A 72,089-nucleotide genomic window follows, 5' to 3' on the forward strand; every position below is an offset into this window, starting at 1 on the left:
AATGAAGCTTGAGGACAGTATGTTGAATGAAATAAGCCAGAAACAAAAAAACAAATAATGCCTCACTATTTATAGCAATATAATGTGCAAACTCAGAATTTAATTTGAGAGCATTGGTTATCAGGAGGCGGCTTATTGTAAAGGTTCCTAGATTGAAGCTCTTACAGCAGTCACATCTATTCCCAAGTTGTTACAGTTATTTCTAAACTCTGAGATGCTGAGCTCTTTGTGTATAACCATATAACCCGGTTGTTCCCTGGAAATTCAGGTATCTTGTGTGACACCTGAGGATTAGAGCTAGAGTTCTGCAGCTATGAAAGTCAGCATTATCCCATAGAGCAACTGTTAAAAAAAGCTGAAAAAGAGATCAGACTTCAATTAGAGATATGAATGAAGCTGATCTGGTTAGAATAAGGAATATCAGACTAAAGGGTAAAGGATGATATTGACTGTTTAAAACTTCAACTTCTGTGTGAGAACAAAGGAAAAGATGTTTGTTTGGGGCAAAATTTATATTTTCTGTAGCACACTATCTAATTTAACTTGTATGGTCAGTTTATTTGAACACTGTAATTACATGCAACCTTAAATAGGGAGTGAGATCTTCTTGGATTTACAGGTTAGTATGATGCCCTGATACATCCCAGAGTAATTTGGGCAGAGAATAAAAAAGTATTGCAAGGCCCCCTTGAGGGACTGGGGGAAAATGTGGAAGTATTAAACTTCCCCACCTGGGGAATTCTTGATATTCTTGCAAGCATTGGGGACTATCAGTTTAGTGAGCCAAGTCCGTGATCTTGGGGCTTACCCTTATGTGACTTGTTCCTGCAAAGGAGAAGATAAGTCTACTTATAATTGTGCCTGAGTCACCCCCAGAGAACCTCTTTTGTTGCTCAGATGTGGCTTCTCTCAGCCAACTCTGCAAGTAAACTCACTGCCCTCCTCTCTACATGGGGCATGACTCCCAGGGTTCTAAATCTCCCTGGCAACATGGGACATGACTCCTGGGGATGAGCTTGGCCCTGGAATCATGGGATTGAGAAAGTCTTCTTGGACCAAAAAGGGAAAAGAAATGAAACAAAATAAAGTTTCAGCAGCTGAGAGATTTCAAATAGAGTCATGAGGTCACTCTGGAGGTTATTCTTATGCATTATATAGATATCCCTTTTTGGTTTTTAGTGTATTAGAGTAGCTAGAAAGAAATACCTGAAACTGTTGAACTGTAATCAAGTAGCCTTGATTCTTGAAGAAGACTGTATAACTTTTACAGTGTGACTATGTAATTGTGAAAACCTTGTGATTGACACTCCCTTTATTCAGTGTATGGACAGATGAGTAATAAAATAAAGACAATAAATAAATAAATAATGGGGGATAAGGAGAATGGGATATTTTAGGTATTCTTTTTATTTTTATTCTTATTCTAATTCTTTTGGAGTAATGAAAATGTTCAAATAATGACTGTGGTGATGAATGCACAATTATATAGTAATACCGTGAACCACTGTGCACTTTGGATGATTATCCAGTATGTGAATATATTTCAATAAAATTGCATTAAATAGATAAATTAAATAGACAACACACACACACACACACACACACACACACACACACACACAGGAGAACCAGTAAAACTGGAGAAATCTGAATAATATCTGTGAATTGTATCAATATCAATATCCTGGTTGTGTTATTATACTGTTTGCAAATGTTGCTTTGGGAAAACTGGGCAAAGTGTGCAAGAGATCTCTGTATTATTTCTTACTATGCTGTATGTGAAATATCCCAATAAAATTTTCATTTGAAAAAAGTATATTGTACAGAATATGTAACTCGTCAATGTATTACTAGTCTTTAAGAGTAATGTCATTGTCAGAAATACACTGGCTAATATTCTTCAATTTAAAAGTTGTTCATTTCACATTGCTGGGGCACTAAAATTGCATCCAGTTGAAGCCTGTCCCATATGGCACTATCTATAGAAAAACTGTCCATTAGAAATAGATTGTAAGCCACATTTGTAACTTTAAATATTCAAGGAGCTAGCTTAAAAAAAGGTAAAAAAAAAAAAAAAGGAAAAACATGAGATTAATTTTAATAATAAAATTTATTTAAACCAATATATACAAATTTTAATTTTATCATGTAATCAATATAAAGTTATTAATGTGTTGTTTTAGTTTGCTAATGCTGCCAGAATGCAAAACACCAGAAATGGATTGGCTTCTTATAAAGGGGGTTTATTGGTTACAAAGTTACAGTCTTAAGGCCATCAAGTGTCCAAGGTAAAACATCAACAATCAGATACCTTCACTGAGGATGGCCGATGGTGTCCGGTAAATTCTGTTATCTGGGAAGGCATGTGGCTTGTGTCTGCTCCAAAGTTCTGGTTTCAAAATGGCTTTCTCCCAGGACACTCCTCTCTAGGCTGCAGTTTCTCAAAAATGTCACTCTTAGTTGTTCTTGGGGTTTTTGTCCTCTCTTAACTTCTCTGGATCAAGAGTCTGCTTTCAATCACTATCTTCAGTCTCTCATCTGCAGCTCCTCTCTCAGCTTCTGTGCATTCTTCAAAGTGTCCCTCTTTGCTGTAGCTCCTCTTCAGAATGTCACTCTCAGCTGCACTGAGTTCCTTCTGTTTGTCAGCTAATTTATATGGCTCCAGTGATTTAATTTAGACCCACCCTGAATGGGTGTGTTAACATCTCCATGGAAATTATCCAGAGTCATCACCCACAGTTGGGTGGGGTGCATTTCCATGCAAACAACCTAATCCAAACGTTCCAACTTAATCCCCACTAATACATCTGCCCCACAAGACTGCATCAAAGAATATGGCTTTTTCTGGGGGACATAATGCATTCAAACCAGCACATGTGTTATCTTTTTTTTTTTCATCTTTTATCTTCAAAATTCACTGTTCAGATGAGCAACATTTCAAGTGCTCAATAGCTATTTGTGGCTAATGGCTGCTGAATTGGTCATTGCAAATCTAAAGCATCTTACTCATTAAATAAGTGTTCAAAAATTAAATATCAGAGACCTCCATTTTAATCCAAGATAACACCCAAAGGCAGGACCTTGTCCCAGGTAATATCTCTACTGAGGAATCTGATAATGAGGATGCTGACTCCTTCTCTCTCTGTTGCTCTCATATACTGCCTAATACTTTCTGTTCTGATGGTGAAGAACCAGTTATTCCTTCTGATACAGAAGCACGCTTAACAGAACTTTTACCCCAAAACACTCAAGTACAGTTTCCAAATGATAAAAAGTGGGAGGCTTTACTATAATAACTGGGACTGATGATTCATATCCTTCAAGTCCTATATTAGAAGACCATATTGAGGGAGAAGCTCAACCTGCCCAAGTTAAAAAAAGAGGAAGTGAAGGACATGATGTAATGGCTAAACTAATTATAGAATGAAATAAGAAAACTATACTAGTAAGTTAAATATAAGTAATAGTATTCTTTTTTCTAATTTTGGGTTTTTATATAAGTAAAAGGTGTGTTATATCACTCTTACAGAAGCCATAGTTTAAATAGTAGAAATATTTTCAATAAAATTTTACAAACATTCAAGATTAAGTTTGAATCTCTGATAATACTATATATGCCCTCCTTTGTTCTTGACTCACTCACGGTTAATTTTGCAGACATTCAAGGTTAAGTTTGAACCTCTGATAACACTGTAAATACCCTCCTTTGATCTTGATTCACTTGTGGTTCACCACGGGTAGTTCACCACCTGTGGTTCAAACATAAAAATAGAGTATGACGTAATTGAATGTACCTTAAATCAAAGGCTCTATAAATACTCTACAACTTAGACTGGAAGGGTCTTCTGATCTCATATCCAACTACATCTGGAAGGGACAGTAGTCCCCAGGTTGGTAACGTATCAATTTATTTTTGCATTGCAAACCTGTTCCTAAGTGCTCCTTTAGTAAATATGTGTTGAAGTTGAATTCTTGTCTTCAGTGATCTCTACTTTTCAACTATTGTCTGTCCCTATACTCATTTGAATGGGAGGTTACTTGATGAAGCCCAATCAAGACCTGATAAGGCTCAGGACTTTTCTAATGGAAATCATAGGTTTGAGGTGTAAAGAGACAAACCCCTGACAACATGTTCTCAGATGATCCCTAAAGAAAACCAGTTTAGACTTATAAACTGAAATCCTATCTAATACCTGCAACACAAGCTTAGTGCATTGGCTGGGGCTAAATATTCACTTTTTGAGCTTAATGTCTAATTTAGACTTTTAATCACTGTTTACAAGTATTTATATTTGAGTGCTCATAATTTTAGGCTACTAGTCCTATAGTTTTTGAATAAATTATCAGTCTTACTACCATTGTGAAGAAAACTGTATATAAATCAACTTTGGGGGCAGAATATAATATCAGTGAAAGAAGACAGCTTCATAATTACCTCATTTTATTTCACAGAAGTACAAATGAAGTACGCAGGATGAGATTTCAATTGAATTTCTTTTAGGCAATCAGGGTGGACTTTGATAAAGGAATACAAAAGAAAGGTCACAGACACTTTGCACCTAATCTGAAAAGGTCTAGTCAGCATACCAAGGTAAGATTTTACAGGCACTTCAAACAGAACAGAATGTTTGCCTGACTCAATTCTGCCTTATTCTTATGGCTGAGCATTCTAGAAGCTGATGTTCAAATGTCCATAAACTAATTCATTCTTAGAAAATGGCAAGAATATAGATTTTTACTTTCTAATTTTTTTCTCCTCTTTCCCTAGGAAAGAATGAATTCCAAAAGAAAAATGCTGTTATTGGCTTTATTTGCATTATCACTGATGTCAATTGAGCACTATTTCAGGTAAATATAAAATATTAATGAACCATTATCTTTAATGATTAATAAGTTTTGTCCAAAGGATATTAATAACACTCCCTATATCAATCAGAAATTACCTCCTCTTTGGGGAACAAAACAAAGAATAAGGCAAAGTATATTACCACTTTCCATTTTTCTTCAACATTCAAATAATATTTATTGAGCACTTTCTCCATGCCAGGCCCTTTACTAGGTGCTGGAGGAACCCTAAAAACCAAAACAAAGTAACTACCCTTAGAAAACTTTATATTCTAGGTGGAGAAGATAGACAATAAACCAAAAATATATATCAGGGATGTTATATTTTCCATCATAATGCTATGAAGATAGAAAAAAAGCAAGATAAGAAGAAAGCATTGGGCTGCTATTTTAGAAGAATTTAAAAATATATAAAAGTTCCATATTTGTGTCTATTGCACAGGATTCAAAATAACCTGCTATAGAATCATAGGTATACTGAGGAACAAATTTGTTAACTTGCTAAAATTCTCTCAAATAGAAAAATTCAAATTCTTATCTACTCCATGCTATCCTTGTTTTTTAATGCATTTTTATTGTGAAATTTAACATATGTACACAACAGTGTTAATTTTCAAAGTATGATTTAACAAGCAGTTTGAGAACAAATTTCAAGGACTGTTAATGGGTTATAGTTCCACAATTTCAGTTATTTCCATTATTGTAAAATATAACATATATGCAGAAAGGTGTTAACTTTTGAAATTCATTTTCTCGATCTTCAGGGATGTCTAAGCAGTGACCATCCTAACTTGTTCATATTGAAAGGGAGTGTCAACATCATGGGAAAGTGGGCTGTATCTGATTGCTGATCTTAAAGAGGCTCTTGCCCCTGGATTTTAAGACTTGTCTGGCATAGGAACATTTTGGTGGATTTAAGTTTCTGACAGACAAAACTTAGTGAGTCAATATTTTAAAGAATCTCAGATAGGAACCAAAGGTATTTCAGTACTACTGTTGGCAAAGACATGGCATACTGTGGCCATTTGGGATATCTAGCTGGAGCTTCCATGAGAGAAACCTTCATGATAGCCTCTCAAAACTCTATTTAAGATCTCTTAGTCACTATAACCTTATTTTCTTACTTTTCTTTTTCCCCCTTTTGGAAAAGTAGGGATTTTCAATCCCTTGCTGCCCGGGCCAGACTCATTCCTGGGAGTTGTGTCCCATGTCGCCAGGGAGATTCATTCTCCTGGGAGTCATGTCCCATGTGGAGAAGAGAGGGGCTTAATGAATTTATTTGCTGAGTTGAGCTTAGAGAGAAAAAGGCCACAACTGACACATCTGACATGCTATCCTTCTTACAGTATTCCTTTTAAGAATACAATAGTTATTTGCTATTTGGAAAAGCAACTATATTATGAGAGCTAATGTCTTTAAAAATTAATCCCATTGCATTGGCATCATGTTCTACAAGCTATTTGCCCTCCTGTGGAGGTGTACATTAATGGAAAGGAATCACGACCAGTTGTAATCATACTAATATTGCCTGTTTGAAGATGAAAACAGGCTCTCTTAGTCAAAAAGGAATCAATAGACCATAAGCTGATTGTGGGCATAGATTTTGTCACATATTCCAGAACTGAGTATGATGCTTGGCATAAGAAGGTTCTTAGAAAGTATTTGACTAACTCATGAATGAATGAATGGATGGATCTGAATTCTAGAATTTTTGTCATTCTAACTGCAACAGGCCTTTGTTCAAATTTAAAATTAATTTTTTTTCATTTACCTAAAGAATAAAGAAGAACCTATGGAAGATGTATCTCTGCTGGTAAGAATCTTTGTTCTATAAATATTCTACAAACTGCATTGAAGGCTGGCTGGAGTCAAATGGGTTCTAATAATGACTGTGGAAGAAAGAACTGAAAACTAAAAACTGAATTCCCTAGAGACAACCACTGATTAGCTTTCTGTGTATCAGTTCAGAAATATTTTATGTACATGCATATAAACATCTCCAATATTTTGTTCACTTAACACACGCACCTACTTACAAAGGATAGTTTTTGACATTTGCCATAGTTTAAATATCTCTGTCCAAGATAATATTTTTCTTTGAATTATAATAGTCCTCTTTAGTCAACCACGTTTTCTACCACTGACCATTGTGTCAGACCCAGAAATTAGTAAAACCAACATCAAAAAGAATGGTGACTTTTAAAATGTTCTCCATTTGTCACTGAATATTTTTAATAAAGTTAGGCACGAAGAATTTGGATTTGCAAAGAACACCCATTCTGGGAAATCTCATAATGAAATGTCTTTGGCTAAAGACACTTCTGAAAATGTCAGAAAGAGATGCTAAGATAGTTTTTTTTAACATTTTTTTAAAATAATTATACATTCACAGAAATTTGCAAAGACAGTACAGAGAGGTCCTGTGTACCTTTAACCCATTTCCCCAACATTACATAATTTTGATTTACCTACAGTGTTTTTGAGTTTATCATTTTGTATAGCTCTTTCAGTAGTTTCTCGAGGTATTACATTATATGTACATAACTTATTATAGCCTACTGATGTTGACATTTTACTAGTTTAAGTGAAGTATAGAAATGTTCCCTCACTCTACCTGCATTTACGCTCCCTCCTTTATAATATTATTCTTAAATATTTTCTCTACATACATTGAGAACATTAGACAACATTGTCATTTTTCTTCAACAGTCAAGCTTAATTTTGAAAACTCAAGAGGAGAAGGAAAGTCTATTGTATTTGTCCATATATTTGCTCTTTCCACTGGGCTTTCTGCTATCCTAATATTCCATGATTCCTTCTTTTATCAGTTCCTTTCTGTTTAGAGAACTACCATTAGCCATTCTTTTAGGATAGGTATGGTGGAGACAAATTCCCTTAGTTTCCCTTCTTCTGAAAATATCTGGTTTTCCTTTTATTCCTGAAACATATTTTCATTGGATATAGAATTCTGTGTTTCTTTTAGCACCTGAAAAAATACTGTTCCACTTCCTTTTTGGTCTCCATGGTTTGATCTCCAGTTGTCATTCATATTGTTTTACCTTATTGGTCATGAATCATTTCTTTGTGGTGGTTTCAAATGTTTTCATCTTTAGGTTTTAGAATTTTTATTATTAGTGTGTCTAGGCATGTTTGCATAAGTTGATACTGTTTGGGGTTCATTCAGCTTCTTGAAATTTTATGTATATGTCTGTTGCCAAATTAGGGGAACTTTTACCCATTATTTCTTTGAATACTTTTTCAGCCCCACCCACTTTCTTCTCTCTTTGAACTCTGATGACATGAATGTTAGATCTTTTGTTACAGTCCCACATATACCTGAAGCTCTGTTCATTTTTTTCCAGCTTTTTTTTTTCCTCTCTGCTGTTCAGATTGATTAATTTCTGTTATTCTATCTTTGAATTTGCTGATTTCTTTCCTCTGTCCTCTCCATTCTGCTGTTGCGCCTATCCATTGAGGTTTTTCTTTTGGTTATTTTATTTTTAAGTTCTAAATTTTCCATTCGGTTCTCTATATTTTCTATATCTTTGGTAAGACTTTCTGTTTCTTCAATGGGACTTTTTATTTTTTCATATGTTTCAAGTGTGTTTATAATTGCTTATATGAGCATTTGTACAATGGCTGCTTTAAAACCCTTGTTAGATAATTCTAAAAGCTGTTATCTTGACATCTACTGACTTTCTTCTCTCATTCAAGCTGAGATTTTCCTGGTTCTGGATAAGTGATTTTTCTTTGTCACCTAGACATTTGGGTATTATGTCATGAGATTCTGGGTCTTATTTAAGTCTTTTGTTTTTGGAGGCCTCTTCTGTGAAAGCTCAAGCTGGAAAAGGGGATGGTGCTGTCTCATTAAAGTCAATTGGGGTGAAAGCCCAGATTTGCCACTGTGCCTCCTCTGACAAGCAGAGGGGGAGGTGCTCCTCATTACTGATGAATGGGGTTGGAGTTCAGGTGCGTATGTTATCTCCACTGATACTGAAGGAGGATAACCTCAGTTGTGAACAATATGAAAGTTGTTGACTCTCCACAAAGCCATCCAGTGAGGATGGGGATGCTCCTAGAGTGGAAGTCTAAGCTCTCCATTTGGTCTTTGCTGGAAGGAGTGAAGGTGGAACCAGTTTTTCTGTGGTATTCTGTGGAGTAGAGTGGTTAGTGTATAAAAGTTTTCCATCTTGTTAGGCTTTTCTTTTCCTGGTCCTTTAGTTAGAAAGACTAGGCTTTCCTTAGGGCTCTTTTTAGTCTGTACACATTGGCAGTTCTGGGTTGATAGCTTCTCTAGTACCCAGTCTGGGATATATGTTGCTGAAAGAAAACCCAGGGAACTCACCACCATGTTTTTCTTTGAGTCCTGAGAGCCCTAATTTGTTTGCCTTCTCTCCCCCTTTCAGTCTTATGTTTGTTTTATATATATTGCACAGGATTTTTAGTTCCACTTAGTAGGAGAAATAGGGACTACTTCATCTTTTCAGAAGCACAAGTTGCTTAAAGTTATTCCTATTTTGCAAAATATCCCAGGTTTATAAAAGGGAAACTGCTTAATAACCTTCTTAATTGAATAATTAATTTAAAGTGAAACAAACCTTAGATGTGTCCTGTATTCAAATAAACATCAAGGTAAACATCTGCATCCCTGCTCCAACCTGTTTAATTTCAATATTTAATAAAGTACCTATCACATAGTAGACCACTAACATGATAAATGAGTTAATTGAATCTGCATTTTTGCCTGAATATACATTCTTTTGACCACTTGTTAATTTTTAAAAATATATTCCTCTCAAAAACCATACTCTTTCTTGCCTTCATGCCTTTGTTTATTACTGCTTCACCTTATACCTCTTTCCTAAACAAGCCCTTATCTTTCCAGACCCAGTTCACATATTTCTTCTCCAAATGGTTTCCACTGACTGCAAATTTTAGATTGGATGCCTGTTTATATGATCTCATAGAGCTCTTTTTTCCTATTAGTACTTATCACTCTAGACTATAATTGTCTATTTAATATTGTCTTTTCTGCAAGGCTATAAGCATCCTGAAGGCAAGACCTAGATCTAAATGTTCATAGTTGTAGAATCAGCACCAAACAAAGCTTATCATGGGGCTCAAAATCTATTTGTTGAATGAATACATTATTCTCAATAACTTGATTTTCTCTTTGTACCCAGGAATCATCAAGTAGAAGAACCTCAGCTCTCTGATTGGTTTAATCCTAAGTAAGAACAAAAATTCTACTCACAAAATAATTACAAAAACTCAGTTTTTTTCCATCACCAAATTGTAGTTAGCTGGGAGATTTCCAGGAGTTGGAGTTTTTATTTTAAGGTTTTATGTACAAACCCAGGGTCTATTTATCAAGAAATAGACAATTAAGGGTGGTAATGAGAAAGCTGCTACACTCTATCTGGTTTAACATTCCTGGTTTTATTGGGAAAGAAAGAATCTCTTTGGAAGCAACTCCAAAATACCATTAATGACTTCTCTTGATTTTGGCATTAACACTCCCCCTACCTCCTGCAACACAATCCTGAATGTTAGTTCATCATCCACCTGCTTCCTTTTTTTAAAAAGCAGTTTTATTGAGATATATTCATATGCCATATAATCCATCCAAAATGTACAATCAATTGCTTTCAGTATAATCACAGAGTTGTACATTCATCACCACAATCAATTTTGGAACATTTTCATTACTCTAAATAGAAAAATCTCTTTCTTTTTAATGGCTACATAGTAGTCTATTTTAACGGTTGTATACAATAATTTATTTAACTAACTTCCTATTGGTTTTGTATCTTTTACATTATTGCAAATAATGTTTCAGTGAATACCCTTGTACATATACATTTCTACTTGAAAAGTGAATTTATCCTATGGATAAATTCTTAGCATGGAGTCATTAGTTAAAAGATGTAGATATTTTAAATCTTGTTTCAGGTTGCTAAATTGTCCTTTAATATTTGCATCATTTTATTTTCTTTTCTACAGTGGATAAACTTTAGGAGTATTTATGTTATCTTATTTGTTTGATACTACTTTAGTAATTATTGGGAAAACTGTCATTAAAAATACCTCAAGTCGGTTTGCATTTCTGTAACTATTATTGAGTTTGAGCATTTTTTATGTTTATTGTTCATTTATATTTCATCTCACTTGAATACCTTTTCCATATTTATATTTTAATAGGCCTTAGATGTACATAATTAGATTAATAATAGTCCTTCATTCATGACTCCCTATCATTGGTTCAAGCAAAACCTATGTATATTATTTGTTTGCATGTTTATTTTTAATGAGACAAAAATTGCAGTCTTCAATAACTTCAGCATCTAGCTTTGTATGTTTCCAATACCCTCACTCTGTCTCCTCCCCCTACCTCCTGCAACACAATCCTGAATCTTAGTTCATCATCCACCTGCTTCCTTTTATTTAAAAGCAGTTTTATTGAGATATATTCATATACCATATAATCTGTCTAAAATGTACTATCAGTTGCTTTCAGTATAATCAGAGTTGTACATTCATCACCACAATTAATTTTGGAACATTTTCATTATTCCAGATAGAAAAATCTCATATCCCTTAGCAGTCACCTCTCAATCCCTTTATCCTTCCCCAGCCCTACATAACCATTAATTAATTCTGTCCCTATAAATCTATTTATATTTACATTTATAAAAATGGAATCATACAACGTGTTGTACTTTGTGTCTGGTTTCTTTCACTTAGCATAACTTTTTTAAAAATAATTATCGTTTTTTTTTAATTAGAGAGGTAGTAGGTTTACAGAAAAGTCATGTAAAAAATAGAGCATTCCCATATAGTCCCCTATTGTTGACACTTTGCATTAGTGTGGTACCTTTGTTACAATTGATGACAGAATATTAAAATATTACTGTTAGCTACAGTCCATGGGTTACATTATGTGTATTTCCCCCTAAACCCTCCTATTATTAATACCTTGTAATAGTATCATACATTTGTTATAACTCATGAAAGGACATTCTTATGTCTTTCATAAGACAGACTCTATCTGTGAATACAGTTCAGGTGGTTTGTAAACTTTGATGGAAAGAAATTATAACTTTATTTTCTCTAACTGAAATTTAGCACTTCCTTCAGTGATAAATGTAGGAAACAACCAGGGTAAAATTAACAGTACCAGTTACTTTGTCACTGGGGTTTCAGATATACCAGATGTTTTCAATATTACATCAGGGTCATTGCAGATATCTCAAAATATCAGTTACTTTCATAATTACTTCAAAAGTACAGTTATTGTTAGACCCACTGTTAGACCTTATTATTTAATGCAATAATTAAGAGGCACATATACTACTATTATCACAAATTTTAAAAATATTTTAATAATTATTTCAATATAGTTGGCTTCTTTTGTAATACTATATTTTGTTTTTTATATTTAAAAATAATATTCTTAGAGGCATCATAGGCTTTTATTGAATTACCAAAATCTCAGAAATAAAATGAATATCCACTAGTAAGGAAATGGCTAAACAAACTGTCCACACCTTGGAATATTATGTAGCCATTAAAAGAGTGAATAACCCTACTTCACATCTTGTACAAAAATCAGCTTAAAATAGGTCAAAGACCTAAATATAAGAGCCATGACTACCAAACTCCTAGAAGAAAATGTAGGGAAGCATCTTTTAGATCTTTTTTTTAAATTTTATTTTGAAATAAATTCAAAGTTATAGGAACAGTTGCAAAAACAATACAACCCCATACACAGAGCTCCAGCATACCCTGACCCCCCCTTCCCGAATACCCCAATCCACCAGCTTTAACATCCTGTCACACCACCATTTCTCTCTCCCTCCCTCCCTATCTATCATCCATCATCTATTGTTCTGTCTTAACATAAGAGAACAAGCTGCACACATCCTTGAACAAACACTATAATTCACATATACACTTCCCATGAACAAGAACATTCTTTTATGCAATCCCATTAAGCACAGCTAAGAAGTTCAAGAAATTCAACATTGATACAAAGCTTACATTATATATTTCCTCTTTTTTTTTCTTATGTCCCAACTGTGTCCCTTTGAGCCTCCTCTCCTCCATCCTCAGATCCCATCCAGGATCATCCTTGGCATTTAATTGTCATCTATTTAGACTGTCTTTTTTTTTCAATTGTGGAAACATATATACAGCCTAAATCTTCCCATTCCACCCTCTCCCTAGCAATCCATTAGTGGGATTAATCACATTTAGAATGTTGCAATGCTATCACCTTCCCACCACCCATTACTAGAAATTTCCCTGCACCTCAAGCAGCAACCCTACACTCATTTCTTAACTCCCCATTGCCCCTTCCCCCACTTCTCATAACCCATACTCTGCTTTTCATCTCTATGGTCATGTTCTCTGATAATTTCTTTGTGTTTACCGTGGGGCTTAAAATTAACCTCTTATATCCATAACAATCTTGTTTTTCTTTGATACCAACTTAACTTCAATAGGACACATAAACTATGTTCCTATACTCCTCCATTCCCCCACCTTTATATAGTTCTTGTCAAAAATTACATATTTTACATTGAGTCCAAAACCACTGATTTGTCATTAGAGTTTGTGTATTTTATATCATGCAGGAAGTAAATAGTGGAGTTACAAATCAAAAATTATTGACTTATATTTGTATTCCATTGTGGTCAGAGTATGTGCTTTGAATATATTCAATTGTTTTTTTTTAATTTATTGAGGCTTGTTTTATGTCCCAGCATATGGGCTATTCTAGAGAAAGATCCGCGATCACTAGAGAAAAATATATGTCCTGGTGATTTGGGATGTAAGGTTCTACATATGTCTGTTAAAATTCTCTATATCTCTCTCTCCTTTGTCTGTTTCTTTGTTGGTAGGGCTCCATTTAGTATCTGAAGTAGGGCAGGTCTTTTATTGGCAAAATCTCTCAGCATTTGTTTGTCTGTGAAAAATTTAAGTTCTCCCTCAAATTTGATGGAGCGTTTTGCTGGATAAAGTATTCTTCGTTGGAAATTTTTCTCTCTCAGAATTTTAAACATGTCATGCCACTGCCTTCTCGCCTCCATGGTGGCCACTGAGTAGTCACTGCTTAGTCTTATGTTGTTTCCTTTGTATGTGTTGAATTGCTTTTCTCTTGCTGCTTTCAGAACTTGCTCCTTCTCTTCAGTATTTGACAGTCTGATCAAATATGTCTTGGAGTGGGTTTATTTGGATTTATTCTATTTGGAGTTCGCTGGGCATTTATGCTTTGTGTATTTATATTGTGTAGAAGGTTTGGGAAGTTTCCCCCAAGAATTTCTTTGAATACTCTTTCTAGACCTTTACCCCTCTCTTCCCCTTCTGGGACACCAATGAGTCAAATTTGGACGTTTTATTTTATCTGTCATATCCCTGAGATCCATTTTGAGTTTTTCAATTTTTTTCTCCATTCTTTCTTTTGTTATTTCATTTTCTGTTCTGTGGTCCTCTAGGACGCTGAGTCATTGTTCAGCTTCCTCTAATCTTGTATTATGAGTATCCAGTCTTTTTAATTTGGCCAACAGTTTCTTTTATTTCCATAAGATCATCCATTTTTTAATTTACTCTTGTAATTTCTTCTTTATGCTCTTTTAGGGTCTTCTTGATGTCCTTCATATCCTGTGCCATGCTCTTCTTCATGCCCTTTATATCCTGTGCCATGCTCTCATTCTTTGATTGTAGTTCTTTGATTATTGCGCCAAGTACTGTGTCTCTCTGATATTTTGATTTGGGTGTTTGGGATTGGGTTCTCCATATCATCTGGTTTTATCATATGCTTTAAGATTTTCTGTTGATTTTGGCCTCTTGGCATTTGCTTTGTTTGATAGGGTTCTTTCAAGTTAAGAAAAATATGAATCTAATTTTTCAGATCTACAACTTGGTGGCGTACACTTTCTCTAACTAACCAGCAGATGGCATCTGCGAGTCACCTATTCCCCTCAAGTCAGTTCTCCTCAACTTTGACTTTGTGGTGTGTGGGGAAATGATTCTTGTGTGGTTCAATTGGTGAACTCAGTTTGGGTGTGTTGTTGGTGCTGTCCATTCTGAATTTGGGGTGTGTGTCTGAGTGGTTAGGGAGGCAGGGCAGCTTTAATAATCAAACCTCCCAGGTGTTCCCAGATATTCAAGGCTGTTGCAAGAGTCTAAGCCTTCATTTCAGTTTTGCCCCAGATTTTCTCTGCCACTGACCCGTAAGTCCCCAGCATTGACATAGCATCCCTGGGTTTTCTGAGCAGGCCCCCCTCCTCAGCTGTGAGCTTCCAGGACCTCTGCTGAGGGAAGGCTGTGCTACGTCACAAGTGCACGCCATCCCTCAAGGGAGGCCCTGGGCCACTGGGCTGTGCAGGGGCTCTCCCAGACTGATGCAAAGATGGCTGAATGGGACATCTCAACCCCCCTCCTTTTTGCACAGCTCTGCCTTCCCAGCTCCAGGACAACTAGCTGTGTGTGCACCCAAGGCCACTGTCCACAGCTGACATTGTGGTGTGTGCTCAGCGCCACGGGATACACTCCCCATCACACTGGGTTTCCTGGCATGGCTCTGGGCTGTGGGTCCGGCCCTGGGCAAGAGTGTCTCCAGCCCACCGGGGAGCCGGCTGCAAGCAGTACAGTTTCTTTCTTCTTTTGGCTCTCCTCTCTGCCCCCCTGGCCTTGAGGGAATCAGCAGCAGTCTATCCTCCCACACCAGACACTGAGAGGTTGGCACAGCCCACTCCTGCTGTGCTTCACTGCATGATTCTCACTGTTGTAACTGTAGCTGCTCCTGGGTTTTTTTGTTTTTCTTTTAAAAGAACTAGTCCCTCTCAAAACACTAACCCCCGGTTTTCCCAGACTGCAGTGAGGCCACGAGACTTTCAGCTGGCTCACTCACTCGTTTCAGAATGCAGACTCCCAGTTTCACCAAGTGCACAGTCCCTGTGGTTTTAGCAGGCCTTGTCCAGCTGGGGCATTGCTGTAACTGGTGTTCTGGGTCACTTTCTGGTTTTTATCTAGTATTGTTCATGGAGGTGTTTTTTGCCCTGTTTCACCTGGGAGGTTTGATTATTAAAGCTGCCCTGCCTCCCTAACCACTCAGACACATGCCCCACATTCAGGGCGGACAGCACCAACAACACACCCAAACTTAGCACACCAATTGAACCCAAGAATCAGACCCCACACACCACAAAGACAAAGTTGGGGAGAACTGACTTGAGGGGAATAGGTGACTTGTGGACGCCATCTGCTGGTTAGTTACAGAAAGTGTACACCACCAAGCTGTAGATCTGACAAATTAGAGATTGGTGTTTTTCATATCCTGAAAGAACCCTATCAAGTAAAGCAAATGCCAAGAGGCCAAAAACAATAGAAAATCATAAAGCAGATGATAAAACCAGACAATATGGAGAACCCAAACCCAAGCACCCAAATCAAAAGATCAGAGGAGACAGAGTACTTGGAGCAATTAATCAAAGAACTAAAGACAAACAATGAGAGCATGGCACAGGATATAAAGGACATGAAGAAGAGCATGGCACAGACATAAAGGACATCAAGAAGACCCTAGAAGAGCATAAAGAAGAAATTGCAAGAGTAAATAAAAAAAATAGATGATCTTATGGAAATAAAAGAAACTGTTGGCCAAATTAAAAAGATTCTGGATACTCATAGTACAAGACTAGAGGAAGCTGAACAATGACTCAGTGTCCTCGGGGACCACAGAACAGAAAATGAAATAACAAAAGAAAGAATGGAGAAAAAAATTGAAAAAATCAAAATGGATCTCAGGGATATGACAGATAAAATAAAACGTCCAAATTTAAGACTCATTGGTATCCCAGAAGGGGAAGAGAAGGGTAAAGGTCTAAAAAGAGTATTCAAAGAAATTTGGGGGGAAAACTTCCCAAACCTACACAATATAAATACGCAAAGCATAAATGCCCAGCTAACTCCAAAGAATAAATCCAAATAAACCCACTCCAAGACATATTTGATCAGACTGTCAAATACTGAAGAGAAGGAGCAAGTTCTGAAAGCAGCAAGAGAAAAGCAATTCAACACATACAAAGGAAACAACATAAGACTAAGCAGTGACTACTCAGTGGCCACCATGGAGGCAGGAAGGCAGTGGCATGACATGTTTAAAATTCTGAGAGAGAAAAATTTCCAACCAAGAATACTTTATCCAGCAAAACTCTCCTTCAAATTTATGGGAGAGCTTAAATTTTTCACAGACAAACAAATTCTGAGAGATTTTGCTAATAAAAGACCTGCCCTATTTCAGATACTAAAGAGAGCCCTACTGGCAGAGAAACAAAGAAAGGAGAGAGAGATTTAGAGAAATTAACAGACATATATAGAACATTACATCCCAAATCACCAGGGCACACATTCTTCTCTAGTGATCACAGATCTTTCTCCAGAATAGCCCATATGCTGGGACATAAAACAAGCCTCAATAGGTTTAAAAAAAATTGAATTTATTCAAATTCAAAGCACATTCTCTGACCACAATGGAATACAAATAGAAGTCAATAACCATCAGAGACAGAAAATTCACAAACACCAGGAGGCTAAAAATAAGGGGGAGATGAAAACATTCCCAGATAATCAAAAGCTGAGGGACTTCATCACCAGTAGATCAGTCCTATAAGAAATGCTAAAGAAGAATTGTGCAGGCTGAAAGGAAGGGACACTAAACAATTGACTGAAACCACATGAAGAAATAAAGATTCCCAGTAAAGATCACATGGTAAATATAAATACTAATACTACTGTATTTTTGATATGTAACTCCACTATTTACTTCCTACAGGATCTAAAATACATAAACTGTAATGACAAATCAGTGCTTTTGGACTCAATGTAAAATATGTAATTTTTGACAAGAACTACATAAAGGTGGGGGAATGGAGGAGTATAGGAAAATGGTTTACGTGTTCTATTGAAGTTAAGTTGGTATCAAAGAAAAACAAGACTGTTATAGATTTAAGAGGTTAAATTTAAGCCCCACGGTAAACACAAAGAAAGTATCAGAGAATATGACCATAGAGACAAAAAGTAGAGTATGGGTTATAAGAAGTGGGGGAAGGGGCAATGGGGAGTTAAGAAATGAGTGTAGGGTTTCTGTTTGAGGTGAAGGGAAATTTCTAGTAATGGATGGTGGGAAGGTGATAGCATTGCAACATTCTAAATGTGATTAATCCCACTAATGGAATGCTAGGGAGGGGTTGGAATGGGAAGGCTGTATATATGTTTCCACAATTGAAAAAAAAAACAGTCTAAATAGATAATGACAATTAAATGCCAAGGATGATCCTGGATGGGATCTGAGGATGGAGGAGAGGAGGCTCAAAGGGACACAGTTGGGACATAAGAAAAAAAAAAAAAGGAAATATAGAATGCAAGCTTTGTATCAATGTTGAATTTCTTGAACTTCTTAGTTGTGCTTAATGGGATTGCATAAAAGAATGTTCTTGTTCATGGGAAGTGTATATGTGAATTATATTGTTTGTTCAAGGATGTGTGCAACTTGCTCTCATATGTTCAGAAAACAGAGCAATAGATGATGGACGATAGACAGGGAGGGAAGGAAAGAAATGGTGGTGTGACAGGATGTTAAAGTTGGTGGATCAGGGTATCAGGGAAGGGGGGTCGGGGTATGCTGGAGTTCTGTGTATGGGGTTTGTATTGTTTTTGCAACTGTTCCTGTAAGTTTGAATTTATTTCCAAATAAAATTTAAAAATAAATAAAAATAAAAAAATAAAAAAATTTAAAGCAAAATGGACCTTTAAAGACCTAAATATAAGAGCTAGAGCCATAAAACTCCTAGAAGAAAAGATAGGGAAGTATCTTCAAGATCTTCTGGTAGACAGTGGTTTCTTAAACTTTATACCCAAAGAACGAGCAATAGAAGAAAAAATAGACTAACTGGACCTCCTCAAAATTGAATACTTTTGTGCTTCAAAGGATTCTGTGAAGAGGGTCAAAAAGCAGCCAACTCAATGGGAGAAAATATTTGGAAACCACATATCTGATAATATGTAAAGAATATCCAGAATATATAAAGAAATCCTACAATTCAACAATTAAGACAAACAACCCAATATAAAAATGGGCAAAAGACTTGAATAGACACTTTCCAAAGTGGAAATATAAATGGCTAAAAAGCACATGAAAAGATGCTCAACATTACTAGCTGTTAGGTAAATGCAAATCAAAACCTCAGTGAGATATTATTTCACAACTACTAGAATGGCCATTATTTAAAAAACAGAAAACTACAAGTGTTGGAGAGGATATGGAGAAATAGGAATACTTATACCCTGCTGGTGGGAATGCAGAATGGTACAGCTGCTGTGGAAGGCAGTTGGCAGTTCTTCAGGAAGCTAAAGTATAGAATTGCCATTTAATCCATCAATCCTGTTCCTAGGTATATACTCAGAAGATCTGAAAGCAGGGACACAAACAGACATTTGCACAATGATGATCAAAGTGGCATTATTCACAATTGCCAAAAGATGAAAATATCTCAAAAGTCCATCAACTGATGAATGGAAAAACAAATTGAGATATATTCATAAAATGGAATGTTATTCAGTTATGAGAAGAAATTGTGATGCTTGCCAACAACACAGATGAACCCTGAGGACATTACATTGAGGTAAATAAGTCAGACACAAAAGGACAAATAGTGTTGAACCCACTAATATGAACTAATTATAATGAACAAATTCACGGAGTGAATATCAAGAGTATAGGTTACCAGGAGATAGAACAAGAGTAGAGAATGGGGAGCTGATACTTAATTTGTGCAGAAGATTTAATAAGGTTTATTGTAAATGTTTGGAAAGGGATAGCGGTGATGGGAGAATAATATTGTGAGTGTAATTAACAGCACTGAATTATGAGTGTGACCATGGTTGAAAAGGGAAGTTTAGGGTTGTCTATGTCACTAGAAGGAAAAATAGAGGATGAAACATGGAACTGTATAAAACAGCAAGCCCTGTTGTGGATGATGAATGTGGTTAATAGTACAAATATAAGAATGTTCTTCCATGAACTAGAACACATGTACATCACTATTAGAAGGTCAATAATTGGGTGGCATATGGAACAAAGTACACTTAATGTAAACTAAAATAATAAAAAATATCTATTTTATTTGATTAAGTTTTAACAATCAGGAAAAAAAGACAACCTACTCAATGGGACAAAATATTTGGAAACCACATGTCCAATAAGGGTTTAATATCAGAATATATCAATAAAACCTACAACTCAACAATAATAAGAAAAACAACCCAATTTAAAAATGGGCAAAAGAATTGAGGAGACATCTCCCTAAAGAAGATATACAAATGGGCAGAAAGCACATGAAAAGATGCTCAACATCAATAGCCATCAGGGAAATGCAAATCTAAACCTCAATGGGATACCATTTCATGCCCACTACAATAGCTGCTTTAAAAAAAAAAACAGAAAATAACAAATTTTGGAGAGGATGTGGAGAAATAGGAACACTCATGCATTGCTGGTGGCAATGTAAAATGGTGCAACCACTGTGGAAGACAGTTTGGTGGATTCTCAGAAAGCTAAGTATAGAACTACCATAAGACTTGGCAATTCCACTATTCACTATATACCCAAAAGAATTGAAACAGGGACTCCAATATTTGTACATTGATGTTCATAGTGGCATTATTCACAATTGCCAAAAGGTGGAAGCAACCCAAGTGTCCATCAACCGATGAATGGATAAATAAAATGCGGTATATACACAGAATGGAATATTATTCAGCCACAAAAAGGAATGAGGTCATGATATATGTGACAACATGGATGAACCATGAAGACATCATGTTCAGTGAAATAAGCCAGATATAAAAGGACAAATATTGTATGACCTCACTGATTTGAAGCAATTAAAATAAGCAAACTCATAGAGTCAGAATCTAGAATATAAATTACCAGGGGGTGGTGTTGGGAGAGGGATTGGGAAGTTAAGGTTTAAAATGTTCAGGGTTGTTATTTGGAATGATGGAAAGGCTTTGGTAATGGATGGTGGTGAGGGTAGCATAACATTGTGAACATAATTAACAGCACTGAAATATATATCCAAATGTGATTAAAAAGGGAAATGTTAGATTGTATATATGTTAACAACATAAAAAAATTTTTAATCCATGGAACTACACTACACAGTGAACCCTAAGTTAAACCATGAGCTATAGTTAATAGTACAAGTTTTTAAATGTGCTAACATCAATTGTAACAAATGTTCCACACCAATGCAAGGTGTTAATAATAGGGTGGTATATGGGAATCCTGTATTTTATGCATGAATATTCTGGAAACCCACAACTTTTCTAATAAAGGAAAAAAGAGAATGATTAAGAGCTATTCTAGATAAACTGAAGGTATTTCTACAAGGTAATTTTGAGTAACAAAAGCAAACTGCAGAAAAGTGTGCATTATCTCATTATTGTAAAATAAACAGATAAAAGGGTCTGGATGTATATTTGTATGTGAATATTGTACATATATTTTCTATAGATTATATAAATATGGAGAAAAATTAGAGGGTGGGGTTTCAAACTAGGTGTAAAAGGGAACAAACTAGTTTGCTAATATGGGGATCCAACCAGAAATACAGGAGGTGGAGGAGGAGGATACTGATAGAGCAGAAATATGAAAAAGAACTAAGCAAAAAGGGACAAAAGTGAGTATGACTGCACAAAAAATCATGTGTATAATGGCATTTATGGGCTTATGTAAAATTAAGTCTGTGGGTATTTGTAGAAAGAAATTTAAAAGACTTTTAGACATGGATAATATACACCCTAGAATTTCTAGTACTATTCTATCATGATTCTCTGCCAGTTTATGATACATTTCCACTATGTCATTTCTGTTTCTTTCACCTTTTAGACTCAAACTCAGTTTCACAGATTTAGGTCAATATGGCCTTGACTTATAGGAAGAGTCTCCTACCCTTTTTCCCTACAACTTATACCCTTCCATACATATTATCATGACTTGCATCTCATCAAATCTTAGTGATAGCTTCTAGCACTGAAATTTCAAATTCATTTTAATACCTATTCTCCCTCTATTAGGATTATGGACACCTAAAGCCAAATACATTGTTTCCCTCCTTCCTCATTATGCTTCTTTCTGTATCACATCTATGATACTCTATAGTATTATGAAGCTTTAGCATTTCATCTATATTCCTTCTTTCTGGAAATTTTTATTGCAAACATCATACTTCTTGATCAGGTCACTTTGTGCCCTGCTGAACACCATCTGCTTAGGCCCCATGAGGAGTTTTCTTATCTCTTCAGATACCAAATCTGTCAGACTATAAGAGAAACAACTCAAGCTAGATGAAGTGACTTTAATGAAGGGATTGTTTGCAGAGATTTGGGCAGGTTTAAGAGACCCAACGAGATATGAAGGTATCAGGGGCTTTCAACTGTAGAGAGCTGTAACCAACCTAGGCCTCAAAAGGCAGGGGAAGGTAAATGGAGAATAACTAGGATAGTCTTCTCCCTTTGCCACTCAGCATCATTTCTTAACCTTCACTTACATGAAGAAACTCATGTCTCCAAAATAAGAGAAATGCAAAGTCCCAAAATCTAGGGTATCATCATGAGGTAATGTCAATTCAGTCATATTCCCACTTGGGACCTAAATTATAACATTAGGCATCTCCAGTACTCTTCATATAAGGTGGCAGGGGAAGGGGAGAAAACAACATAAAAAAATCACTGCTACAGTCCCACCTCTGTGGCTGTTCAGGAGGTTGATAATAATAGGAGGTAGTTAATAATTACTATTTCATGAGTTTTTTATCCACTGCTAACCCCATCAATGGCCAGAGTTCTTACATTATAGGTGATCCAGACTCTCATTCTTTTATTTAAAATGAATTTTATTGAGATATATTAACACACCATATAATCCATCCAAAGTATACAATCAATGGCTTACAATATCATCATATAGTTGTGCATTCATTGCCACAATTGATTTTAGAACATTTTCATTACTCCAAAATAAAAAAAAATAAAATAAAAGAGAACACCCCAACCTCCCTATTATTTATATTTTTTTGTCTTTATTTTATTACTCATCTGCCAATACACTGGATAAAGGGAGTGCCAGTCACAAGGTTTTCACAATTACATGGTCACACAATAAAAGCTATCATCATCAAGAATCAAGTCTACTGGATTACAGTTGAATAGATTCAGGTGTTTCCTTCTAGCTATTCTAATGTACTAGAAACTAAAAAGGAATATCTATATAATGCATAAGAACAACCTCTAGAATGACCTCTTGACTTTATTTGAAATCTCTTAGCCATTGAAACTTTATTTTGTTTCATTTCTCTTCCCCCTTTTGGTCAAGACGACATTCTCAATCCCATGATGTCAGAGCCATGCTCATCCCTGGGAGTCATGTCCCACATTGCCGGGGAGACTTAACAGTTATGGAAGTCATGTCCCATGTAGTGGGGAGGGTAAACTCTCTTTCTTGAAGAGTCTGAGTTATTTAGTGACCCTGCATTATTGAGTTGCCAAAATTTCCCATTGACCATTATTACTGGAAAATGGAGCATTAAGGAGCTCCCCAGGGAATCCCTTGGGTTTTATATGTAGTTTCCTTGACACCATTACATAACAGCAACTTAATGTCTCTTGGTAATGAGGATCAGTCACTCCAACCAGTACAGTAACACTATTTTCTGCCTGTTAGTTCAGCAGCATGAGGAACCCCAAATGATCAACTATAAGTTTCATAGAATCAGGACTTCAATACCTAGAGGAAGTCTCCCAAAGGAACTCAGAACTCCAAGCCCACTGAACCCAAGGTCACAAGAATGGCAAGCAAACATTCCATAAGTGAGGAGTCACATCTAATCCAAGAGCCACCCTTGTTTTACAGACTGTGTATTTTAGATTTGGAAGAAATTCATCTTGTTTTGGCCATTGATTTAAAGCATGTATGGCACACTACAGACAGTTCCTTAAACTTTCAGGGAATTGTCTCTGAACTAGCACTGAAATTAAGACTGCTGCTGGCCATTCAACTTTCTATCAGCCCAGCTTTCTCTGGACAGAGGCACATAGCATGACCAGTGAACTTGTGTAAGCGGGCCAATTGCCACAGTATTTTCACCATAAAATGGGTACATTGTTTGGAAGCAACATTACATGTGATACCAAGGCAATAAATAAGTTAATCTGCAAGTAGATAAAACTGGCGGATTTGTAGGCAGGGAAAACAAATCCATACTCAAAATATGGAAGTATTCCTCTGAGGAAAAAGTGCTGTCCCCTTCATGAGGGAGTCTAATACAATCAACCAGCCATCAGATGGCTGGCTGGTTCCTCTGAGGAATGGGACTATTTTGTGGGTTCAGAGTTTGTCCCTGCTATTGGCAGGTTGGGAACTCAGCCCTGGCTATAGCTCAACCTTAGTAAGGGGATGTGCATGTTGTTTAGCCTATACATAATCTCCATCCTTGTAGCTGGGGCCACTTTGTAGATAGACTTACTAAGCAAGCAACAATGTTGGATACGAGACAGTGTCTGGCTGACATCCAGAGGATAGGTCACCTTGTCCACCCAATTACTGAGAGCCTCCATTGCAGAGATACCCTCTAGCGAGCATTTACTTTCCAGGAAAATACCTTCATTTCTATAATACAAATCAAATGACTCTAACTCTCTTCTCCTACTTCTTCCTCTTCTATTTATCTTCTTTAATTAAACAATTTTAAATATAAGTTTTAAATTACCTTCAGCTTTCAGAGACTCTTTTTCTTCCTGGATTTCTTCTTGTAATATTTCTTTCATTCTGGCAACAAGTAGTTATTAAGATCGATTGAGCAAAGAGGAATAAACCTCAGACTCTTTCACCTTCTCAGATATTAATTTGAATCTGTAACATACCTAATCTGTAAGTGTCATCTCTGTGACAGGGATGCATTCAGCCAGCATTAAGGTGGAATTTGAGACATGTAAGTCAAATAGATGCAAAAAGAAACATATGATTATAAATTCTAAGTGTAGGAAGGGTTTAATAATAAATGAGCAAGTTAAAGACTCCCTAAAATAGTAAAAGGGGCACTTTTGAAAGATTTGTTATTATATTATTATTTTGACTGTTACTAATATACTATTTTTTTTATTTTATTTTGAAATAAATTCAAACTTACAAGAACAGTTGCAAAAACAATATAAACCCCATACACAGAACTCCAGTATACCCCAACCCCCCTCCACCTATACCCAGATCCACCAACTTTAACATCCTGTCACTCCACCATTTCTTTCTTTCCCTCCCTTCCTCCCTCCCTCCCTGTCTACCATCCATCATCTATTGCTCTGTCTTCTGAACATACTAATATATGATTAAGGGTTGCCAAACACCACTCCTGTCTGGGCTTGGATTTGTAAGTAAAACTTGCAGTCACCAATAGCAAAATGGCTTCTCACTTAGTATTTGATTCCTTCCAAAATGAAGGTCTCAGTGTGCTTCAGTAGTTTAATGCCCTACCTCCAGTCAAACTGTTTTTAATACTAATTCTACTACTTCTGCTGTCATTTGTTATTATTAAAAGCAAATCTAATGGCTTTTCCCCTCTTGGACTAATATTTTTTTCTTCCAGTTTGTACTGATGGGCCCAAAGCATTAGGGAGAAGGTGAAAAGGGTGTCTTCTAGAGCAGTAACAGAAAGAAAAAAGAGAAGGACAAAAGGAGAACGGAATGCATAAAGGAGACAGTGGTACTATGCCAAAAATCTCTGATGTAGGCAACAATCAAAGGAATGTTCAGGTACTGGGTTACCTAAGTTTAATCTTCAGTCAGCGTTCAAAGAAAGTAACCCCTGGGCTCAAAAGGCAGTATGGTATAAAACAGTGAATCTTGTGGTGGAGAACATACATGATTAACTGTACAAATATTAGAAATCTCTTTCATGATCTAGAACAAATGTATGACACTATAACTAGAAGTTAATAATACAGGGGTATATCGGGAAAAAAACATTCCTATTGCAAACTATGTACTACAGTTCATAGTATTTTAACATTCTTTCATCAACAGTAACAAATGTCTTATGGCAATACCATGAGTCAATAATGGAGGGGATGGGGTTACAGGTATGGGAGGATTTGAGTTTTCTTTATTATTTTAATTTCTTTTCTGGAATAATGGATGCACAGCTGTATGATGGTACCATGGGCAATTGAATGTGAATAATCTCAATAAAATTGAATTTTTAAAAAAGGCAATATGGTATAATGGTTAAATTAAAGCATAGACACTAAAGCTAGACTGGATGGTTCTTCAATCCTGATTCTACCATTTATTAGTGGTGTGATACTAAGCAATTTATTCAACTTATCTCCGCCTAAGTTTCTTCATATGAAAAACAGGGATAATAATACTTACCTTATAAGTCATTGTAAAGATTGGATCAGTTATTTAAAGCACTTATGCACAATGCCTGGTACATACTAAGTACACTGTAAGTGTCAACTATTACCAGTTGGGCAACAACTTCTGTTATAGTAAAGTGGTACCTGCTTAATCCATTTCTTGTTTGTTCAACAGGAAACGTCCTGATGTTATAACAACAACTGCCTGGCTTGCTCCAGTCATATGGGAAGGAACTTATAATAGAAAGTTCCTGGAAAAATATTACAAAAGGCTGAACATTACCATTGGCTTGGCTGTATTTGCTACTGGAAGGTAAGTGCTGCTAGTATTTATCCCTTTTTATTTTGGAAAAATGTGGATGAACACCCATGGACTTTCTATATCCAAACAGCTACTGATAATTAACTTTAATAAATTATTTATAGCTGCCATTTATAATATTACAGTGATTATTTTCTCCAACCCTGGCTGGGTCCTTAACACTCCTTGGCAAACTTTTCACTAATAACCATATAGCTCTCTTTCCCTTTTGATACCAATAAAGCATGGCTAACTCTGCCCAATGTGCACAATGACCAATCCCATGACACCAGGGTTTCAAAGGGAGAAAGAGCTTTATTGTAAAGTGCAAAGCAAGGAGAACAGGAGGCTTATGGGCCTCAGATCTGTCTTCCCAAAATGCAGTAGTTTTAAAGTATTCAAAGACAAGCAGGCTTAGGATAGTGAGTATAATGACTCGGGATGATGAAGTTAGAGAAGTTTAATTATTGAGGATTTGCAGATACAAGAAAGTATGTAAAAAAAACGGTGACCTCAACATGATGATGGGTGTGATTTTTAGTTTTAAAATGAGGTATATGTCACTTATAGTATAAAGGTTAAGCTACTGCACCTGTCAGGTGGGCCAATTCTGGTTAGAACTAGCTTTGCCAAGTAAGATAGCCTAGGAATTGGGATGAGTTAGTTCTGAGCTGATTCAAGTTCCTTCATTAATAAACATTAAGGGGCTGTGTACATTATCACAAGACTTCAAAGCTGTAAAACAAGATAAGGATGTACAAGCAGAGCAGTCACAAGTTATCATAAGGCTTTACAGTTACAAGGTAAAGATTACATAGTTACACAATAAAGCATCATCATCAAAGATCAAGGCATTTTGGTTACAGTTCAGTGAGTTTTGGCAGTTCCAGGTATTTACTTTTGGCCATTCCACAATATAGTAGAAAGTAAAAAGCATCTATAATGATTCGGTAACTATAATTATTTGTTAACTCTTTTTCTTTTGAACAATGTTATTCATACACCATATATCCCATCCTAAGTAAACAATCAAAGGTTCCAGGTATAATCACATGGTTATGCATTCACCACCACAATCTGTAGGAGGACATTCCCATTTTTTTCCACAAAGAAAGAGGAAGAGGAAAAAAAAAAACAGGAAAAAGAAAAAACTGACAATTAAAAAAGATAAAAGAAAAAAATACAATAAAAAGGTCAGACAACAACACCAATACCAAGAATCCTGTACCCCTCCCTTATATCTCCCTCTTATAAGCATTCAGTTTTGATATATTGCCTTTGTTACAATTAATGAAAGCATATTATAATATTATTGTTAACTACAGACTCTAATTTGCATTGATTGTATTTTCCCCCAATACCATCCTTTTCCAACACATTGCAAAGTTGACATTCATTCTCCCTTGTGTAAAATCATTCTTATATTTGTACATTTAATCACAGTCATTGGACACTCTAGGTTTCAGTAAGTTATACAGTCCCAGTCTTTATCTTTCCCTCTGGTGTCATACATGCCTGCGGGACACTGTTATCGAGTTCTGACTTGGCGGGCCTGGGCCAGGGGAACTGATCAGCCCCTAGGAAAGGTAGTGGGGCACGGGTGGTAGCGCCCTCCACGGCCCCCCGGGCCTGAGAAAGTGGAGCCGAATGCAGGCCCCATTTCCTCACCCCAAAGTACAATCGTTGGGGAGGGCTTGCCGGAGAAAACCCCAACCCCGTGCCTTACCCGCGCCCTCCACCCTCTTCGTTACCGGAGCAACTCCCGCCCCTTTTCAATCAACCTCCGCGCCCTCTCAGAACCAATCCAAGCCTTTAACCCCTACAGCTACCCCGCCCTCTAAACCGCCCGATATAAGCTTGTACTCTCCCCTAATAAACTCTCTTGGCTTCTTCACCCTAAAAGAAACGTGTCCCGCCTGTTCCTTCTCGCCGCCCTCCACACCTTGCACGCCTCCGCCGGGGACCGGGCCCAGTCCCCCGCCTCGCCCTCGCCTCCGGGAAAGAGCCCCCGCCGCTGGTACCCTCCGAGCAATCCCGAGAGCCTAGGATTTAGCAACCGGCCGCCACCCCCCCCAGACGAGTCAACTGCGACCGCACATGCCCCTAACCTTCCTCTTTCAACCATACTCACAGTCTTCTGTGTTCAGTGAACTTACAATATTGTGCTGGCATCACACAGTACTGTGCTATCTATTTCTGGATTTATATAATCAATCCTGTTGAACATTCTATACTCCTTCAACATCAAATGCCCAATCTCTACCCTCTTTCTATTTCCTGATATCTTCATTTCTACACTCTTCTTCCAACCTCTCTATCCTGTCTTTTCCTAGCTGTCTGTAGCACCCCCTTTAGTATTTCTTATAGAGGAGGTCTCCTGTTCATGAACTCTCTCAGTGTCTGTTTATCTGTAAATATTTTAAACTCTCCACCATTTTTGTTTGTTTGTTTGTTTTTCACAGCTTTATTGAGGTATAACTCACCTGTCACCCAATTCATTCACTCAAAGTTCACAATTCAGTGGCTTTAGTGTACTCACAGACCGGTGCAACCATCACCAAATTTCACCGAGTATTGTTTTTTTTTTTTTTTATCATCATTTTATTGAGATATATTCACATACCACACAGTCATACAAAACAAATCGTACTTTCGATTGTTTACAGTACCATTACATAGTTGTACATTCATCACCTAAATCAATCCCTGACACCTTCATTAGCACACACACAAAAATAACAAGAATAATAATTAGAGTGAAAAAGAGCAATTGAAGTAAAAAAGAACACTGGGTACCTTTGTCTGTTTGTTTCCTTCCCCTACTTTTCTACACATCCATCCATAAACTAGACAAAGTGGAGTTTGGTCCTTATGGCTTTCCCAATCCCATTGTCACCCCTCATAAGCGACATTTTTATACAACTGTCTTCGAGATTCATGGGTTCTGGGTTGTAGTTTGATAGTTCCTGGTATCCACCACCAGCTACCCCAATTCTTTAGAACCTAAAAAGGGTTGTCTAAAGTGTGCGTAAGAGTGCCCACCAGAGTGATCTCTCGGCTCGTTTTGGAATCTCTCTGCCACTGAAGCTTATTTCATTTCCTTTCACATCCCCCTTTTGGTCAAGAAGATGTTCTCCGTCCCACGATGCCGGGTCTACATTCCTCCCCGGGAGTCATATTCCACGTTGCCAGGGAGATTCACTCCCCTGGGTGTCTGATCCCACGTAGGGGGGAGGGCAGTGATTTCACCTTTCAAGTTGGCTTAGCCAGAGAGAGAGGGCCACATCTGAGCAACAAAGAGGCATTCAGGAGGAGACTCTTAGGCACAAATATAGGGAGGCCTAGCCTCTCCTTTGCAGCAACCGTCTTCCCAAGGGTAAAACTTATGGTAGAGGGCTCAACCCATCAAACCACCAGTCCCCTATGTCTGTGGTCATGTTAGCAACCATGGAGGTGGGGTAGGTGAATACCCCTGCATTCTCCACAGGCTCCTCAAGGGGGCACTACATCTTTTTTTTTTTCCTTGTTTTTCTTTTTTCTTTTTTTTTTTTTAACTTTCCCTTCTTTTTTAAATCAACTGTATGAAAAAATAAAAGTTAAAAAGAAAACAAACATACAATAAAAGAACATTTCAAAGAGACCATAACAAGGGGGTAAGAAAAAGACAACTAACCTAAGATAACTGCTTAACTTCCAACATGTTCCTACTTTACCCCAAGAAAGTTACATAATATAGCAACATTTCTGTGAACTTGTTCCTACTATATCCATCAGAAATTAACAGACCATAGTCATTCCTGGGCATCCCCAGAACGTTAAATAGCTTATCTGTTCTTCTTGGATTATTGTTCCCCCTTCCTTAATTGCTCTCTACTGCTAGTTCCCCTACATTCTACATTATAAACCATTTCTTTTACATTTTTCAAAGTTCACATTAGTGGTAGCATATAATATTTCTCTTTTTGTGCCTGGCTTATTTCGCTCAGCATTATGTCTTCAAGGTTCATCCATGTTGTCATATGTTTCACCAGATCGTTCCTTCTTACTGCCGCGTAGTATTCCATCGTGTGTATATACCACATTTTATTTATCCACTCATCTGTTGAAGGACATTTGGGTTGTTTCCATCTCTTGGCAATTGTGAATAATGCTGCTATGAACATTGGCGTGCAGATATCTGTTCGTGTCACTGCTTTCCGATCTTCCGGGTATATACCGAGAAGTGCAATCGCTGGATCGAATGGTAGCTCTATATCTAGTTTTCTAAGGAACTGCCAGACTGACTTCCAGAGTGGCTGAACCATTATACAGTCCCACCAACAATGAATAAGAGTTCCAATTTCTCCACATCCCCTCCAGCATTTGTAGTTTCCTGTTTGTTTAATGGCAGCCATTCTAACCGGTGTTAGATGGTATCTCATTGTGGTCTTAATTTGCATCTCTCTAATAGCTAGTGAAGCTGAACATTTTTTCATGTGTTTCTTGGCCATTTGCATTTCCTCTTCAGAGAACTGTCTTTTCATATCTTTTGCCCATTTTATAATTGGGCTGTCTGTACTATTGTCATTGAGTTGTAGGATTTCTTTGTATATGCAAGATATCAGTCTTTTGTCAGATACATGGTTTCCAAAAATTTTTTCCCATTGAGTTGGCTGCCTCTTTACCTTTTTGAGAAATTCCTTTGAGGTGCAGAAACTTCTAAGCTTGAGGAGTTCCCATTTATCTATTTTCTCTTTTGTTGCTTGTGCTTTGGGTGTAAAGTCTAGGAAGTGGCCTCCTAATACAAGGTCTTGAAGATGTTTTCCTACATTATCTTCTAGGAGTTTTATGGTACTTTCTTTTATATTGAGATCTTTGGTCCATTTTGAGTTAATTTTTGTGTAGGGGGTGAGGTAGGAGTCCTCTTTCATTCTTTTGGATATGGATATCCAACTCTCCCAGCCCCATTTGTTGAAAAGACCATTATGGCTCAGTTCAGTGACTTTGGGGGCCTTATCAAAGATCAGTCTGCCATAGATCTGAGGGTCTATCTCTGAATTCTCAATTCGATTCCATTGATCTATATGTCTATCTTTGTGCTAGTACCATGCTGTTTTGGCAACTGTGGCTTTATAATAAGCTTCAAAGTCAGGGAGTGTAAGTCCTCCCACTTCGTTTTTCTTTTTTAGAGTGTCTTTAGCAATTCGAGGCATCTTCCCTTTCCAAATAAATTTGATAACTAGCTTTTCCAAGTCTGCAAAGTAGGTTGTTGGAATTTTGATTGGGATTGCATTGAATCTGTAGATGAGTTTGGGTAGAATTGACATCTTAATGATATTTAGCCTTCCTATCCATGAACATGGAATATTTTTCCATCTTTTAAGGTCCCCTTCTATTTCTTTTAGTAGAGTTATGTAGTTTTCTTTGTATAGGTCTTTTACATCTTTGGTTAAGTTTATTCCTAGGTACTTGATTTTTTTAGTTGCTATTGAAAATGGTATCTTTTTCTTGAGTGTCTCTTCAGTTTGTTCATTTCTAGCATATAGAAACATTACTGACTTATGTGCATTAATCTTGTATCCCGCTACTTTGCTAAATTTGTTTATTAGCTCTAGTAGCTGTATCGTCGATTTCTCAGGGTTTTCTAGATATAAGATCATATCATCTGCAAACAATGACAGTTTTACTTCTTCTTTTCCAATTTGGATGCCTTTTATTTCTTTGTCTTGCCGGATTGCCCTGGCTAGCACTTCCAGCACAATGTTGAATAACAGTGGTGACAGCGGGCATCCTTGTCTTGTTCCTGATCTTAGAGGGAAGGCTTTCAGTCTCTCACCATTGAGTACTATGCTGGCTGTGGGTTTTTCATATATGCTCTTTATCATGTTGAGGAAGTTTCCTTCAATTCCTACCTTTTGAAGTGTTTTTATCAAAAAGGGATGTTGGATTTTGTCAAATGCTTTTTCAGCATCTATTGAGATGATCAATTGATTTTTCCCTTTCGAGTTTTTAATGTGCTGTAATACATTGATTGTTTTTCTTATGTTGAACCATCCTTGCATGCCTGGAATGAACCCCACTTGGTCATGGTGTATGATTTTTTTAATGTGTCTTTGGATTCGATTTGCAAGTATTTTGTTGAGGATTTTTGCATCTATATTCATTAGGGAGATTGGCCGGTAGTTTTCCTTTTTTGTAGCATCTTTGCCTGGTTTTGGTATTAGATTGATGTTAGCTTCATAAAATGAGTTAGGTAGTGCTCCATTTTCTTCAATGTTTTGAAAGAGTTTGAGTAAGATTGGTGTCAGTTCTTTTTGGAAAGTTTGGTAGAATTCCCCTGTGAAGCCATCTGGCCCTGGGCATTTATTTGTGGGAAGATTTTTGATGACTGATTGGATCTCTTTGCTTGTGATGGGTTGGTTGAGGTCTTCTATTTCTTCTCTGGTCAGTCTAGGTTGTTCATATGTTTCCAGGAAACTGTCCATTTCTTCTACATTCTCCAGTTTGTTGCCATACAGTTGTTCATAATATCCTCTTATAATTTTGTTAATTTCTTCAGGATCTGCAGTTATGTTACCTTTTTCATTCATTATTTTGTTTATATGGGTCTTCTCTCTTTTTGATTTTGTCAGTCTAGCTAGGGGCTTGTCAATCTTGTTGATCTTCTCAAAGAACCAACTTTTGGTGATATTTATCCTCTCTATTGTTTTTTTGTTCTCTATGTCATTTATTTCTGCTTTAATCCTTGTTATTTCTTTTCTTCTACTTGGTTTAGGATTGGTTTGCTGTTCATTTTCTAGCTTCTTCAGTTGATCCATTAGTTCTTTGATTTTGGCTCTTTCTTCCTTTTTAATATATGCGTTTAGTGCTATAAATTTCCCCCTTAGCACTGCTTTTGCTGCATCCCATAGGTTTTGGTATGTTGTGTTCTCATTTTCATTCGTCTCTATATATTTAGCAATTTCTCTTGCTATTTCTTCTTTAACCCAATGATTGTTTAGGAGTGTGTTGTTTAACCTCCAGGTATTTGTGAATTTTCTAAGTCTCTGATGGTTATTGACTTCTAATTGTATTCCATTGTGGTCAGAGAATGTGCTTTGAATAATTTCAATCTTTTTAAATTTATTGAGGCTTGTTTTATGTCCCAGCATATGATCTATTCTGGAGAAAGTTCCATGAGCACTAGAAAAGTATGTGTATCCTGGTGATTTGGGATGTAATGTCCTGTATATGTCTGTTAAATCTAATTCATTTATCAGATTGTTCAGGTTTTCAATTTCCTTATTGGTCTTCTGTCTGGTTGATCTATCTATAGGAGAGAGTGATGTGTTGAAGTCTCCCACAATTATTGTGGAAACATCAATTGCTTCCTTTAGTTTTGCCAGTGTTTCTCTCATGTATTTTGTGGCACCTTGATTGGGTGCATAGACATTTATGATTGTTACTTCTTCTTGTTGAATTGCCCCTTTTATTAGTATGTAGTGGCCTTCTTTGTCTCTCAAAACTTCCCTGCATTTAAAGTCTATTTTATCTGAGATTAATATTGCTACACCTGCTTTCTTTTGGCTGTAGCTTGCATGAAATATTTTTTCCATCCTTTCACTTTCAGTTTCTTTGTGTCCCTGTGTCTAAGATGAGTCTCTTGTATGCAACATATTGATGGTTCATTTTTTTTGATCCATTCTGCGAATCTATATCTTTTAATTGGGGAGTTTAATCCATTTACATTCAACGTTAAAACCGTGAAGGCATTTCTTGAATCGGCCATCTTATCCTTTGGTTTATGTTTGCCATATTTTTCCCCTCTCTCTATTAATATCCTTTATTGTACCCATACCGAATCTCTTTAGTACTGAACCTTTCTCCAAGTCTCTCTGTCCTTTCTTTGTTTCTCTGTCTGTAGGGCTCCCTTTAGTATCTCCAGTAGGGCAGGTCTCTTGTTAGCAAATTCTCTCAGCATTTGTTTGTCTGTGAAAAATTTAAGCTCTCCCTCAAATTTGAAGGAGAGCTTTGCTGGATAAAGTATTCTTGGCTGGAAATTTTTCTCACTCAGAATTTTAAATATATTGTGCCACTGCCTTCTTGCGTCCATGGTGGCTGCTGAGTAGTCACTACTTAGTCTTATGCTGTTTCCTTTGTATGTGGTGAATTGCTTTTCTCTTGCTGCTTTCAAAACTTGCTCCTTCTCTTCTGTGTTTGACAGTGTGATCAGTATATGTCTCAGAGTGGGTTTATTTGGATTTATTCTATTTGGAGTTCGCTGAGCATTTATGATTTGTGTATTTATGTTGTTTTGAAGATTTGGGAAGTTTTCCCCAACAATTTCTTTGAATACTCTTCCTAGACCTTTACCCTTTTCTTCCCCTTCTGGGACACCAATGAGTCTTATATTTGGACGTTTCATATTATCTATCATATCCCTGAGGTCCATTTCGATTTTTTCAATTTTTTTCCCCATTCTTTCTTTTATGCTTTCATTTTCCATTCTGTCATCTTCCAGGTCACTGATTCGTTGTTCAGCTTCCTCTAGTCTTGTACTATGAGTGTCCAGAATCTTTTTAATTTGGTCAACAGTTTCTTTAATTTCCATAAGATCATCTATTTTTTTATTTAGTCTTGCAATGTCTTCTTTATGCTCTTCTAGAGTCTTCTTGATTTCCTTTATCTCCCGTACTATGGTCTCATTGTTCATCTTTAGTTCTTTGAGTAGCTGCTCTAGGTGCTATGTCTCTTCTGGTCTTTTGATTTGGGTGCTTGGGCTTGGGTTATCCATATCGTCTGGTTTTTTCATATGCTTTTGTAATTTTCTGTTGTTTTTGGCCTCGTGGCATTTGCTGAACTTGATAGGGTTCTTTTAGGGTTTGTAGACCTATTGAAGTCCTTATCTCTAATTTATCAGATCTACAGCTTTGTGGAGTACTTTCTCTAACTAACCAGCAGGTGGCGTCCACGAGCCACCTGTTCTCCACAAGCCAGTTCTCCCCTGCTTAGCCTTTTTGGTGAGTGGGGGAGTGAGTCTTGTGGGGCTCAATTGGTGTACCAAGCTTGCGTGTGTAGTTGGTGTTGCCTGCCCTGTATGTGGGGCGTGTTTCTGGGCAGTCGGGGAGGGGGGTGGCCCTGACAATCAAATCTCCCTGATGATCCTAGAGTTTTAAAGCTGCTGCAATAGTCTAATCCTTCAGTTCAGTCCTGCCACAGTTTGTCTCTGCCACTGACCCACAAGTCTTTGGTATTGGCGTATGGCTCCTGAGACTTGCAAGTGGGCCCCTCTTCCAGGCTGTGCACCCCGGGTCCTCTGTTGAGGGATGACTGTGCTATGTCACAGGTGAGTGCCGTCCCCTCAGGGCAGTTCTGGGCTGCTGGGCTGTGTAGGGAGGCTCCCAGTCTGCTCAAATGATGGCTGAATGGGGCTTTGTTAATTCACACTGCTCCGCCTTCCCAGCTCTGGGACAATCAGCTGAGGTTGCAGGGAAGGCTAATGTCCACACCCAGTTTTGTGGTGTGTGCCTGTTATTTGAAGCACTTCTGTCACACTGGGTTGTCTGGGGCAGCTCTGGGCTATGGGGCTGGCGATGGGCAGGAGTGTTTCCTGTCCACCAGGATGGTGGCTGTGAGCAGACACCCCCCTTTTCTTGGGAAGTTGTGGTGTTTAGTGAATTTTCTCAGCCACTGGATTATTGCCTTTTGTCTCAGAGCTCTCTTAGTTCTTTTCTTGACTTGACGTGCCCAAATTGCAATTCTTTGAAGCTTTCTGTATTGGGCTTCTTAGAGTAATTGTTTTAGAAAAAGAAAAAAGGATTAAAAAAAAAAAAAAAAAAAGGGCCTTCCTCAGAGATCTAATGGGTTATTGAAATGCTAATAGACAAAGCAGCCAGGGCCATTAAGGAAAGGTCCACAGGGCAGAGAGATCAGCTTTTCTTCGGGATTTGCATATGCGCCTCAAGGCCTGAGCTCCGCCCTTCCCCTTTCTGTGTTCACCAGAACTCCAAAAATCCTCTGCTTTTATTTTGGAGTTTTTCGCGTTATTTTTTTTTTCTATGCCTGTCTCCTCTCTGCTGGGCTGGCAGTTCTCAGATTCTCTGGCGTCTGGTCTCAGTCTATCTATGGTTGGAGTATGAATCAGTAGAATGAGTTTCTGAGAAGGGCTACCACTGCAGTTCTCCCTTCTCCTTCCCGGAGCTGGCAGCCCCTCCTCCCACGGGACTGAGCCTGGCAGGGAGGGGCTCGGGTCCCCTGGCCGCAAAAACTTACAGATTTCGCTGATCTCAGCAGTTCGACATTTTCATGAGTGTTGTATGAAGTATGCCCAAAGTCAGATTGCTCTGTGGTTTCCAGTCCACGCAGTTCCTGGCTTTTTACCTACTTTCCTGGAGGAGTAACTAAAACTTACAGCTCACCAGTCTGCCATCTTGCCCCGCCTCTCTCCACCATTTTTGAAGGACAGTTTTGCTGGATATAAGATTCTAGATTGGCAGTTTTTCTCTTTCAGTATCATGAATATATCATACAACTGCCTCTCACCTCCATGGATTTTGCTGAGAGATCCACTCTTAATCTTATCAAGCTTCCCTCATATGTAATGGATTGCTTTTCTCTTGCTGCTTTCAGAATTCTCTGTCTTTGACATTTGAAAATCTGATTAGTAGGTGTCTTGGAGTAGGTCTATTTGGATCAATTCTGTTTGGAGTATTCTGAGTTTATTGGACCAGTAATTTTATGTCTTTCATAAGATTATTTCCTCTATTATTCTTTCTGCCCCCTTTCTCTTCTCTTCTTCTGGGACACCTATAACATATATATTTGTGCACTTCATGTTGTCATTCAGTTCCCTGAGACCCTGCTCATATTTTTCCATTCTTTTCTCTGTCTGTTCTTTTGTGTGTTGGATTTCAGAAGTTCTGTCCTCTAGTTCACTAATCCTTTCTTCTGCCTCTCCAAGTCTGTTGTTGTATGTCTCATTGTGTTTTTCATCTCTTCTATTGTGCCTTTCATTTCCATAAGTTCTGCCATTTGTTTTTTCAAGCTTACAAATTCCTTCTTATTGTCACCCAATGTCTTCTTTCTAGCCTTCATCTCTACCATCACATTTTCCTTCAACTCATTGATTTGATTTAGAAGTTTTGTTTGAACATCTATAATTAGTTGTTTCAACCCCTGAATCTCAGTTGAGGTGATAGTTTGTTCATATTTCCTGGTGTGGCTTGTGCTTTTTTGCTATTTAGGCATGTGATTTTCTTGATTAGTTTATTCTGGAGGTCGTTTTCTCTCTTTTGTCTAGGGCTTTCTTGTTGGTTGTCTTTAATCTCTATCTTTTCTTTGCTTCTCTTGCTAGCCAGTTGTCAGATTGGCTCTGCTCCCCAGTCCTCCTCCCAAAATCAGGTACCCACAGTGGCCTGCTACAGGGATTGGAGGTAGGCACTGGGCACCCCAGCAAATCACTGTGTGTGGTAATATAAATCTACTGGTTTCCAGTGGTGCTCTGTTTTCCACCAGCCAGCAATACCTGGGTTTGTTTTAGAGTCCTGCTTTAACAATTGTGCCTTCTATATTTCTCAGCCAAAATAGGGCCAGGTGTCTGTATAGGGCATGTAGACCAGCTCCTGTGGTCCTGAGAAAGTCTGTAGCATCTTTTTAAAAGTGTTTCCATTCCCTTACACCTTCCATACTGTCCAGCCAATGGCACTGTTCAGTAAATTAATTGTCCTCAGAAGCTACTCTGTCTCTGAGTACAGGCTGTGTCTACACAGGTGAGGTGAAACTGTTAAGATTCCTATGCCTTCATTTTGCTGGCCAGAATCTTACTTGATGTGGGGCTCCACCTGTGTTAAAGTACTTCCTCAGCTGACCCAGTACTCCAGCCATCCCAAGGCAAGGAAACAGCCACTGGCTGCTGCTTCTTTCAAGAGTGGTGGAAGGGCTTTCAGACCCAGGGCTGGAGACACAGCTTGGTCCATGTTTTCTCAGTCTCTTTGTCCCTCACTGACCTGGGCCTTGAAATGTCCTCCCCTGTCTCCTGGGTATTCAAATGGTGAGGGTATATCTCACTGCTGTGAGAGATTTTATAGTCTGTGTCCCTGGTGGGAGGGATCCCATCTACTGAGACTTTGCCTTTCCCACACAGAGACTGAGTGAGGGAGAGGGGAGACAACTGGCTGGTCCAGGATGGAAGATTCCTACCTGACATTTCTTCGCTTTCTTCAATTCGGCATTTGCAGGGTCATTCTCCTATCTATCTATATCCTTCTCCAGAGTTTCAAACTATTCAGAATTGCTCTTTTTTTCATTGAATCTCTGGAGAGAAGTTTTCAGTAGCTGTTTACGTTGCCATGTTGATGACCTACTTGTTAACTGAGCCCTCGGTTACACTTTCTTCATAATAGTTCTAAAACTCTACAGCTCTTCTCAAACATTCTAGCTCACTAAGTTCTCTTTCACTAACCAATACAATTGAATCTATGGACCTAGCTCCTCTACCTTTACCTACCAGTGATTTTTTAGCCTCAATGACACATATATTAGAAAGCTAGTATAAATGGTATGCATTCTCCTGATGATTTTTAGAAAAATACATTTTTCCATGTTTTTTTTTTTTTCATGTTTCACAGGTTTGCAGATATATACCTGAAACAATTCATACAATCTGCTAATAAGTATTTCATGACTGGATACAATGTCATCTTTTACATATTTATGGATGACTTCTCCAGGCTACCTCACATAGAGTTAGGTCCTCTTCGAACATTTAAACTATTTTCAGTATTCAACAAAAGTGTTCTGGAAGACTTTAATCACAGCTGCATGGAAGATTTATATACTTACATCTTAACTCACATCAATGATGAAGTCAACTTTCTTTTCATTATGGCTGTAAACCAGATCTTCATGACTGACTTTGGAGTAGAAACCCTGGGCAAGTCAGTAGCTCAACTCCATGCATGGTGGTATTTTAAAAATGACAAAAATTTCCCTTATGAGAGAAGATCTAAGTTAGCAGCCTTCATCCCCTTTGGACAGGGAGATTTCTATTACCATAGTGCAATTTTTGGTGGTACATCTCAAGAGGTTTTAAAGGTCATTGAAGAATATCAAAAAGGAAGTATTCAAGACAACAAAAATAAACTTAAGAGCATATATGAACACCATTTAAATAAATATTTTTTTCTGAAAAAACCCACTAAGCTGTTATCACCAGAATACAATTGGGATCCAAGCTTTAGCACCCCTCCACAAATTAAACATGTTAAGATAGCATGGCAATCAGAAAAGGTTAGATTATTACACCCTTAGGTTTATGGACTAATACATAAATCACAATAATTCCTCATAAATATAAGGCATTAATTTTTTGTTTTTTAAAGACTTACAAAAATGTACAACCTTCCAAAAGAAAGTATTTTTCTCCTTGAAGTTTTGAACCATCTCATTCTATCAATGCTTGAAATAGAATAAATGAATGATGATTTAATGTTAATACACAGTGATGCTATTATTTATGTATTATAAATAATGTAGAAATACTTTTGAAGCATAAAATGAATTTTTATGGAGAAATACACTGAGAGTCTACTTCATATGTGTGTGTGTATATATGTGTGTATATATATATATATACATACACCAAAATGGATGTATAATATAAAGAAATCCTATGGCTCAACAATAAAAAGACAAACAGCCCAATTAAAAAATGGGCAAAAGACCTGAGTAGACACCTTTCCAAAGAGAAAGTACAAATGGCTAAAAATCACATGGAAAGATGTGGAAATGCAAATTAAAACAACAATGAGATACAATTTCACACCTACTAAAATGGCCATTATTTTAAAAACCCAGAAAACTCCAAGGGTAAGGGAGAAGATGTAGAGAAATAGGAGCTTATTCAATGCTGGTGGGAATGTAGAATGGTGCAGCCACTGTGGAAGACAGTTTGGTGGTTCCTCAGGAAGCTAAGTAAAGAATTGCCATATGATCTGGCAATCCTGCTCCTAAGTATATACCCAGAAGAACTAAAAGAAGGGATGCAAACAGACATTTGTGCATCAATGTTCTTAACAGCATTATTCACAATTGCCAAAAATGGAAACAACCCAAGTGTTCATCAAAACTTGGATAAATGGATAAACAAAATGTGGCATATACATACAATGGAATATTATTCAGCTGTAAGAAGAAATGCAGTCTTGGTGCATGCAACAACATGGTGAACCCTGAGGACATTATGTTGTGCAAAATAAGCCAGACACAAAGGGCAAATAGTGAAACTTCCCTGAGGAAGTTCATACATTAAAACTATTAGTCAAAGACTTTACATCAACGATCTTACATATGTTCAATGAAAGAAGGGAATCTATACACAAAGAACTAAAGGAATTAGGAAAATGTATGAACAAAATAAAGAGATGGAAATTATAAAGAGGAATTAAGCAAAAATCTTGGAATTGCAAAGTACAGTACTTGAAATGAAAAACTCATTATTTGGCTTCAACATCAGATTTGAACCAGAAGAAAGGATCAATGAACTTGAAGTTAAGATAAAAGAAATTACCAGTGTGTGGAGCAGAAAGGAATAATGAAGAAAAATGAACAGAGCTTGAGGGACCTGTGTGACAACATCAATTGTACCAGCATACATATCATTGGAGTCAAATCTTAATAAATTAAAAAATATTGAAATCATTCAAAGTATCTTCTCAGATCACAATGGAATAAAGTTAGAGATCCATAACAGAAGAAAAGCTGGAAAATTTACAAATATGTGGAAATTTAAAAACACACTATTAAACAACCAGTGAGTAAAAGAAGAAATTACAAGGCAAATTAGGAAACATCTTGAGATGAATGAAAATGAACAAAACAACACACCAGAATTTAAGGAATGCAGTGAAGGCAGGGCTCAGAGGGAAAATTATAGCTCTAAATGGCTACATTAGAAAAGAAGAAAGATCACAAACCAGCAACCTAATTCACATCTAAGAAACTAGAATAAAAAGAGCAACCTACATGCAAAATTAGTATAAGAAAGGAAATAGTAAAGATTCAAGTGGAGATAAATGAAATCAAAAATAGAAAACCAATAGAATCAACAAAACCAAAGGTTGGTTTTTTAAAAGATCAATAAAATCAACAAACCTTTAACCAGGCTTATAAAGAAATATAGAGAGAGACAAATAACTAATGGAAGTGGGAACATTACTACTGACCCTATAGAAGTAAAAAGAATTACAAGAGAGTGCTATGAATAATTATATACCAACAAATTAGAAAACCTAGATGAAATGGACAAATTCCTAGAAACATACAAACTACCTGATCTGATGAAAGAAGAAACAGAAAATCTCAACAGAGCTGTAACAAGTAAAGAGATTTAATCAGTAATCAAAAACCTCCCAAAAAAGAAAAGCCCAGAACCAAATTGTTTCATGCTAAATTCTACCAAACATTTAAAGATTTAACACCAATCCTTCTCAAACTCTTCCAAAAATTAGAACAGGAAGGTTACTTCCTAACTCATTCTAAGAGGCCAGCTCTGATACCAAAGCCAGATAAAGACAGCACAGGAAAAGAAAACTACAGACCCATTTCTGTTTTGAATATAGATGCAAAAATCATCAAAAAATTACCAGAAAACCAAATCCAACAGTATATTAGAAGGTTTATAAACCATGATCAAGTAGGACTTATTCCAGGAATGCAAGGATGGTTCAACATAAGAAAATCAATCAATGTAATACACCATAATAATAGAATGAAGGGGAAAAAATGATCATCTCAACTGATTCAGGCAAAACCATTTAACAAAATGCAGAATCCTTTCATGATAAAAAACACTCAGAAAACTAGGAATAGAAGGGAATTTTCCCTACACAATAAAGGACATTTATGAAAAACCCAAGGCAAATATACTCAGTGGTGAAAGGCTGAAAGCTTTCCCTTTAAAATCAGGAGCAAGAGCAAGACACTGTCAACCACTGTTATTCAACACTGTACTGGAAGTTCTAGCCAGAACAATTAGGCAATAGAAAGAAAGAAAGGAAAGAAGGAGTCAAATTATCCCTACTCACAGATGACATGATCCTATATGTGGAAAATCCCAAAGAATCTTCAGGAAAGCTAATAGAACTAAAAAAACAAATCCAGCACAGTTACAGGATACAAGATAAATATGCAGAAGTCAGTTGGGGTCCTATACTTCAGTAATGAACAATCTGAAAAGAAATCCATTCCATTTACAATAGTATCTAAAATAATAAAATACCTAGGAATAAATTTAGCCAAGGAGATGAAAGACTTGTACACTGAGAACTACAAAACATTGCTGAAAGAAATTAAAGAAGATCTAAATAAATTCCATGTCATGGATTGGAAGACTTAATATTGTTAAGATGTTGATACTGTCTAAAACTATCTACAGTTTCAATGCAATCCCTATCAAAATTCCAGCAGCCATTTTGCAGAAATGAAAAGCTGATCATCAAATTCATATGGAGTTGCAAGGGGTCTGAATAACCAAAACAATCTTGAAGAAGAACAAATTAGGAGGACTCACACTTCCTGATTTCAGAACTTACTACACCTTTCTGCATATATGTTCTATTTTACAGTAAGGAAATAACTGAAACTGTGGAACTGTAACCCATAACATTCTTTGAAATTTGCTCTCTAACTACTTGCTAACTTGTACTTTGAAAGTTGTCATTTTTATGTACATATGTTATAGTCCACAAAAAAATGGAAAAAAAAACTTGCTGCAAAGCTATAGTAATTAAAACAGTATGGTACTGGCATAAGGATAGACATGTAGAACAATGAATAGAATTGAGAATCGAGAGTTAAATCCACACATCTATGGCCAGTTGATTTTTGACAAGGGGACCAAGTCCATTCAATGAGGAAAGAATAGTCTCTTCAACAACTGATGCTGGGACAACTGGCAATCCATACATGCAAAAGAATGAATGTGGGCCCCCTACCTCTCACCATATAAAAAAGCTAATTAAAATAGATCAAAGACCTAAATATAGGAGCTAATACTATGAAACTCTTACAATAAAACATAGGGGAATCTTCAGAACCTTATAGTAGGCAATGGATTTTTAAATTTTACACCAAAAGCATGAGCAACAAAAGGAAAAATGGACTGCATGAAAATTAAAAACTTTTGTTCATCAAAGGTCATTATCAAGAAAGTGAAAAGACAACCTACAGAATAGGAAAATATATCTGGAAACAATATTATCTGATAAGGGCTTAATATCCATAATGTATAAAGAACTCCTACAACTCTACAACAAAAAGGCAACCAATTTTTAAATGGGCCAAGGATTTGCATAGATAGTTCTACAAAGAAGATATTCAATTGGACAATAAATATTTGAAAAGATGCTCAACATCATTAGCCATTAGAGAAATGCAAATTAAAACTACAATGAGATAAAACATCACACTCTCTAGGATAGCTATTACCAAAACAAAACAAAACCAAAAGGGAAAATAACAAATGTTGGTGAAAATGCAGAGAAAAAAGAACGCTTGTTTATTTTGTTAGTGGCAATATGAAATGGTACAGCCACTGTGGAAAACAGTTTGGCAGTTCCTTAGAAAATTAAACATAGAATTACCATATGACCTAGAAATTCCACCCCTAGATATATACCTGTTCTAGTTTACTAATGCTGCCAGAATGCAAAACACCAGAAATGGATTGGCTTTTATAAAGGGGGTTTATTTGGTTAAAACTAAATAAAATCTTAAGGCCATAAAGTGTCCAAGGTAACACATTGACAATCAGATACCTTCACTGGAGGATGGCCAATGGTGTCCGGAAAACCTCTGTTAGCTGGGAAGGTGTGTGTCTGGCATCTGCTCCAGAATCTGGTTTCAAAATGGCTTTCTCCCAGGATGTTCCTCTCTAGGCTGCAGTTCCTCAAAAATGTCACTCTTAGTAGCTCTTGGGGCATTTTTCCTCTCTTAGCTTCTCTGGAGCAAAAGTCTGCTTTCAACGGCCATCTTCAAAATGTCTGTCTCAGCTCCAGCTAGCTCCAGCTTGCTCTGAGCTCCTTCTGTCTGAGCTTATATAGTGCTCCAGTAAACTAAACAAGGCCCACACTGAATGGGCAGGGCCATGCCTCCATGGCAATTATCCAATCAGAGTTATCACCTACAGTTCAGTGGGTCACATCTCCATGGACACTGAACCAATAGGTTCCAACCCAATCCACACTAATACATCTGCCCTCACAAGAATGCATTAAAGAATATGGCTTTTTCTGGGGACATAATATATACAAATCAGCTCAATACAGAAATTAAGTGAAGGAAGGGACTCGGATAGATATTTGTACACCAATGTGCATTGCAGCATTATTCACAATTGCCTAAAGATGTAAGCAACCCAAGTGTCCATCAACAGATGAATGGATAAACAAAATGTAGTATATTCATACAATGGAATACTATTAGCCATAAAAAAGTGATGTGGAGGTGATGTCATCAACATGCAATGTAAACAGCTACTGAAAACTTCTCTCCAGAGATTCAATGGAAAAAAAGGACAATTCTGAATTGTTTGAAACTCTGGAGGAGGATATAGACTGGAGAAAGACCTTGCAAATGCTGAACTGAAGAAAGAGAAGAAGTATCAGGTAGAAATTTTCCATCCCAGACCGGCTGGTCACCTCCCCTCCCCCTCACTTGGTCTCCATGTGGGAAAGGCACAGAAACAGCAGACAAGACCCCTCCCACAAGGGACACAGATTTTAAAATATCACAGCAGTGAAAAATACCCTCACTGTTTGAAGACCTGGTTGACAGAGGAGGACATTTCAAAGCCCAGATCAGTGAGGGACAAAGAGACTGAGAAAACATGGACAGAGACAATTTTCCAGCCCTAGGTCTGAAAGCCCTTCCTCCACCCATGAGGGAAGCAGCATCTGCTGGCCATTTCATTGCCTTGGGGACAGCTGGAGTGCTGGGTCAGCTGGGGGAGTGTTTTGCCATGGGTGGACCCCATGTCAAGCTAAATTTTGGCCAGCAGAGTGAGGGCATAGACATCCCATGGTTTTGGCCTGGCTGTGCTCTGAGACAGAGCAGCCTCTGAGGAAAATTAAGTTACCAACAAGTGCTACCTTCTGGACTATCTGGAAAGTGCAAGGACCCTTTCTTAGGAACACAGGAGCCGATCTACACACCCTGGTTGGAATCCTGGCCCTGTTTTGGCTGAGAAATAGGGGAGACCCAACTGTTAAAGCAGGGCACCAAAACAAACCAAGGTCTTGCTAGCTGATGGAAAATAGAGCACAACTGGAAGCCAATAGATTTGTACTACCACACACAGTGAACTTGCTGGGGTTCCCAGCGCCTACCTCCCATCCCTATGGCAGGCCATGGTGGGTGCCTGATTTGGGGGAGAAGATTGGGGGGCAGAACCTATCTGAAAACTGGCCAGGGAGAGAAAAAAGAGAAGATAGAGATCAAAGTCAACCAACAAGACAACCTTAGGCAAAAGAGAGAAAACAACCTCCAGAATAAACAAACCAAGAAAATCAGATGCCAAGACACCAGCAAAATATCATGAGCCACATCAGGAAATGGGCAGATATGGCCCAGTTAAAGGAAGAAACTAACATTTCAACTGAGATTCAGGAGTTGAAACAACTAATTATAGATGTTCAAACAAATCTTTTATATCAAATCAATGAGGTGAGAGAGAATGTGACAAAAGAGATGAAGGATATAAAGAAGATACTAGGTGATCATAAGGAAGAATTTGTAAGCTTGAAAAAACAAATGGCAGAACTTATGGGAATGAAAGGCACAATAAAAGAGATGAAAAACACAATGGAGACATATAACAGCAGACTTGGAGAGGCAGAAAAAAGAATCAGTGAGATAGAGGACAGGACATCTGAAATCCCACACACAAAGGAACAGATAGGGAAAAGAATGGAAAAATATGAGCAGAGTCTCAGGGGAACTGAATGACAATATGAAGCACACAAATATATGTGTTATAGATGTCCCAGAAGAAGAGAAGGGAAAGGGGGCAGAAAGAATAATCGAGGAAATAATCAATGAAAATTTCCCAACTCTTATGATATACATAAAATTACAGGTCCGATAAGCTCAGCATACTCCAAACAGAATTGATCCAAATAGACCTACTCCAAGACTCTTACTAATCAGATTTTCAAATGTCAAAGACAAAGAGAGAATTCTGAAAGCAGCAGGAGAAAAGCAATCCATCACATATCCATTGATGAGACTAAGAGCGGATCTCTCAGCAAAAACCATGGAGGCGAGAAGGCAGTTGTATGATATATTCGTGATACTGAAAGAGAAAAACTGCCAACCTACAATGTTATATCTGGCAAAACTGTCCTTCAAAAATGATGGAGAGTTTAAAATATTTACAGATAAACAGACACAGAGAGTTTGTGAACAGGAGACCTCCTCTACAAGGAACACTAAAGGGAGTGCTACAGACAGCTAGGAAAAGACAGGATAGACAGGTCTGGAGAAGAGTGCAGAAATGATGATATCAGGAGATAGAAAAAGGGTAGAGAATGGGCATTTGATGTTGAAGGAGTATAGAATGTTCTAGAGGATTGATTGTGTAGATCCAGAAATGGATAGCACAATACTATGTGATGGTAGCACAATATTGTAAGTACACTGAAAGAAAGATGACTGTGAACATGGTTGAAGGAGGAAGGTGGGGTGTTGGTATGACACCAGAAGGAAAGATAGAAGACAAAGACTGGGCCTGTATAACTTAGTGAAACCTAGAGTGGTCAATGAGTGTGATTAAATGTACAAATATAAGAATGTTTTTGCATGAGGGAGCAGCAAGAAGGAATGAAGTTATGAGGCATGCAACAAAGTGAATGGACTGTGAGGACAAAAGGTTGAGTGAAATAAACCAGAAATGAAAAGACAAAGATTATAATGCCTTGCTAATATGGGCTAATAACAATGTGTAAACTCTGAGAATTGAATCTGGGAGCATAAAGGTTCTTAGACTGTAAGCTCTTACAGCAGTCATTTCAGTACAAGCCAAGATTGGAAAAGGAGTTAAGCAGAAAGGATTTGTGGAAAGTCCTATTGTCTGATGGCTTTGACCCCTGCATGCTTCATGCAAAGCCAACAGAATTTTTGCAAGATCTTTATAAACGGAGCCATTGCCGGTCTGGACTGGAGGAGACAGACAAGGAACAAACTGAAGGAAAAATTTCTTCAAAGACAGAGCCATGGAGGTTGAGGTCTGGAGTCAAGAGGTCTCGGGCTGGGAGAGCGGAGCAGCCCACATGCATGGAAAGGGTGAGTTTGCCCCGGAGGTCGAGGGCGGGCCTTCCGCCTCGATGCTCTGGAAGAGTTTTGCCTTCCATGTCCCAAAGAGGTTGGAGCACATTCCCAGGGAATTGGGGAGAGCCTGGCTGCCACCACACTGTTCTGAAGGGGTTGAGAGTGTGCCCCGGAGATGGAAGGGAATCCGGGAGCTGCCCCGATGTTTGAGGAGGGTGGGGCCGAGAAAGTGGTCTCCCCAATGCATGGACGTGTTGGAGCACTCACCCAAGCATTTGAAGAGGAAGCATTGGACTCCCGCTCTCTCAAGCCCCAAGGATGCAACATTGTTCTGTTAATGACTCTCGGACTTTGAAATCTAATGGAGTTTGTCCTGCGGGCTTTAAGAACTGTTTTGCTCCTGTTAACCCTGTTTTCCTTACTGTTTCTCCTTATGGCAATGGGAATGTTTATCCTCTGAATGTCCCGCCTTTGTATATTGGAAGCACGTAACTTGTTCTAAGTTCACAGATCCACAGCTAAAGAAAGATTGTGCCTTGGGACTGACCATGCCTAAATTGATTTTGATGGGATTTTGTGCTTAACTTTTGTTACTGAAATGATTTGAGTTTTTGTGGTATTGTGGAATGAATGTATTTTGTATTTGGAAAGATAATGCCATTTTGGGTTCCAGGGGGTGGAATGTGCCGGTTTGAGTGTATTGTGTCCCCCAAATGCCATTATCTTTGTAGTCTTGTGTGGGGCAGAAGTTTTGGTGCTGGTTGGATTTGCTTGGAGTGTGCCCCACCCAGCTGTGGGAGATAATTTTGATGAGATGTTCCCATGGAGGCATGGCCCCACCCATTCGGGGTGGGCCTTGATCGGTGGAGCTATATAAATGAGCTGACTCAAAGAGAGGAAAGAGAGTGCAGCTGGGAGTGATGTTTTGAAGAGGAGCAAGCTTGCTAGAGAGGAACGTCCTGGGAAAAAGCCGTTTTGAGGCCGGAGCTTTGGAGCAGATGCCAGCTGCTTTCCTAGCTAACAGAGGTTTTCCGGAGGCCATTGGCCATCCTCCGGTGAGGGTACCCGATTGCTGATGTGTTACCTTGGATGCTGTGTGGCCTTAAGACTGTAATTGTGTAGCCAAATAAACTCCCTTTTTATAAAAGCCAGTCCATCTCTGGTGTTTTGCATTCTGCAGCATTAGCAAACTAAAACACCCCTTGAGGGACTATGGAAAAATGTGGAAATATTAAACTTCCCCAGTTGGGGAATTACTGATATATTCTCACAAGCATTGGGGACCACCAGCTTAGTAGGCCAAGCCCTCGATCTTGGGGCTTGCCCTTAATAAAGCTTGTTACTGCAAAGGAGAGGCTAAGTCTACTCATAATTGTGCCAAAGAGTCACCCTGGAGGACCTCTTTTCTTGCTTAAATGTGGCCTCTCTCTCTAAGCCAATACTGCTTATAAACTAACTGCCTTCCCCTCTCTATGGGACATGACTCCCAGGAGTATAAATCTCCCTGGCAATGTGGAACATGACTCCTGGGGATGAGCCTACATCATGTGATTGAGAAAGACTTCTGGACCAAAAAGGGGAAGAGAATTGAAGCTAAATAAAGTTTCAGTGACTGAGAGATTTCAAATGGAGTCAAGAGGTCTTTCTGGAGGTGACTCTTACGCATTATATAGATATTCCTTTTTAGTTTTTAGTTTATTAGAATAGAAGAAAATATCTGAAACTGTTGAACTGCAATCCAGTATCCTTGATTCTTAAAGGCATTCATATAACTAGATAGCTTATATGGTGTGACTGTGTGATTGTGAAAGCCTTATGGCTCATGCTCCCTTTACCCAGTGTATGGACTAATGAGCAGAAAAATGGGGACAAAAAGTAAATGAATAATATGGAGGAGGGGGATATGGGATGTTTTGGGTGTTCTTTTTACTTTTATTTTTATTTTTATTTTTTGGAGTAATGAAAATGCTCAAAAATTGATTGTGGTGATGAATGCACAACTATATGATGATACTGTGAACAACTGTTTTACACTTTGGATGATTGTATGATATATGAATATATTTCAATTAAAAATTTTTTTAAAAAAGTAAATGGGGGGAGGAGGGAATGGGATGCTTTGAGTGTTCTCTTACTTTTATTTTTCTTATTTTCATTTTTTTTTTTTTTTTGGAGTACTGAAAATGTTCAAAATGTGATTGTGGTGTTGAATGCACAACTACTTGATGAAACCATGAACAGTTGTACACTATGGATGATTGTATGCTATGTGAATATATTTCAATAAAATTACATTAAAAAAGAATTGATAAAAATCCAAAAAAAAAAAAAAAAGAAGTGATGTGCTGGTACATAGTACAACATGGATAAACCATGAAGACATCATGTTGAGCAAAATAAGCCCGAGAGAAAAGGACAAATATTGTATGATTTCCCTTATGTAAAATACATAGAAAAAGTAAATTCATAGAGACACAAAGCAGGGGTAATGGGAGGGCAGAATGGGGAGTCATTGCTAAATGAATATGAGTTTTGGTTTAAGATGATGAAAGTAGTCTGGAAATAGAGACTGATGAAAGTTACACAGTATTGTCAATGTACTTAATGTCTACTTAATATGGTTTGAATGATTTTTATGTTATGTATATTTTATGACAAGTAAAATAATTATTTAAAGAAAGATTAAGGGAGAAAAAAATAGATTTTCTACATAGATGAAAATTTTGAAAAACAATTGATAAAACACAACATCAATTCATGATTTAAAAAAATAACTTTCAAAAAAAAAAGGAATGCGAAATAGTTTCACTAGCTGAGAAATTTCAAATGAAGTCGAGAGGTCACTCTGGTGGACATTCTTATGCACTATATAGATAACACCTCTTAGGTTTTAATGTATTGGAATAGCTAGAAGTAAATATCTGAAACTATCAAACTCCAAACCAGTAGTCTGGACTCTTGAAGACTACAATGTAGCTTACAAGAGGTAATAATGTGATTGTGAAAACCTTGTAGATCACACTCCCTTTATCTAGTGTATGGATAGATGAGTAGAAAAATGGGAACAAAAACTGAATGAAAAATAGGGTGGGATGGGCGGGATGATTTGGGTGTTCTTTTTTACTTTTATTTTTTATTCTTATTCTGATTCTTTCTGATGTAAGGAAAATGTTCAAAAATAGATTGGGGTGATGAATGCATGACTATATGATGGTACTGTGAACAGCTGATTGCACACCATGGATGATTTTATGGTATGTAAATATATTTCAATAAAACTGAATTTAATTTAGAAAAAAAAAAGGAATAGAATGGAACTTCCTTAATCTGCTAAATAATATGTACAGAAAACCAAACTAACTTGTGATTTGCTGAATACTGAATGTCAAAAGCTTTCCCTCTGAAATCAGGAACAATGAAAACGTGCCTGTTTTTTCTCCTCCCCCCCCCAAGATGGTGGAGTAGGGAGTTCTAAGATCCTCCTCTAAGGAATCTAGGAAATACCCAGGAACTGTCTGAAACAACTGTTTGGGGGGCTTCAGAGACCAGAAGACCACTGTACACCATCCAAAGAAGAGTGGAAGGAAGAATGATAAACAGCAGTGAAGAGCTATGAGTAGCTCTCTACACTGTGGAGGCTGGTGCCCACCCCCCACAGGCACAACTGGAAATAAAAGCCCTCTCTCCCAGGACTCAGCCAGGCACTGATTGTGGCTACTGATTAGCAAATTCAGACTGCTGGGAACCAGCTCTGAGCACAGCTAAATATACAACCCACCCAGGACAGAAAGCACCAAGCAGATTCTGTTTCAACCCCATTCCTGGCAGGTGAGGAAGCAGGGCAGATTGAGAGTGGTCAATGATGGTAATTAAATGCAACTTCTCAGCAGTGGAGATAAATTTGCTGGAGGACAGCTCTTCCCTAAGAAAAGGAGGACAGAGTGCTGGACACTGACTCTGACTTTTGATTAGTGAATTCAGGGTGCTGGGTTCCAGCTCTGAGAACAGCTACAGTTTTAAGGAGCCCAATCCAGAAAGCAGTTAGCAGGCTCTGTTTCAAACCTGCCCCTGGCAGGTGAGGAAGCAAGGCTAACTGAGAGACACAGTAACATACCAAGGTGGCAGGGAGAAGTTTGCTGAGAAAGGTTTGGAGAAGAGTGTAGAAATGAAGAATATCAGTAAGGGTAAAACTGAAAGGGTTAAAAAAAAAAAGACAAAAATAAGGTATGACCTAAAAGCCAAAGGATGAAATGGTAGAAGAAGGTACTGCCATTACAGTAATAAATGAATGTTAATAGATTAAACTCCCCAGTCAAATAGATTGTAGGGCATTATTCATGCTTGTCAAGAGATGAAAATAGCCCAAATGTCCATCAATGGACAAGTGGATAAACAAATTGTGCTCTGTGTGTGTGTGTGTGTGTGTGTGTGTGTGTGTGTGTGTGTGTGTGTGTATGATGGAATATCACACAGTTTTAAGACAGAATAAAGACACAGAACATAAAACAACATGGATGAACCCTGAGGATGTTACGTTGAGTGAAATTAGCCATAAACAAAAGGACAAATACTATATGGTTTCACTAATATGGACTAAAGTTAATGAGCAAACTTCGAGAATTAAAGTTGAGAACACAGGTTGTCAGGAAATAGAAAGAGGGTAGAGATCGGGCATTTGATGCTGAAGGAGTATAGAATGTTCAATAGGATTGACTGCATTGATCCAGAAATAGCACAATACTGTGTGATGGTAGCACAATACTGTAAGTTCAATGAACAAAGATGACTATGAGTACAGTTGAAAGAGGAAGGCTAGGGGCACATATGACACCAGAAAGAAAAAAGATAAAGACTGGGACTATATAACTCAGTGAAACCTAGAGTGGTCAATGATGGTAATTAAATGTACAAATATAAGAATTTTTTACATGACAGAGAACAAATGAATGTCAAGTTTGCAAGGAGTTGAAAAAGGGATGGTATTGGGGAAAAAATACAATCAATGCAAACTAGAATCTATAGTCAGCAGTAACTTTGTAATATGTTTCCATTAATTGTAACAAAGGCAATATACCAAAGCTAAATGTCTAAGAGGGAATATAAGAGAGGGGTATGGGATTCTTCATGGTGGTGATGTTGTCTAACCTTTATATTTTATTATACTGTATTTTTATTTTTTCTTTTTCTTTTCCTTCCTGTTTTCTTTTTTCTCCTCTTCCTCTTTCTTTGTGGGGCGGGGGATGGAAATTCCCTCATATAGATTGTGGTAGTGAATGCACAATTATGTGATTATAACAGGAGCCACTGATTGTTTACTTAGGATAGAGTGTATGACATGAGAATAAAACTGTTTAAAAATAAACAGAGGGACACAAAATATAAATAAACAGAGAGATACTAGTGCTGGAGAAAAGATGGAGAGGGATGTACCTAATCATTGTTGGTGAGAAAGGAGAATGGTGCAGCCCATCTGGAGGCAGTGTGGTAGTTCCACAGGAAGCTAAGTATGGGGTTGCCATATGGTCTTGCAACCCTGTTACTGGGTATATACTTGTAAGAACTGAGAGCAGGGACATGAATGCACACTTGCACAGTGATGTTCATGGCACTGGTATTCAGGATTCACGATGGATGGAGGTGGCCTAAGGGTACATCGGCTGATGAATGGAATGGCAAATTGTAGTGTATACATAAAATGGAATATTGAGTGGCTACAAGAAGAAATGAAGTTGTGAGGGATACAACTAGATAAATGAAACTTGAGGATAGTATGTTGAGTGAAATACACCAGAAATGAAAAGATAAACATTATAATGCCTCACTAATATGGACTAACAAAAATGTGCAAACTCTGAGAATTGAATTCAATAGCATAGATTATCAGGGGAAGGATTATGGTAAAGATTCCTAGATTGTGAGCTTTTACAGCAGTCACATCTATTCCTGAGCTGTAATTGTTATGTCTAATTTCTGAGATGCTGAGCTTATAACCTGGTCATTCCCAGTAACAAAGGGCATCTGTGTGACACCTGAGACTGAGAGCTAAAGTTCTGCAGCTATGAAAGTCCATATTACCCCATACAGCAGCAATTAAAACAGCTGAAAATGAGTTCAGACTTCAGGTAGAGATATGAATGAAGCTGATCTGGTTAGGACTAAGGCAAATCAGACTGAAGTGTAAAGGACATTGATGGTGTTTTAAACACTCAACTTTGTGTGAGACCAAAGGAAGAGAAGTTTATTTGGTGCAAAATCTATATTTTCTGTAGCACACTATATAATTTAGCTTGTATGGTCAGTTTATTCAAACACCATAAGTACATGGAACTTTGAATAGGGAGTGAGATCTGGTTGGTTTGTATAGGTTAGTGTGAAGCCCTGATACATCCTGGAGAATTTGGGCAGAGAATAAAAATGTTATTTGCAAAGCCCCCTTGAGGGACTGGGGGAAAATGTGGAAATATTAAACTTCCCCACAATGGGAATTACTGATATTCTCAAAAGCATTGGAGACTACCAATTTAGAAGGCTAAACCCTTCATCTTGGGGCTTGCCCTTATGAAACTTGTTACAGAAAAAGAGAGGCTATGCCTACTTATAATTGTGCCTAAAAGTCACCCCCAAAGAACCTCTTTAGTGGCTCAGATGTGGCCTCTCTCTCTAAGCTAACTCTGCAGGTAAACTCATTGCCCTCCCCACTATATGGGACATGACCCCCAGGGGTGTAAATCTCCCCGGCAATGTGGAACATGACTTCCAGGGATGAGCCTGGACCCAGCTTCATGGGATTGAGAAAGGCTTCTTAACCAACAGAGGGAAGAGAAATGAAACAAAATAAAGTTTCAGTGACTGACAGATTTCAAATGGAGTCAATAGGTCACTCTGGAGGTTACTCTTATGTGTTACATAGATATTACTTTTTAGTTGTTAGTGTATTGGAATAGCTAGAAGGAAATACCTGAAACTGTTTTACTGCAACCCAGAAGTCTTGATTCTTGAAGAGGAGTATATAACTATATAGCTTACATGATGTAACTGTGTGATTGTGAAAACTTTGTGGCTCTTATTTCCTTTATCCAATGTATGGACACAGATGAGTAGAAAAATGGGGGCAAAAATTAAATGAATAATGGGGGGGATGGGGAGATAGGATTTTTTGGGTGTTCTTTTTTACTTTTTATTCTTTTTTTTTTTTTGGAGTAATGAAGATGTTCAAAAATAGATTATGGTGATGAATCACACCTATATGATGGTACTATGAATCACTGATTGTACACATTGGATGATTGTATGTTATGTGAATATATCTCAATAAAATGGAATAAAAAAGACATAGACTGGCAGAATGCATAAAAAATATGATCCATCTATCTGCGCTCTACAAGAGACTCACTTTAGACTCAAGGACACAAATAGTTGAAAGTGAAAGTTTGGAAAAAGAAATTCCACACAAACAGTAACCAGAAAAGAGCTGGGGTACCTATACTAACATTGGGCAAAATAGACTTTAAATGCAAAACTGGTAAAAGAGACATAGAAGGACACTATATATTAATAAAAAGAGAAATCCACCAAGAAGAAATAACAAACATAAATATTTATGCACCTAACCAGGGTGCCCCAAAATACATGAGGCAAACACCGGCAATACTGAATAGAGAAACAGATGTGTCTACAATAAAGGCTGGAGATTTCAATACACCACAGTCACCAATAGATAGAACATCGACACAGAGGATCAATAAGAAAACAGAGAGCTTGAATAACAAGATAAATGAACTGGACCTATCAGACATTTACAGAACATTGCACCCCACAGCAGCAGGATATACATTGTTGAGAAAAGAGAAAATCAATAAAATTGACAAACTCTTGGTTAGATGGACAAAGAAAAAAAGAATATGCAAATAAACAAAATCAGAAATGAGAGGGAGGACATTACCACTGACCCACTAAAATAAAAAAGATCATAAAAGGATACTATGAGTATCTGTTTGCCAACAAACTAGACAACTTAGAAGAAATTGTCAACTTCCTAGAAACATATGAACAACCTACACTGACTCTAGAAGAAATAGAAGATTTCAACAAATCAATCACAAGTAAAACAATTGAAATGGTCATCAAAAACCTCACAAAAAATAAAAGCCCAGGACCAGATGGCTTCACGGGTGAATGCTACCAAGCATTCAAAGAAGAATTAATACCAATCTTGCTCAAACTCTCCCAAGAAATTGAAGAGGCCAGAAGGCTACCTAACAGGTTCTATGAAGCCAACATCACCCTAGCCAAATCCAGACAAAGATATTACAAGAAAAGAAAATTACAGACCAATTTCTCTAATGAATGTAGATGCAAAAATCCTCAACAAAATACTATCAAATAGAATCCAAGAGTACAATGAAAGTTATTCACCATGATCAAGGGAGTTTTTCCCAGGTATGCAAAGGTGGTTCAACACAAGAAAATCAATTAATGTAATACACCACATTAACAAATAGAAGGGGAAAACCAACATGATCATCTTGATTGATGCAGAAAAAGCATTTGACAAAATCCAGCATCCATTTCTTGATAAAAAACACTTTGAAAAATAGGAATAGAAGGAAACTTCCTCAACATGATAAAGGGCATATATGAAAACCCACAACTAGCACTGTATTCAATGGTGAGAGACTGAAAGCTTTCCTGTTGAGACTGGGAACAAGATAAGGATGCCTACTGTCACCACCATTATTCAACATTGTGCTAAAATTTCTGGCTAGAGCATTGAGGCAAGAAAAAGATATGAAAGGCATCCAAATCAGAAAGAAGGCAGTAAAACTTTCACTATTTACAGATGACATGATCCTATATTTAGAAAGTCCTAAAAAAACAGCAACAAAGCTACTATAGCTCATAAATGAGTTCAGCAAAGTGGCAGAATACAAGATCAATATGCAAAAAGCAGTAGTGTTTCAACACACCAATAATGAACTATCCAAGGAGGTAATGAAGAAAAAAAAATTCATTTAAACTAGCAACTGAAAGAATCAAATATTTAGGAATAAACTTAACCAAGGATGTAAGGGTCCTGTACACAGAAAACTACAAAACATTGCTAAAAGAAATCAAAGAAGACCTAGATAAATGGGAAAACATTCATGGATAGGCAGGTTAAATGTTGTCCAGATACCAATTTTACCCAAATTGATCTACAGATTCAATGCCATAGCAATCAAAATTCCAACAACCCATTTTGCAAAATGGAAAAGCTAATTATCAAATTTATTTTGAAGGGTAAGGGGCCTTGAATAGCCAAAAACATCTTGAAAAAGAAAAATTAAGTGGGAGGACTCATAGTTCCTCACATTAAAGCATATTACAAAGCTACAGTGATCAAAACAGCATGTTACTGGCATAATGATAGATATATTGATCAATGGAATAAAATTGAGAGTTCAGAAACAGACCCTCAGATCTATGGTCAATTGATTTTTGACAAGCCCGCTCAACCTGGACAGAACAATCTCTTCAATAAATGGTTTTGGTAGAACTAGACAACTATATCCAAAAGAATGAAAGAGGACCTCAAATCCCACCCTATATGAAAATTAATTCAAAATGGATCAAAGACCTAAATATAAGAGCCAGTAACATAAAACTCCTAGAAGAAAATGTAGGGAAGCATCTTCAAGATTTAGTGCTAAGTGGTAGTTTCTTAGATCTTACACCCAAAGCACAAGCAACAAAAGAAAAAATAGATAAATGGGACCTCTTCAAAATTAAATATTGGTGTGCTTCAAAGGATGTTGTCAAAAGGGTGAAAAGGCAGCCACCTCAATGGGAGAAAATATTTGGAAACCACATGTACCAGTTTGGATCTATTATGTCCCCCAGAAAAAGCCATGTTCTTTAATGCAATCTTGTGGGGGCAGACTTATTAGTCTTGATTAGGGTGGGTCTTTTTTATTAGGTTGTTTCCATGGAGATGTGACTCATCCAACTGTAGGTGAGACATTTAGATTAGATATTTCTACGGAGGTGTGGCTCTGCCCAATCAAGGTGGGTCTTAATTAGATCACTGGAGTCCTTTAAGAGGCTCAGGAAGAGAGACAGGAGTGGGAGCAGACAGAGATGCTTAGAGATGCAGACAGAAGGAATTATGGAGATGCTAAGCTAAGAAATGAAGCCCAGAGTTTGCCCCGAAGGAGCTAAGAGAGAACCACCAGATGCTTAGAGAGAAACGCTCTGGGAGAAAGAAACAAGGATGCACAGGAGCTAAGAGAGAGGAACAAAGACAGAAGCCCAGTGACATTTTGGAGAAAGCCATTTTGAAACACAAACCAGCAGCAAAGGACCAACAGATGCCAAGTCATGTGACTTCCCAGCTGAGAGAGGTGTTCTGGATGCTATAGGCCTTTCCTCAGTGATGGTATCCTCTTGTTGATTACTTAGTTTGGATACTTTTATGGTCTTAGGACTGTAAATTTGTAACTTAATAAATCCCCTTTATAAAAGCCAATCCATTTCTGGTATTTTGCATAACAGCAACTTTAGCAAACTGGAATACCACATATCTGATAGGGCTTGATATCTAGAACATATAAAAAAATCCTACAACCCAACAATAAAAAGAAAAACAAATCAACTAAAAAATGAGAAAATACATGAATAGATATTTTTTCAAAGAGGAAATATAAATGGCTAAAAAGCACATGAAAAGATGTTCATCTTCACTAGCTATTAGGAAAATGCAAATCAAAATCACAATGTGATGTTTCACACCTACTAGAATGACCACTATTAGACAGAAAACTACAAGTGTTGGAGAGATGTGGAGAAATAGGAACACTTATACACTGCTGGTGGGAATGTAAAATGGTACAGCTGCTGTTGAAGACAGTATAGCAGTTCCTCAGAAATCTAAGTATAGCACTGCCTTATGATTGGGAATCCTGCTACTTGGTGTATACCTACAAGAACTGAAAGCAGGGACATGAACAGAAAGTTGCATACCAATGTTTATAGTGGCATTATTCACGATTGCCAAAAGATGGAAACATTCCAAGTGTCCATCAACCGAAGAGTGGACAAGCAAACTATGTTGCAAACATGCAATGGAATATTATGCAGCTATAAGAAGGAATGAAGTAGTGGTGCATGTAACAACATGGATGAACCTTGAGGACATTAGGTTAAGTGAAATAAGCCAGTCAAATATTGTATGGTCTCACTAATATGAAATAATTATAATGAGCAAATTCTGGGAGTTAAAATCTGAAGTATAAGTTACCAGGAGATAGAATGAGGATAGAGAATGGACAGATGATGATGTACAGAATTTTTAATAAAGTTGATTGTAAAGGTTTGGCAATGGATAAAGGTGATGGTAGCACAATACTGTAAGTGTAATTAACAGTGCTGAGTATGAGTATGGTTGAAAGGGAAAGTCTAGGGTTGTGTACGTCACTAGAAGGAAAGCAAGAGGATAAAACTTGGGACTGTGTAATATAGCAAAACCTAGTGTGGGTGATAACTATGGTTAATTGTACAAATAGAAGACAGTTCTTAAATGAACTAGAACAAATGTATGTCACTATTACAGGGTGTTAAAAGAGTGGTATATGGGAAAAGTACAATTAATGAAGATTAAGGACTATAATTAGCAGTAAAATTGTAGTATTCTTTCATCAACTGTAACAAAGGTACTAAACCAAAGCTAAGCGTCAGTAACAGGGGAGTAGAAGGGCTATGGGATTTTTTTTCAGACCAATGATAATGTTCTCAAATTGATTGTGGTGATGAATGCATAACTGTGATTATACTGAGAGCCACTGATTGTACAGTTTGGATGGATTATAATAATTAAATAAAACTGTTACAAAAGAAGGGTGACTGATATCATCACTGTTTGTATTCCATGTTGTCCTAGAGATCCTAGTTATTAAGGATAAGAAAAATAGATAAAAGTGTAATTATCTACAGATGATAAATTGTGTATGTAAAAAACAAATTAAAAAATCATTAGAATTATAAGAGCCATTAGCAATTTTGCTAGAGAATCAATATACAAAAATCAATTATCACCAGCCATAAGTTGTTAAAACATAAATTTTAAAAGATAACTTTTTTAATAGCAAAAAAAAAAAGATCTAGAAATAAACATATCAAAAGACATGCAAGACCTCTCTGGAAAAAATTATAAAACTCTACTGAAAGACAATGAAGAAGATTTAAATTAATGGTGAATTGAGAGAATCAAGGGGTAAAAACATCAATTCACTTTAAATTGACCTACAGATTCAATCCAATCCCAATTAAAATCCCCAACAGGTTTTTGTAAAAACTGGCAAGCTGATTTTAAACTTCTGTGGAAATTGTAAGAGCTAAGAATACCCAAAACCCTTTTCTTAAAAAAGAGGTGGGAGTTCTCGCTGAACCAAATATCGAGACTCATTATAAAGAAGAATAATACTTAAGACAATGTGATATTGTCACAGAAATTGAAAAATCAACAGAATATAACCAAGATCCCTGCAATGACCCATGCATAAAAGGATACTTCATAGAATGATAGTTGTGGTGCTGCAAGATCCTAAAGAAAAGATCATCTTTTCAGTAAATAGTGCTGGGAAAACAGAATAGCCATATGGAAAAAAAAAATGAAATTGTTCCCTGTCTCTCATCATAAACAAAAACCAATTTCAGGTGAATTAAACACCTAACAGTAGTCCCTTCCCTTTCTTTTCCTCACTTTCCTTAATAAGTCAGTCCTAAAACCATGAGATAGGGAAGAGCAAAATAGGCATCAATTATCTCTCAACACCTCCATTTCTCCCTCATTGCCATCACGGTGCACAGTTCAAGGTATAATCTCTTCTAACTGCTCTCCTTTCTTCTGTCCTTGCCTTTTCCCATTCGTTTCTTAACACAGCAGCCAGAGTGAGCATATTAAATTGTACATAAGGCCATGCCCCCTCCCTGCTGAAAACCCTGTTATGGTCTTCCATCTCAGAGTAAATGCCGTAGTTCTTACCATGACCCAGTCCCCTGGTTCATTCTACTCCTTGTTCCTTGAACATGTCAGGCACACTTCCACCTCAGTGTCTTTGCCATGATTATTTCCTTTGCCTGAAATGCTTCAACACTATCTCCATATCTCCCTATCTTCTCCATATCTCCATATCTTCTCAGTGAGGCTTTTCCCAACTACTTTATCTAATATTGAACGTACCCCCTCTCCTCCAAAAAACACGTAAACTTAATTCCCCCTTCTTCACTTTATTTTTTCTTCTTTTCACTTATAACTATATAACTTACCATATATTTTACTTATTTATCTTATTTATTGTCTGTCTCTCCCATTAGTATGTAAGCTTCCCTGAGTGCAGGGCTTTTGTCCATTTTGTTCACAGCTGTAACCCTAATGCCTAGAAAAGTAACTGGCATATTGAAGATACTCTTATCAACATTTGACAAACGAATGAAAATGAATGAATGAATCACGAATGACAACTTTGTGAAACAGTCTTCCAATTCTTAATACATCAACCTTCCTTTAGTCATCTGAACTAGGACAAAAGAAGTAAATGAGAGATAACACTAGATGGCGAAAGATTACAAAGAAAGTAACTCTAATCAACATCCTTTCCTCTTGAGTAGAATTTCAAGAAAAGCATTTGTGTTGCCAAGTTTCCTCTGGCCTCCTCAGTCTGTTAATGTCACATTTTCTGTAATAACTCAGATTTCACTGATTTATGCCCCACCTGTATAGATGCTATTCTGCCCTGCCAAGTATTTCAGTTCTTCTGTGTGCCAGTACAGATTACCACGTAAAAATTATCCTTTTCCCACTTCCCTCCCTTCCTTACCCGTCTCAACTCCCCAACCTATATGACTGAAGTCACCAAAGCTCTCAAGTTTCCAGAGCCGTGGGGTAGTCTGTGGTGACAAAGAATCTATCCCCTCTGGGTTACACTCTGTTAAAGTCACAGGTTAGTGAAACTTTCTTTTGTATTTTATACTTCCAGTCTTCTCGCTCCTTATAATCTCAGATTGGTTCCATGGGCAAGGGTTTGGGATCGATTTGAATGGCAGCTACCATGAAGTATTAGGAATTACCATTTCTGTGTACCACTAAAAACTCTCTTACTGGGTCAAACTTAAGGTAGCTTGACTCCTCACTCCCTAAGGATGGGCTATCCCCAGTAAGTGCCGTAGTCTTCATGCAAATAAACGTCTGTCAATAGTCTGCACCTCAACTTCCCACCCCCATCCCATCCCCAGACAGTTCATATTAGGCTAGGGTGACCCACTTGTCCTGAATTGCTGGGGACTTCCCCAGTTTTCATGCTGAAAGTATCACATTCCAGGAAAATCCCTTAGTTGGGGGCAAACTAGGATGATTAGTCATCCTATGTTAGGCCCAGAGCTGTCTGAATCCCACTCAGACTCAAACCAAGTCTGTGCCACACAATGTAAAATTTTTGGACACATAAATTTTGTTCTCTCCTCCCACACCACATGTAACCAATCACCAAGTCTATCAGTTCTATCTCTTTATGAGTCACTTAAATTCATTTTCTCCCCTATATTATCACTGATACTCCTTTACTTAGTTCAGGCCCCATCATATTTTACCTCAGGATTGCAAAGATGTCCTCTTAGATAATCTTTCTACCTCCAATACAGCCAATGTCTAATTCTTCCTTCTCACTGCCATAGATATCTTTCATACCAACTAGATAACACCACAACTCTGCAAAAATATCATCACTGGATTCCCTCAGCCCATAGAATTATGTCCATACTCCTTAACATGATACATAAAGCTCCTCACAGTATAGTTCTATCCAATCTTTCCAATTTTATCTCCCACCACTCCACTTTCTGTACTCCTCACCCCCAGTGATACTTTCTGCTGATATTGAACTAATTGCTGCCCCCAGTCCCATCATGACCATAGGCCTTTGCCTCTGCTGTTCTCATTTTCTAGAAAGCCTTCTATTTTCTTTAATGTTGACTTATCCTACTTATCAAAACCAACTAAATTGGGTGGGGCAAATGGCAGAGTGGTGAGGTGTAGGTGTTAGTTACTCCTCCAGGGCAGTAGGTAGAAAGCCAGGAACTGCATGAACCAGACACTGGAGAGCAATTTGACTTTGGGCATACTTCATACAACACTCACAAACACGTGGAACAGCTGAGATCAGCGAAATCTGTAAGTTTTTGCAGCCAGGGGACCCATGCCCCTCCCTGCCAGGCTCAGTCCCATGGGAGGAGGGGCCATTGGTGCTGGGAACAAGGAAGGAGAACTGCAGTTGTGGCTCTTTATGAAACCTCAGATGGCTGATCCAAACTCCAAACATAGATAGACTGAGACCAGACACCGGAGAGTCTGGGAGCAGTCAGCCCAGCAGAGAGGAGACAGGGCTAGCAAAAGCAACCAGGAAAACTCAAAAATAAAAGAAGAGAATTTTTGGAGTTCTCATGAATATAGAATGGGGAAGGGCAGGGCTCAGGCAGAGTCAGGCTCATATGCAAATCCAGAAGTTTCCTTGTCTGAAGAGCTGGTTTCTCTCCTTTCTTGATTGTTCCTTAATGGCCCTAATCTCCTTGTCTCTTAACATTTCCATAGCCCATTAGATCTGCAAGGAGGGCCCTTCTTTCTCTCTCTGTCTCTTTTTCTCTTTTTCTAAAACAATTACTCTAAGAAGCCCATTACAGAAAGCCTTAAAGACTTGCAATTTGGGCCCAGACAAGAGCAGAGCTAAGAGAGCTCTGAGACACAAGGCAATAAGTCCAGTGGCTAAGAAAATTTGCTAAACACCACAACTTCCCAAGAAAAGGGGGGTGTCCCCTTACAGCCATCGTCCCAGTGGGCTGGGAACGCTCCTGCCCGGTGCCAGTGCCACAGCCCAGAGCTGCCCCAAACAACTCAGTATGATGGGAAGTGTCTCCAACAACACATGCACACACCATAATATCAGGTGTGGACAATAGCCTTTCCTGCACCCTCAGCTAATTGTCCCGGAGCTGGGAAGGTGGAGCTGTGTGAAAAGGGGGAAATTAACAGGCCCCATTCAGCCATCCTGTCAGCAGACTGGGAACGCCCCTACACAGCCCTGCAGCCCAGAACCTCCCTTGAGGGATGGCACTCACCTGTGACATAGTACAGCCATCCCTCAGCAGAGGACCTAGGAGTACATGGCTTGGAAGAGGGAACCACTCACAAGTCCCAGGGACCATACACAAACATCAAGGACTTGTGGGTCAGCAGCAGAGACAAACTGTGGCAAGACTGAACTGAAGGATTAGACTATTGCAATGCTTTAAATCTCCAGGAACACCTGGGGGATTTAATTATTAAAGCTGCCCCCCCCCCAACTTCTCAGACACATGCCCCATATGCAGGGCAAGCAACAACAACTACACACTCAAGCTTGATGCACCAGTTGGATGCCACAAGACTCATACCCCACTCACCACAAAGACAAAGTCAGGGAGACCTGGCTTGAGGGGAATAGGTGACTCGTGAATGCCACCTGCTGGTTACTTAGAGAAAATGTACACCACGAAGCTGTAGATCTAACAAACTAAAGAGTTTCAATCAGTCTACGTATCCTAAAAGAACCCTATAAGTTAAGCAAATGTCAAGAGGCCAAAAACAACAGAAAATTTTAAAGCATATGAAAAAAACAGACAATATGAATAACCAAGCCCAAACACCCAAATCTAAAGATCAGAGGAGACACAGTACTTGGAGCAATTAATCAAAGAACTAAAGACGAATAATGAGACCATGGCACAGGATATAAAGGACATGAAGAAGAGCATGGCACAGGATATTAAGGACATGAGGAAGACCATAGAAGAGCATAAAGAAGAAATTGCAAAAGTAAATAAAAAAATAGATGTTCTTATGGAATAAAAGAAAATGTCAACCAAATTAAAAAGATTCTGGATACTCATAGTACAAGACTAGAGGAAGCAGAACAGCAAATCAGTGACGTGGAAGATGACAGAAGGGAAAATGAAAGAACAAAATAAAAAATGGGGAAAAAATTGAAAAAATTGAAATGGACCTCAGGGATATGATAGATAATATAAAGTGTCCAAATATAAGACTCCTTGGTGTTCCAGAAGGGGAAGAAAAGGCTAAAGGTCTAGAAAGACTATTCAAAGAAATTCTTGGGGAAAACTTCCCAAATCTTCTAAACACCATAAATACACAAATCATAAATGCCCAGCGAACTCCAAATAGAATAAATCCAAATTAACCCACTCTGAGACACATTCTGACCACACTGTCAAATACAGAAGAGAAGGAGCAAGTTCTGAAAGCAGCAAGAGAAAAGCAATTCACCACTTACAAAGGAAACAGCAAAAGACTAAGTAGTGACTACTCACCAGTCACCATGGAGGCGAGAAGACAGTGGCATGACATATTTAAAATTCTGAGAGAGAAAAATTGCCAACCAAGAATTCTTTATCCAGCAAAGCTCTCCTTCAAATTTGAGGGAGAGCTTAAATTTTTCACAGACAAACAAACGCTGAGAGAATTTGCTAAGAAGAGACCTGTCCTACTTGAGATACTAAGGGAAGCCCTACTGATAGAGAAACAAAGAAAGGAGAGAGAGAGATGGAGAAAGGTTCAGTACTAAAGAGATTCAGTATAGGTACATTCAAGGACACTAAGAGAGAGAAAGGGAAAAAAATATATTTGACAAACATAAACCAAATGATAAGATGGCTGATTCAAGAATGCCTCCAGAGTAATAACATTGAATGTAAATGGATTAAACTCCCCAATCAAAAGATATAGATTGGCAGAATGGATTTAAAAAAATGAACTATCAATATGTTGCTCACAAGAGACTCATTTTAGACACAGGGACACACAGAAATTGAAAGTGAAAGGATGGAAAAAAATATTTCATACAAGCTACAGCCAAAAGAAAGCAGGAGTAGCAATATTAATCTCAGATAAAATACACTTTAAATGCAAGGATGTTATGAGGGACAAAGAAGGCCACTACACACTAATAAAAGGGGCAATTCAAAAAGAAGAAATAACAATCATAAATGTTTATGCACCCAATCACGGTGCCACAAAATACGTGAGACAAACACTGGCAAAACTGAAGGAAGCAATTGATGTTTCCACAATAATTGTGGGAGACTTCAACACATCACTCTCTCCTATAGATAGATCAACCAGACAGAAGACCAATAAGGAAATTGAAAACCTAAACAATCTGATAAATGAATTGGATTTAACAGAAATATATAGAACATTACATCCCAAATCACCAGGATATACATTCTTCTCTAGTGCTCATGGAACTTTCTCCAGAATAGATCATATGCTGAGACATAAAACAAGCCTCAATAAATTTAAAAAATTGAAATTATTCAAAGCACATTCTCTGACCACAATGGAATACAATTAGAAGTCAATAGCCATCAGAGACTTAGAAAATTCACAAATACCTGGAGGTTAAAAAACATGCTCCTAAATAACCAGTGGGTTAAAGAAGAAATAGCAAGAGAAATTGCTAAATATAGGGAGATGAATGAAAATGAGAACACAACATACCAAAACCTATGGGATGCAGCAAAACTGGTACTGAGGGGGAAATTTATAGAACTAAATGCATACATTAAAAAGGAAGAAAGAGCCAAAATCAAAGAACTAATGGATCAACTGAAGAAGCTAGAAAATGAACATCAAACCAATCCTAAACCAAGTAGAAGAAAAGAAATAGCAAGGATTAAAGCAGAAATAAATGATACAGAAAACAGAAAAACAATAGAGAGGATAAGTAACACCAAAAGTTAGTTCTTTGAGAAGATCAACAAGACTGACAAGCTCCTAGCTAGACTAACAAAATCAAAAAGAGGGAAGACCCATATAAACAAAATAATGAATGAGAAAGGTGACATTACTGTGGATCCTGAAGAAATTAAAAAAATTATAAGAGGATACTATGAACAACTGTATGCCAACAAACTGGATAATGTAGAGGAAATGGACAATTTCCTGGAAACATATGAACAATCTAGACTGACCAGAGAAGAAATAGAAGACCTCAACCAACCAATCACAAGCAAAGAGTTCCAATCAGTCATCAAAAAGCTTCCCACAAATAAATGCCCAGGGCCAGATGGCTTCACAGGGAAATTCTACCAAACTTTCCAAAAAGAACTGATACCAATCTTACTTAAACTCTTTCAAAACATCAAAGAAAGTGGAACACTACCTAACTCATTTTATGAAGCTAACATCAATCTAATACCAAAACCAGGCAAAGATGCTACAAAAAAGGAAAGCTACAGGCCTATCTCCCTAATGAATATAGAAGCAAAAATTCTCAACAAAATACTTGAAAATCAAATCTAAAGACACAACATTTAAAAAATCATACACCATGACCAAGTGGGTTCATTCCAGGCATGCAAGGATGGTTCAACATAAAAAAATCAATCAATCTATTACAACACATTAACAAATCAAAAGAGAAAAATCAAATGATCATCTCAAGGATGGTTCAACATAAAAAAATCAATCAATCTATTACAACACATTAACAAATCAAAAGAGAAAAATCAAATGATCATCTCAATAGATGCTGAAAAAGCATTCTACAAAATCCAACATCCCTTTTTGATAAAAACACTTCAAAAGGTAGGAATTGAAGGAAACTTCCTCAATATGATAAAAAGCATATATGAGAAACCCACAGCCAGCATCGTACTCAATGGCGAGAGATTAAAAGCCTTCCTTCTAAGATCAGGAACAAGACAAGGATGCCTGCTCTCACCACTGTTATTCAACATTATACTGGAAGTGCTAGCCAGGGCAATCTAGCAAGACAAAGAAATAAAAGTCATCCAAATTGGAAAGGAAGAAATGAAACTGTCATTGTTTGCAGATGATATGATGTTATATCTGGAAAACCCTGAGAAATCAATGATACAGCTACTAGAGCTAATAAACAAATCTAGCAAAGTAGTGGGATACAAGATTAATGCACATAAATCAGTAATGTTTCTATATGCTAGAAATGAACAAATTGAAGAGACACTCAAAAAAAAGATACCATTTTCAATAGCAACTAAAAAAATCAAGTACCTAGGAATAAACTTAACCAAAGATGTAAAAGATCTATATAAAGAAAACTACATAACTCCACTAAAAGAAATAGAAGGGGAACTTAAAAGATGGAAAAATATTCCATGTTCATGGATAGGATGGTTAAATGTCATTAAGATGTCAGTTCTACCCAAACTCATCTACAGATTCAATGCAATCCCAATCAAAATTTCAACAACCTACTTTGCAGACTTGGAAAAGCTAGTTATCAAATTCATTTGGAAAGGGAAGATGCCTCAAATTGCTAAAGACACTCTAAAAAAGAAAAACAAAGTGGGAGGACTTATACTGCCTAACTTTGAAGTTTATTATAAAGCCACAGTAGTCAAAACAGCATGGTACTGGCACAAAGATAGATTGATCAATGGAATCGAATTGAGAATTTGGAGATAGACCCCTGGATCTACAGCCAACTGATCTTTGATAAGACCCCCAAAGTCACTGAACTGGGTCATAATGGTCTTTTCAACAAATGGGGCTGGGAGAGTTGGATATCCATATCTAAAACAATGAAAGAGGACCCCTAACTCACACCCTACACAAAAATTAACCCAAAATGGATCAAAGATCTCAATATAAAAGACAGTACCATAAAACTCCTAGAAGATAATGTAGGGAAACATCTTCAAGACCTTGTATTAGGCGGCCACCTCCGAGATTTTACACCCAAAGCACAAGCAACAAAAGAAAAAATAGATAAAAAGGAACTCCTCAAGCTTAGAAGTTTCTGTACCTCAAAGGAATTTGTCAAAAAGGTAAAGAGGCAGCCAACTCAATGGGAAAATTTTTTGGAAACCATGTATCTGACAAAAGCCTGATATCTTGCACATATAAAGAAATCCTACAACTCAATGACAGTAGTACAGACAGCCCAATTATTAAAATGGGCGAAAGATATGAAAAGACAGTTCTCTGAAGAAGAAATACAAATGGCCAAGAAACACATGAAAAAATGTTCAGCTTCACTAGCTATTAGAGAGGCAAATTAAGACCGCAATGAGATACCATCTCACACCAATTAGAATGGCTGCCATTAAACAAACAAGAAACTACAAATGCTGGAGAGGATGTGGAGAAATTGGAACTCTTATTCATTGTTAGTGGGACTGTATAATGGTTCAGCCACTCTGGAAGTCAGTCTGGCAGTTCCTTAGAAAACTAGATATAAAGTTACCCTTTGATCCAGCAACTGCACTTCTCAGTATATACCCAGAAGATCTGAAAACAGTGATGTGAACAGATATCTGCACACCAATGTTCACAGCAGCATTATTCACAATTGTTAAGAAATGGAAACAACCCAAATGTCCTTCAACAGATGAGTGGATACATAAAATGTGGTATATACACACGATGGAATACTACACGGCAGTAAGAAGGAACGATCTCGTGAAACATGTGACAACATGGATGAACCTTGAAGACATAATGCTGAGCGAAATAAGCCAGGCACAAAAAGAGAAATATTTTATGCTACCGCTAATGTGAAGATTGAAAAATGTAAAACAAATGGTTTATAATGTAGAATGTAGGGGAACTAGTGATAGAGAGCAATTAAAGAAAGGGGAATGATAACCCAATAAGAACAGAGAAGCTGTCATGTGTAAATTTAATGTTCTGGGAATGCTCTGGAATGACTATGGTCTGTTAATTTCTGATGGGTATGGCAGGAACAAGTTCACAGAAATGTTGCTATATTAGGTTATTTTCTTGGGGTAGAGTAGGAACACGTTGGAAGCAAAGTAGTTATCTTAGGTTAGTTGTCTTTTCCTTACTCCCTTGTTATGGTTTCTTTGAAATGTTTTTTTTATTGTATTTTTTATTTTTATATAGTTGATTAAAAAAAGAGTTAAAAAATAACAATAAACAAAAAATAATAAAAATAATGAAAAATATATCCCCTTGAGAAGCTGGTGGCGAATGCAGAGGTATTGGGCTTCCCCACCTCGATGGTTGCTGATGTGCTCACAGACATAGGGCACTGGTGGTTTGATGGGCTGAGCCCTCTACCACAGGACTTGCCTTTGGCAAGACTGTTGCTGCAAAGGAGAGACTAGGCCTCCCTATAAATTGTGCCTAAGAGCTTCCTCCTGAATGCCTCTTTGTTGCTCAGATGTGGCCCTCTCTCTCTAGCTAAGTCAACTTGGCAGGTGAAATCACTGCCCTCCCCCACTATGTGGGATCTGACACCCAGAAGAGTGAATCTCCCTGGCGATGTGGAATATGACTCCTGGGAAGGAATCTAGACCCAGCATCATGGGATGGAGAACATCTTCTTGACCAAAAGAGGGATGTGAAAGGAAATGAAATAAGCTTCAGTGGCAGAGAGATTCCAAAAGGAACCAAGAGGTCACTCTGGTGGGCACTCTTATGCACAATATAGACAACCCTTTTTAGGTTCTAATGAATTGGAATAGCTAGCAGTAAATACCTGAAACTATCAAACTACAACCCAGAACCCATGAATCTTGAAGATGATTGTATAAAAATGTAGCTTACAAGGGGTGACAACATGATTGGGAAAGCCATATGGATCACACTCCCCTTTGTCTAGTTTATAGATGGATGAGTAGAAAAATGGGGGAAGGAAAAAACAAAACAAAACAAAACAAAAAGGCACCCAGTGTTCTTGTTTACTTTAATTGCTCTTTTTCACTTTAATTTTTATTCTTATTATTTTTGTGTGTGTGGTAATGAAAATGTCAAAAATTAATTTTGGTGATGAATGCACAACTATATAATGGTACTGTAAACAACTGAGTGTACACTTTGTTTTGTATGACTGCATGGTATGTGAATATATCTCAATAAAATGGAAAAAAAAATACAACTAAAATTGGGAAGGGAATTTTCCCAGAGCAAGGGATGCTATGTAGACAAAAAAAGAAATGTTATCATAACACAAATCAAAAACTTCCAACATAACAAAAATGTAATATTTCATTACAAACACAAATGAAGAGAAAACAACTCACATCTGGCCACTATATCAATCGACAGTATTATAGAGTCATTGTTCTCCAAGTTCAACATCAATAGTGTGCCATTCCTGGGCCTCTTTAGATTTTGTAGGCAACGCAAACTACATTAGTTTGTGATGCTCTGACACTTTTACCAAGTACCTTGCAAGGCTGCTACTTCTGAGAGTGACCTGGATCAAGATAAGGCTCTGTAGCAGGTCCAGGCAGTGGTGCAAGACAATTTGCCACTCCAGCCTATCCAATCATGGTTGTTCAGGTTTGCTAGAGCTTCCATTACACAAAATATCAGAAATGATTGGTATAAAACAAAGGGGATTTATTAGGTTACAAAGTTACTGTCCTAAGGCCATAAAAGTGTCCAAACTAAGGCATCAACAAGAGGATAACTTCACTAAAGAAAGGTCGATGGCATTCAGAACACCTCTGTCAGCTAGGAAGGCACATGGCTGACATCTGCTTCTCCCAGATTGTGTTTCAGCTCCTCTCTCAGCTCCTGTGCATCCTTGCCTTGGCATCTCCAAACATCCTTCTGTCCACAACTTCAAGCATCTCTGTCAGTTCCCAAGAATCTCCCCAAAAGTCTCCCTCAGCTGCTCTGAGCTCTTTCTGTCTGTGAGTTCTCTTACAGGACTTCAGTGATTTAATTAAGACCCACCCTAAATGGGTGGGGTCCACATCTCCATGGAAATAATATAATCAAAAGTATCACTCACAGTTGGGTGAGTCACATCTCCATGGAAACACTCATCAAAAGTTTAATGTCTGCCTTCACAAGATTGCATTAAAGAACGTGGCTTTTGGGGGACATAATATATCCAAACTGGCACAGTGCTCAAAGTGTCAGTAATAAAAATGTTATGAGGTTTCTTTGGCATGCCTCAAAAGGAGAATTACAGAACAGATATCTAGGGATTTGGAACAGAGCCATGCCCTCTTCTGCTGATAATATTCTTCTTTTGAGAAGCATCTCACAGCTTACTACTAAACCCTGATAGAAACTGAATGCTTAACCATGGTATTCTAAATGATAATGTGACCTGAGCCACCCGTTACGAACAGAAGGTTGGGC

General features: G+C 37.6%; 1 protein-coding gene across 1 annotated transcript; it reads left to right on the forward strand.

Annotated features, from left to right (window-relative positions):
* Nucleotides 1-8,908: 8,908 nt before the first annotated feature.
* Nucleotides 8,909-39,889, forward strand: LOC119545320 (N-acetyllactosaminide alpha-1,3-galactosyltransferase-like 1). Its single transcript, XM_037850816.1, has 4 exons — nt 8,909-8,991; nt 10,029-10,076; nt 26,498-26,635; nt 39,208-39,889. Exons 1-4 carry the CDS (start codon nt 8,909-8,911, stop codon nt 39,887-39,889), a joined length of 951 nt encoding a protein of 316 aa, XP_037706744.1.
* The last annotated feature ends 32,200 nt before the right edge of the window (nt 39,890-72,089 follow it).

This window comes from Choloepus didactylus, chromosome 10 (assembly GCF_015220235.1).
Source record: "Choloepus didactylus isolate mChoDid1 chromosome 10, mChoDid1.pri, whole genome shotgun sequence".
NCBI classification, from domain to species: Eukaryota; Metazoa; Chordata; class Mammalia; order Pilosa; family Megalonychidae; genus Choloepus; species Choloepus didactylus.

Coding starts and splice junctions, on each gene's coding strand:
- LOC119545320 (XM_037850816.1), top strand. CDS start 8,909: ATGGGGATGCTCCTAGAGTGGAAGTCTAAGCTCTCCATTTGGTCTTTG. Junction 8,992..10,028: donor GTGGAACCAGTTTTTCTGTG/GTATTCTGTGGA, acceptor CTTTGTACCCAG/GAATCATCAAGTAGAAGAAC. Junction 10,077..26,497: donor TCTGATTGGTTTAATCCTAA/GTAAGAACAAAA, acceptor TTTGTTCAACAG/GAAACGTCCTGATGTTATAA.